Source organism: Cervus canadensis, chromosome 29, assembly GCF_019320065.1.
Source record: "Cervus canadensis isolate Bull #8, Minnesota chromosome 29, ASM1932006v1, whole genome shotgun sequence".
In the NCBI taxonomy this organism is placed as follows: domain Eukaryota; kingdom Metazoa; phylum Chordata; class Mammalia; order Artiodactyla; family Cervidae; genus Cervus; species Cervus canadensis.
This window is the reverse complement of record NC_057414.1, coordinates 3,344,847-3,416,935: the sequence shown is the minus strand read 5'-3', so window position 1 is coordinate 3,416,935 and position 72,089 is coordinate 3,344,847. Positions and strand designations below refer to the sequence as shown.

Sequence of the window (72,089 nt, the reverse complement as noted above, 5' to 3'; positions counted from 1 at the left end):
CTCTCGGGCACAGGTTCAGTAGCTGTGGTACATGAGCTTAGTTGCTCCTGGGCATGTGGGATCTTCCCGTATCGGGGATTGAATCCTTGTCTCCTGCATTGGCAGATGGATTCTTTACCACTTAGCCACCAAGGCAGCCCATGCACTGGTTGTCCTTGTATAAATGACTAAGACCTTTCATGGGACAATTTTTCAGCGCACATCAAAAACCTTAAAATATGTATTCTCTTTGACTAGCACTTCTACCTTTAGGAATTTATTCTTAGGAAATAATTCAGCAGAACTAGCAATGTACCATGATTTATATTACAATCTTAATTATAATAGGAAGAGCAAATATGAAATAATCTAAATCTAAGAGACTGATTGAGTAAATGTTAGGATAGCATACAAGGTAATAATGTAAACTTATAAAACATGGTAAGGAAATATTCTATAATTCATTGACATGAAAAGATCTCTACATCATACTGTCAAATTATAAAAGTTTCCAAACAGCCTATGTCAAATGAGCTCAGGTACACAAATCTGAGAGGCAGTGATATTTAGCGGGCCGAATCCAAGGCCGACCTGCACTCAGAGCTCTGAGCTCTGCCGCTTACTGGCAGCAACAGCTAGGGCACATCATATCACTCACCTAAGCCTTAGTTCCTCATCTGTAAATTCAGGATGGTAACAATATCTGCCCCTTAGGGAGGCTCTGAAAATTAAGAGAACCAACTTAAGCAAAGTTGTCAGTAATGGCAAAGAAAATTGTCTGGAATGATTACTAAATTTTTAATAATGCTTGCTTGCCTTTGGATGATGGGTTTTGGTGTGATTTACAGTGGCTGACTTTATTTTTTGGGCTCCAAAATCACTGCAGATGGTGACTGCAGTCATGAAATTAAAAGATGCTTACTCCTTGGAAGGAAAGTTATGACCAACCTTGACAGCTTATTAAAAAGCAGAGACATTACTTTGCCAACAAAGGTCCGTCTAGTCAAGGCTATGGTTTTTCCAGTGGTCATGTATGGATGTGAGAGTTGGACTATAAAGAAAGCTGAGTGCTGAAGAATTGATGTTTTTGAACTGTGGTGTTGGAGAAGACTGTTGAGAGTCCCTTGGACTGCAAGGAGATCCAACCTGTCCATCCTCAAGGAGATCAGTCCTGGCTGTTCATTGGAAGGATTGATGCTGAAGCTGAAACTCCAATACTTGGGCCACCTGATGCAAAGAGCTGACTCATTGGAAAAGACCCTGATGCTGGGAAAGATTGAAGGCAGGAGGAGAAGGGGATGACAGAGGATGAGATGGTTGGATGGCATCACCGACTCAATGGACATGAGTTTGGGTAAACTCCGGGAGTTGGTGACGGACAGGGAGGCCTGGCATGCTGCGGTTCATAGGGTCGCTAAGAGTCGGACATGACTGAGCAACTGAACTGAACTGAACTGATGCCTTCTTTTATACTTTCCTGTATTTAATTAAAACATATATACATGAACCTATTATATTTTACTCCAAAAAATAAAAAAAAACCACTTTTTTATTAATAAAAAAAGACTAACATATATATATGTTATTTGAAATATTACAGCAAGAATGCATTTACTTATTACTTATGGAACTTTAAAAAAACAAACTGCCAAGATATAGACTAAAATATCACAAGCAATTAATCTCTGGATGATAGGATTCTAGATGACTTATTTCCTTTGGTATAATTTTTCTCTGTTTTCTAAGCTCACCCGGTGCGCAGATAGAACTTGTGTAATAAAAAATACATATAAAGAAAAAATAATGATGTAGATTGTTTATCAGTGTTGAATAGCTTCACAAATGGCTTACTAAGTGAAAAAAACACAAAACAAAATGTAGGGACTTCCCTGGTAGTACAGTGGATAAGAATCCGCCTACCAGTGCAGGTGACAGGGGTTCCATCCCTGGTACGCGAAGATTCCACTTGCCACGGACCATCTAAGCCCGTGCACCACGATTGAGTCCACACTCTAGAGCCTGGGAGCCCGCACTACTGAACCCGTGTGCCCCAGCTACTGAAGCCCTGTGCCCCAGAGAAGCCACTGCAATGAGAGGCCCATGCACTGCAACAAAGAGTGGCCCCCGCTGGCCACAACTAGAGAAAGGCCACGTGCAGCAGCAAAGACCCAAAGCAGCAAGCATCCAAAGCGGACTGGCTACCGATTTACAGTGTTGTGTTAGTTTCAGCCGTTCAGCAAAGTGAGTCAGTTATACAGAAACACGTGTCCACTCTTTTTTAGATACTGTCCCCATACTTGTCATTACAGAGGACAGTGCTTCTCTTTAAGTGGTTGAATTATGGCTAATATTTGTTCTAGATTGTATTTTTTTAATATTCTGCATTAGTCATTTATAAATTCTATAATGAGATAGAAATATTACTAAATAAGAAAAGTCAGAAGCACATAAATGATAGAATAAGAGATCATTTGGATTAGGACCCATAGGTTTTCATGTTAAAATGTCAGATCGTGTGTTAGAATAATAATACAGTTCCTGTAACTGAAACATAAAAGGGAGTAAAAAAGCAAAAGCAAAACTGTTCTCTGAAGGTATGCAGAAACAATAAGGTTAAAGTTGTGACATTCTGATACTCACAGTCTAGGGTAAGTCCAACACCTGTGCAGACAGCCTGCCCTCCCAGAGACTTGCACCTAAATACCACTGTGAACGATTAGTAGCAAAACTACGAATTCTCAACACTGGCATCTGTCTCCCCTAGCTCATTCACGGGTCTCCTTCATTCCTGGAGATTAAATACCTTTCCAGGGTCCTAGACTCATGCCATTGCTTCAGCATTTCCAGCTCCTCACATGTAAATTAGGTGAGGGCCAACTCTGTCCAAGAAGACAGACTTGATTTTAGAGATGGTATATGCCTCACATTTGGCTTTGTATTTCTTCAAATTCCAGGCTTCTGCCGATGAAAATATTCTAGTCCCAGAAGTGAACGCGAGCCCAGGCTGGATCCTGCTGCCACCACGAGGGATGAATTTGCACCAGTGTGCAGCTGGGTATTTTTGTAGTCTCAGCCTTCACTGCTCTCAGAAATAATAGTTCCCCATCTCAGCCTGGGCTTCCCAGGGGGCTCAGTGGAAAAGAATTCACCTGTCCATGCAGGAGACACGGGAGGCTTGGGTTCAATCCTGGGATGGGAAGATCTCCTGGAGGAGGAAATGGTAACCCACTCCAGTATTCTTGTCTGGAAAATTCCTTGGGCAGAGGAACCTGGCGGGCTACAGTCCATAGAATCGCAGAGTCGGACAAGACTGGGAGAGCACACACACATCTCTGCCTACTGATAATCACCCTCTGAAGCTTTGAGCCAAATTCCCTCTCAACAAGAATCCCATCTATGAAATCCTACCTGCGAAATCCTACTCCCCTGTGTGACCACAACCAGATATTAATTACATACAGTTGGGTGGAAGCAGTCTGGCCAGAACCTTGCCTCATTCATGTGCTGCATCATGCATGTGGCTATACACGCATCTCACCAAACACATACACAAAGGACCCTTGGGCCCATTGCCCACTCTTTACGACCAGCTCATGCTGGCCCCAGATCCTATCAGGCCTCTGGCTCAGCAGCTGGGCAGGACAATGTGGACTCCCCCAGGAGTTTTTGCCCTTCTGACTTACAAGCGTCTGGGACCAGACACTCATCACAGGCAAAGAAGAGGTAGCAAGATAAGAACATTACAAGAACTAACCAAAGCTAAGAGTCGCCAGAGACGACCGATGGGGGAAAATATTCTCTCAGCCAACTTTCCTTTACAATGACTTCATTCCTCTGACAGAATCTCCCACAGAATGACTCTTTTCTCTAAAATATCTATTTTGTTCTAGATTGACACCAGTTCCTTTAACTTTGGAACGAAGGATGGAAACCTTGAGCTCCCCCTGGAGGCAGGAGTGTGCTAGTAAGCGTCTCCGTGGACGGGCTCCTGAGCCACTCAACCCGCTTCCTCTTAGCAGCCACCTTGGTTAACATGGTTGCTGACTTCTGCCCGTTTAAAGTCCCCTTCCAGGTGACCTGTCTACAGCCTCCACGACATCTGCCCGGGCCTTCCACCCTCCCTGTATCTCAGCTACTCCAGTCCTTTGCGCAGTTGCACGTCAAATAGCGCACCCTGTTTCCCCGTTCTCTAATGTTTTCGTTGTTGTTCAGTCGCTCAGTCGTGTCCGACTCTTTGCGACCCCATAGACTGCAGCACTCCAGGCTTCCCTGTCCATCACCAACTCCCAGAGCTTGCTCAAACTCATGTCCATCGAGTCGATGATGCCATTCAACCATCTCATCCTGTCTCATCCTCTAATAGAAACACTTTGTTAATTTTATGATTCTACTTGACACCTCCCCAACATTTTCCCTTCCTTTGTATCCTTATTACTCTTCACATTACCTAGAATTGTTTTCCTTACCCTCAGCCCTTATCTCCTTTCTGAAAATCTTTTTCACCTCTTAAAAGCCCAAGTCCCAAGACACGATGCTCACACCGACCTCTGAAATCCTGTACAACCTGTTTACAAAACCCTTGTGTACGCTGTTTTCTATTTTAGTTATCTTTGTATAGCTTATCTTACTGTATCCAACCAAATGCCCAACATGATGACTAGTGTGCAGAAGATGGTCCTTAGATAAATGTTGAATTAGGTTGTTGAAGGATGATTTCAAACATCCCATTTTTTAGAGAACAGAGAATATCACACTTTTAAAAAAGAAACAGGGGAAGAGAGAGAAAGAAGAGAAAAGGGACATGAAGATAAATGTCCTGAGAATCTCACTCTGTTGTAGAAAGAGCGTTGGATTGAAAATCAAGGACATGGGCTCTAATCCGACATGGCTGTTAATGAACTAAATGACCACTGAACTGTCCTCTAAAGAACCAAGGCCGTGGGTTGTATGTACTCTGTAGTTATCACCATGCTGAAACTCACTGACCATCTCCCTATTTAAGCACACTGGTAGCTGACTAAACAAGACACCATTCAAACTAGCCTACAACAGAGCCTAGCAAAACATGTGTGCTAATAAATGGCAGTTGTTCTTTTTTTCCCATACATGATGGGAACATTCTGTAACATTCTCAATTTTAAGAAGGAAAAAGTTTGCCTTTATCCATCGAGGAGGAATGCATACAAAACTATGTGTCTGATGAACTGGTAATAAAGAACAGTACACTTGTTTAATCAAACATATTCCTGAAATATTTGTCTTCCCCTCTGGATATGTACTTTATGGAAGAACTTTCCGTGGCTGGTCTCTCATTAGGCTGAAATTATTTTCTTATCATTTTTTCCTCTAGGTCTTGCCATATGTCCTTGTAGGTAGAAGCTTCCATTGCAGAAAATAAAGGGAAACTGAAAAAGAGCTGTGCCAAAACAAATTCTCAGTCAACTACATCATAGTCTGGGAAGATGTGGAAAATCATTTGACAAGATCCTAAACAGTAAGCAAGAAAAGAGAAAGGTAACACTTGGAAGCCAATAAAACAAAATGGAAAAGAACTTAAGATATGCCAGGAAAATAAACAGATTCTGAGGGATTAAACTAAGTTTCTGGAACCTAGGACAACTGCAGAAATTCAGATTAATACATGTAGTAGCAATACCTTTAGAGAAGATTTTATAAGATGACAAGCTCTATTTATGGGACTTTTAGAGTTCACTAAATGGTTAGTTCTTTTGATTTCTAAAATGCTGAATAAATTACAATATTTTACTATGCTGCTTTCCTGACTTTATTTAAGAGAATTCCAAACTACCCACTGTCCTGCAAATAGGTGATGTTCTTCCGGGTCCTCTGTGCCACTGTGGATGCTGTATCTCCTCCTCCTAGAGTCTTCCTTCCTCCCCCCATCCTTCAAAACCCTTTCAGATCTCTGGGAAGGCCTCCCAGACTCCAGTCAGCAAAGCACGTTGCTCACATTATCGTCCTTCAGTCTTGGCTCAGAGCTCTATTATTTTCACAATCTCTGGGCTCTGGCCGTATGAGAGCAGGTGCACGCAATTGGGATCAGTGTGGAAAGTGACGAGGAAACTGATTAGAATGGCAGTACTCAATTATGAGAAGGTAGACACCTTACTGTATTGAGCATCTAATATATACTCTGATCTCATTTTTTGAAAAAACAAAAAAACTTTATGAAATGTTTTCTCCTGATGCTGCTCTGAGTGTATTCGGAGTGGCTCTTCATAGAAGCCAAATTGTGGGGGGAAATATCTAGAGGAGGAGGGTGCAGAACTAGGAGGGTGGAGATAAAGAATGCTCAGTCTCAGAAGACTTTATAATAAGTAAGGTCTAAGTTTACCCACTCCCACATCTTCACTTAGTAATCCTCCTACAGTTCTTCAGATTTCAGCTTCCTTAGGAAAGCATCTCATGCTGTTTCTAATGAGAACAATCATAGCATCTTGTACCTCTCACAGCATTTACCGTAATTGTAAATCTACCTGTATGTGAGATTCTTTGATGGGTGTCTGAGTCTACCACTAGGTTCATCAGAGGAAGGACTCATCTGATTTTATTCACCATTGTTGCCTAGGCCCTACCCTATCATAGAGCCTGGCACATAATGGGATTTCAACACTTGTAAAGAAAATGACTATTGTTGCACAAAAGGACAGTAGGTTAGTGAAGTGAAAGTTGCTCAGTTGTGTCTGACTTTTTGTGACCCCATGGACTATACAGTCCATGGAATTCTCCAGGCCAGAATACTGGAGTGGGTAGCCTTTCCCTTCTCCAGGGGATCTTCCCAACCCAAGGATCAAACCCCGGTCTCCCTCATTGCAGGAAGATTCTTTACTAGCTAAGCCACAAGGGAAGCCCAAGAATACTGGAGTGGGTAGCCTATCCTTTCTCCAGCAGATCTTCCTGACCCAGGAACCGAACCAGGGTCTCCCATATTGTAGGCAGATTCTTTACCAGCTGAGCCATAAGGGAAACCCAAGAATACTGGAGTGGGTAGCCTTTCCCTTCTCCAGGGGATCTTCCCAACCCAGGGATCAAACCCAGGTCTCCCACATTGCAGGCAGATTCTTTACCATCTGAGCCACCAAAAGGAGGGTAAAGGGCATTGACAGAGATTTAAAAGGGCTGCTTACAGTAACTTAGCATACTGCTCATTATCAATGACAGAATGTTACAGGTATGAGGTCTAGGTGAGAGGGCAGGAGAGGCTTTTTTCCTTTTTGGCCACACTAGGCAACATGTGGGATCTTAAGGTTCCCAACCAGAGGTTGAACCCATGCCCCCTGCAGTGGAAGTATGGAATCTTAACAACTGGACCACCAAGGAAGTCTCAGGAGAGGCTTATTTCTTCTTGACTGTATATATTTTTATGTCTTTTCTAACTCTCTGACACTAACTGGGAGTCAACAGTTTCAACTCTAACACTATCCACTTGGAATTAGCATCAGGTTCCACATGTTAGGGCTTCCCAGGTGGCTCTAGTGAAAAAGAACCCTCCTGCCAATGCAGGAGACATAAGAAGTGTGGGTTTGATCCCTGGGTCGGGAAGATCCCCTGGAGGAGGGCATGACAACCCACTCCAATATTCTTGCTGGAGAATCCTATGGACAGAGGATCTTGGCAGGCAACAGTCCATACGGTCACAAAGAGTCAGTCACGACTGAAGCGACTTAACACACACATCCACAAGTTAAAGGGCTCACTCCCACATGACTGGCCCTGTTTTTAGATGCTGACTGCAAGTCTCCAGTCATTCGTACTACTGACCCATTGGATATAGATCAAGGACCACTGTGACGCCCTCCTTAGGTTGAATACTTTGCTAGAATTGGTCACAGAACTTAGGAAGACACTACTTACATTTACTGGTTATTAAAAGGATATGATGAAGAGCCAGATGAAGAGGTCCAAGGTGCAAGGTCGGGAAGAGTCCCAGTGAAACAGGAGGGAAGGGGGCAGGCACAACCTTTAAAAGGATGACATAGCCATCAGTCAGTTCAGTTCAGCTCAGTCACTCAGTCATGTCCAACTCTCTGTGACCCCATGAATCTCAGCATGCCAGGCCTCCCTGTCCATCACAAACTCCCGGAGTTTACTCAAACTCATGCCCATCGAGTCGGTGATGCCATCCAGTCATTTCATCCTCTGTCATCCCCTTCTCCTCCTGCCTTCAATCTTTCCCAGCATCAGGGTCTTTTCCAATGAGTCAACTCTTCACATGAGGTGGCCAAAGTATTGGAGTTTCAGCTTCAGCATCAGTCCTTCCAGTGAACACCCAGGACTGATCTCCTTTAAGATGGACTGGTTGGACCTCCTTGCAGTCCGAGGGACTCTCAAGAGTCTTCTCCAACACCATAGTTCAAAAGCATCAATTTTTCGGCACTCAGCTTTCCTCACAGTCCAACTCTCACATCCATACATGACCACTGGAAAAACCATAACCTTGACCAGATGGACCTTTGTTGGCAAAGTGATGTCTCTGCTTTTTAATATGCTATCTAGGTTGGTCATAACTTTCCTTCCAAGGAGTAAGCATCTGTTAATTTCATAGCTACAATCACCATCTGCAGTGATTTTGGAGCCCCCCAAAATTAAGTCTGACACTGTTTCCACTGTCTCCCCATCTATTTTCCATGACATAGCCATAGGACATGACAAAAACTGGTTAGAATCAACTAGGTCTGAGAAGGTGGAAGGTTGGACTTCTGGTAGACCTTGAGCCTTATAACACACGCATTGTAATACATTAGCTAAATGACACACCCACAGTGCCAAGACGGTCCTGAGGGCAACCCTACAAAGCCAAGAAGAGGGTGGCAGCTCAATTCCTGGAAATCCCCGCCCCTTCCCCCAAATAGTTGGGATAATCCTCCCACTCATTAGCCTATGAAATTACCCAGACCATAAAAACTAACCACCCCCACATTTCAGCACCTCTCAGCTTCTGAGATGGTCCATATTCAGTCTGTGGGGTGTCTTTCTCTCTAAATAAACCCACTACTTACCTGTCACTTTGTTTCACGGAGTTTTTTCTTCTGGCTGTCCTGGGTCTTCACTGCGGTGTGCAGGCTCCTCTAGTTGAAGCTTAGCTGCCCTGCAGCATATGGGATCTCAATTCCCCAGCCAGGGATCCAACCCACGTCCCCTGCATTGGAAGGCAGATTCTTAACCACTAGACTACCAGGGAAGTCCCTCTCACTGAATTCTTTCAGCAATGAGATATCAAGAACCTGTGCTTCATTAAGTCCTGAGAGCAGGTGTGTGATCTCAATCAAAAGACTGTGGGTTCAAGTCCCCATCCAGATTTTGACTGGGTTCGAGTCCCAGCATGTGGGTTCAAGTCTCAAGTCTGAGTTGCATGGTTTCACCAGGAGCTTCTGTCCTCTGCTACCCTCCCATCACCTTGATGTGCTCAATACCCTAGAAGTTCCATCATTTAGGGGTTTTATGGTGGTTTCATTATGTAGGTATGATGGATTGAATCACTGGCCACTGGTGATTAAATTCTATCTCCAGACCCTTTACCCTTCCAGGAGCTGGAGCTAAAAATTCTATCCTTCCAATCAAGGTTCGGTCTTTCTGGACACCACCCCCATCCTGAAGCTACCGAGAGGCTTGCCAAGAATGGCCTCATTAAAAGACTTTCCTATTACCCTTATCACTCAGGAAATTCCAAGGGTCTTAGGCGCGATGCCAAGAATTGTGGATAAAAAAAAAATCCTTCCATGATATCACAGTGTGGGAATTAATTTAAGGGCATAAATTTAAGGGTATATACAGTGAATAAATAGTTTGTAATTACGATGCCGACAATGGTTTCAAAGTTTCAAAGGTAGTAATAAGCCATTAGGTTACACTTGTGTTTCATTGCAATTTATTTTCCACTAACTTTTTCACTAGGGAAATTAATGACATCACTCATTAATTATAGCACTCCCCTCCCCACTTCATCTAGCCCCAATGCCACCTTACTCTGAGTCATTTATTTGATAATTAAATGTTACACACTCATGAGAATGTGTGGCTGAATTAAACATTCTGGCACTGTGATAGCCTTTCTAGGAATAGAGAGGTGGACGCCTTTTAGTAACCTTGGGCCCCACACAAGAATCATGAGTTTAGACCTAAACTTCCTTTACTTCTTCTATACTCAAATATTTAACATATCAAAAAATACTTTCCAGTATAAACTATAACTAAGCCGATAATTTAAGGGAAAAAAAATCAGACCTTGTCAATCTACACACTGCTGCTCAAAATTGTTACTGACAGGGTAATAGAAAGAAAATCATATACAACATATAGATTAAGGTATTAAGTCATTCATTCTCTCAAGTATCTGTTCAATGCCTTTTACAAGCCTGACACTAGGCATATAGGAGACCTCTAGAATAAAGTGAGAATAAGAGGCCTAGAGGATGTGATGTGAGCTCAGTGTACGACCTGCCCTCAAGAAGCTTCCAATCTTGCTAGAACAAAAGATTATATAACAAAATCTATAATTAAATACTAAGATAAAACAATTGTTCTACAGAAATATGGGGGAAAGGCAACCATATTGGGGAATTAGAAAAGATTTCCCAGCAGGTCAAGGTTTGAAGGATGAGCTAAATAAAAAGGGTAAGGTTAAAAAAAAAAACAAGAACAAAAATGAAAACAAGGCTGCCTTGCCTTTCCTCTCTCGAGGCAAACCAGGAACCTCCTACAATTTTGAAATGTTGATAACTAACTCAACATTTTTAAATGTTATGCAGATCAAACAAACTACTAAGCAGTCTGAATTCCGTTTGCTGCCCACCACTTAATAACCTTCGATCTTTGTGTATTTGGTGTGTTTAATCTTAGCTTCCAATTTTTTACAGAAACTACAAATTATGTTCAGTAAAAACAAATGCAACTAGAATATCAGCAAGTGTTAGAGGGAAGAGACATACAAATAGTATGGAAACAAAAATAGATATGGTAAAAAAAATTGAAAAATGACAAATGTATGTATTTATAGGATAAATTGTTCATCAATAATGACATTTCTGAAGAACAAAGATCTGGTCATTCAATCATGCCTATACTGATGCCATCAGCAATAATGAGCAAAAGGAATGGAAAGTTATTGTTAGGATGAAAGACTTTAACAAGCATGCAACCAGAAAACAGACATTAATGCCAAATGCCTAAATAAAGTTAATTCTGGATAAAGACCAGCATTGCTTTAGGAACTTAAAGACTGAACATAATAAAAATGTTGCTGTGAGAACTTCTGACATAGCCACAGATAATTCCGTAGTTCAACGGCATTCCAGCTCCCAAGTTTCCCACTTGCAGTTGTCATCAGGGAGGTGGATTATTTCTCCTGGCACATGTTCGACATAGTGGAAACTGGTCTATAGGAAAAGATCACTTTATTAGAAGGTAGGAGAAAAAAGCATGTTTGGTTTGTGGGTTTAAAGACTGATTTTTTTTTTAAAGCAAACACTGTAAATATTTAAAAATCCAAATAGTTTAAAAAGATATACAGTAGAAAACAAGTCTTCATCTCACCCTAAACCCCCAGTTTTCCTACCTAGAGGTGACTGCTATTAAGAGTTTCTCATATTTCCTTTCAAATTAATCAGCAATGTGTGTGTGTGCATGTGCTCAATCACTTCAGTTGTGTCCAACTCTTTGCAACACTATGGACTCTAGCCCATCAGGCACCTCTATCTCTGGGATTTTCCTGGCAAGAATGCTGGAGTGGGTTGACATGCCTTCCTCCAGGGGCTCTTCCCCACCCAGGGATTGAATTCACATCTCCTGTGTCTCCTGCATTGCAGGTGGAATCTTTACTGCTGAGCCACTGGGGAAGCCCAATCAGCACATATACATTTATTTCCAAAACTTTTTCCTCAATGTATTTTGGAGATTGTTTTACATTGATTCATATATTGTTGTTGTTTAGTTGCTTAGTCTTGTCTGACTTTTGTGACCCCATAGACTGTAGCCTGCCAGGTTCCTCTGTCGATGGGATTTTGCAGGCAGGAATACTAGAGTGGATTGCCATTTCCTTCTCCAGGGGATCTTCCTGACCCACTGATTGAACCCACATCTCCTGCATTGGCAGGCAGATTCTTTACTGCTGAGCCACCAGGGAATTTATACTGATGACTGCTATTGGTGTGTCACACCCTTATGGCAGAAAGCAAAAAGAAACTAACGAGCCTCTTGACAAAGGTGAAAGAGGAGAGTGAAAAAGCTGGCTTAAAACTCAACATTCAAAAAAGAAAGATGGTGACATCGGTCCCATCACTTCCTGGCAAATACACGGGGAAACAATGGAAACAGTGACAGACTTTATTTCCCTGGGCTCCAAAATCACTGCAGATGGTGCCTCCAGCTGTGAAATTAAAAGACTTGCTCTTTGGAAGAAAAACTATGACAAACCTAAACAGCATATTAAAAACCAGAGACATTACTTTGCCAACAAAAATCTATCTAGTAAAAGCTATGGTTTTTCCAATGGTCATGTATGGATGTGAGAGTTGGACCATAAAGAAAGCTGAGTGCTGAAGAATTGGTGCTTCTGAACTGTGGTATTGGAGAAGACTCTTGAGAGTCCCTTGGACTGCAAGGAGATCCAACCAGTCCATCCTAAAGGAAATCAGTCCTGAATATTCATTGGAAGGACTGATGTTGAAGCTGAAACTCCAAAACTTTGGCCACCTGATGCGAAGAACTGACTCACTGGAAAAGACCCTGATGCTGGGAAAGATTGAAGGTGGGAGGAGAAGGGGACGACAGAGGATGAGATCATTGGATGGCATGACCAACTCAATAGACATGAGTTTGAGTAAACTCTGGGAGTTGGTGATGGACAGGGAGGCCTGGCGTGCTGCGGTTCATGAGATCGCAAAGAGTTGGACACGACTGAGCAACATCAACAAGCAGGGAACACCATAAATTCAAATCAGTTCAGTTCAGTCACCCACCTTCAATCTTTCCCAGCATCAGGGTCTTTTCCAATGAGTCAGTTCTTCACATCAGGTGCCCAAAGTATTGGATTTTCAGCTTAATACCTATCAGTCCCTCCAATGAATATTCAGGATTAATTTCATTTAGGTTGAACTGGTTGGATCTCCTTGCAGTCCACGGGACTCTCAAGAGTCTTCTCCAACACCACAGTTGAAAAGCACCAATTCTTCAGTGCTCAGCTTTCTTTATGGTCCAACTCGCACATCCATACGTGACTAGAGGAAAAATCATAGCTTTGACTAGATGGACCTTTGTTGGCAAAGTAATGTCTCTGCTTTTTAATATGCTGTCTAGGTTGGTCATAGCTTTTCTTCCAAGGAACAAGTGTCTTTTAATTTCATGGCTGCAGTCACCATCTGCAGTGATTTTGGAGCCCAAAAAATCAAAGTCTCTTGCTGTTTCCATTGTTTCCATCTATTTGCCATGAACTGATGAGAGCAGATGCCATGATCTTAGTTTTCTGAATGTTGAGTTTTAAGCCAACTTTTTCACTCTCCTCCTTCACTATCATCAAGAGGTTCTTTAGTTCTTCACTTTCTGCCATGAGGGTGGTGTCATCTGCATATCTGAGGTGACTGATATTTCTCCCAGCAATCTTGATTCGAGCTTGTGCTTTTTCTAGCCCAGCGTTTCTCATGATGTACTCTGCATATAAGTTAAATAAACAGGGTGACAGTATACAGCCTTGATGTACTCCTTTCCCAATTTGGAACCAGTCTGTTGTCCCATGTCCAGTTCTAACTGTTGCTTCTTGACCTGCATACAGATTTCTCAGGAGACAGGTCAGGTGGTCTGGTATTCCCAACTCTTAAAGTATTTTCCAGAGCTTATTGTGACCCACACAGTCAACGGCTTTGGCATAGTCAATAAAGCAGAAGTAGATGTTGCTCTGGAACTCTCTTGCTTTTTCAATGATCCAATGGATATTGGCAATTTGATCTCTGGTTCCTCTGCCTTTTCTAAATCCAGCTGGAACATCTGGAAGTTCACAGTTCACATATTGTTGAAGCCTGGCTTGGAGAATTTTGAGCATTACTTTACTAGCATGTGAGATGAGTGCAGTTGTACAGTAGTTTGAACATTCTTTCTGGAGAAGGAAATGGCAACCCATTCCAGTATTCTTGCCTGGAAAATCCCATGGATGGAGGAGCATGGTAGGCTATGGTTCATGGGGTCGCAATAAATTGGACACAACTGAGCGACTTCACTTTCACTTGAACATTCTTTGCAGTTGCCTTTCTTGGGATTGGAATGAAAACTGTTTCCAGTCCTGTGGCCACTGCTGAGCTTTCCAGATTTGCTGGCATATTGAGTGCAGCACTTTCACAGCATCATCTTTTAGGATTTGAAACAGTTCATCTGGAATTCCATCACTTCCACTAGCTTTGTTCATAGTGATGCTTCCTAAGGCCCACTTGAGTTCACATTGCAGGATGTCTGGCTCTAGGTGAGTGATCACACCATCATGATTATCTGGGTTATGAAGATCTTTTTTGTATAGTTCTTCTGAGTATTCTTGCCACTTCTTCTTAATATCTTCTGATTCTGTTAGGTTCATACCATTTCTGTCCTTTATTGAGCCCACCTTTGCATGAAATGTTCCCTTGGTATCTCTAATTTTCTTGAAGAGATCTCTAGTCTTTCCCATTCTATTGTTTTCCTCTATTTCTTTGCATTGATCGCTGAGGAAGTCTTTCTTATCTCTTCTTGCTATTCTTTGGAACTCTGCATTCAAATGGGTATATCTTTCCTTTTCTCCTTTGCCTTTAGCTTCTCTTCTTTCCTCAGCTATTTGTAAGGCCTCCTCAGACAACCATTTTGCCTTTTTGCCTTTCTTTTTCTTGGGGATGGTCTTGATCACTGCCTCTTGTACAAAGTCACAAACCTCTATCCACAGTTCTTCAGGCACTGTGTCTATCTGATCTAATCCCTTGAATCTATTTGTCAGTTCCACTGTATAATCGTAAGGGATTTCATTTAGGTCATACCTGAATGGTCTAGTGGTTTCCTCTAGACCTAGAGAACTATTAAGGGAGTAAAAGTTACACTACTTTGGGTTGATTGGACACGGATGTGATTGAATGGACAGAATATGAGATGAATACCAGACTTCTGGATTGGCCTGCTCAGTGATTGGTATTAGTCACCAAGGCAAGAAGGAGCAAGTACAAGGAGAAAGAAGTTTGTGAGTTTTGAACATTTGACCTTGACCTTCTAGAGCATGTAGGTGGTTATGTCCAATAAACAGTAGAATATGTAGATCTGAAGCTCAACAGGAGACCCACATACTAATAGCAGTCATCAGTATATATTCCATAGCTGACACTACAAGAATGGACTAGGTCACCTAAGGGTTACACATTCGTTGATGGAGCAAAAGGAAGAGATGATGGAACTTTAAGGAAAGGAGATATGTAAGCGATGGTGGTAGTTTATTCGCTAAGTCGTGTCTGACTCTTTGTGACCCCATGGACGGCATAGCCTGCCAGGCTCCTCTGTCCATGGGATTTCCCAGGGAAGAATACTGGAGTGGGTAGCCCTTGCCTTCTCCAGGGGATCTTTCCAACCCAGGGATGGAACCTGAGTCTTCAGCATTATAAGCAGATTCTTTATTGTCTGAACCACCAGGGAACACCATATTTAAGTGGTAGGTAGAAGAAAAGGAGATAAGAAAAGCAGTTTGAAAAAAAAAAAAAAAGGCCTTTAATGAACATTCAAAAATTCAATAAAATTGACATAACAGAAGATTCAAATATTGGCATAAAAACAGATTCAAATAATTTTATCTTATTTGAAATTCACAACAGCCCCAAGATATAATATTTAAGGAAGATGTTACTATCAGAGTCCCTTTTTTTTATAGGCAACTTAGGCTGATTTAGATGACTAGCCTAAGATTTCACACTCTTTAAATAGTATTGCTGGAACTATAACCCAAGACTTTCCCAGATTCTACAGATCTTCATTCCTCCATGCTGACTTTAATTTGCTTATGATTCATAGCTATACAGACTAGCGAAACCAGAAGTGGGAAAGAGATGAAGCTAGTACAATTGCAACCTCTCCCAATAGCCTATCTTTCCATGCTTTTTATACAGTAGGTAATTAAGGCTCAGAGAAAGTTTTTAAAAAGACTCTGTGGACTAAGGATGCTACCTGCCTTATCAGTAAACAAAGTATGTCACATTGGGACATCACAGTCATTACAGACATTACAGTCTCCTCCCACCCCTACAGTGAGCCCTGAGGGAACTCTGAATAAAAACTGCAAGTACTGGCCCTTAGAAGGTTAAGATGCATATCAAAGCAATGGTTTCTTTTTCTTTTTTCTTTTTTTTTTTTTTAATTTTTTATTAGTTGGAGGCTAATTACTTCACAACATTTCAGTGGGTTTTGTCATACATTGATATGAATCAGCCATAGATTTACACGTATTCCCCATCCTGATCCCCCTCCCACCTCCCTCTCCACCCGATTCCTCTGGGTCTTCCCAGTGCACCAGGCCCGAGCACTTGTCTCATGCATCCCACCTGGGCTGGGGATCTGTTTCACCATAGATAGTATACATGCTGTTCTTTTGAAATATCCCACCCTCACATTCTCCCACAGAGTTCAAAGTCTGTTCTGTATTTCTGTGTCTCTTTTTCTGTTTTGCATATAGGGTTATCGTTACCATCTTTCTAAATTCCATATATATGTGTTAGTATGCTGTAATGTTCTTTATCTTTCTGGCTTACTTCACTCTGTATAAGGGGCTCCAGTTTCATCCATCTCATTAGGACTGGTTCAAATGAATTCTTTTTGACGGCTGAGTAATATTCCATGGTGTATATGTACCACAGCTTCCTTATCCATTCATCTGCTGATGGGCATCTAGGTTGCTTCCATGTCCTGGCTATTATAAACAGTGCTGCGATGAACATTGGGGTGCACGTGTCTCTTTCAGATCTGGTTTCCTCAGTGTGTATGCCCAGAAGTGGGATTGCTGGGTCATATGGCAGTTCTATTTCCAGTTTTTTAAAGAATCTCCACACTGTTCTCCATAGTGGCTGTACTAGTTTGCATTCCCACCAACAGTGTAAGAGGGTTTCCTTTTCTCCACACCCTCTCCAGCATGTATTGCTTGTAGACTTTTGGATAGCAGCCATCCTGACTGGCGTGTAATGGTACCTCTTTGTGGTTTTGATTTGCATTTCTCTAATAATGAGTGATGTTGAGCATCTTTTCATGTGTTTGTTAGCCATCTGTATGTCTTCTTTGGAGAAATGTCTGTTTTCTTTTTTCTTAATATATGTATTTTACTGAAGCATAGTTGACTTACAATGTTCCAGGTACACAGCAAGGTGATTCAGTTATACATATAACACATATATTATTTTTGAGATTATTTTCTATTATAATAAGATATTGACTATAATTTCCTGTCATGTCCAGGGAATTTTTCCCAACCCAGGAATTGAACCCAGGTTTCTCACACTGCAGGTGGATTCTTTACCGTCTGAGCAACTTGAGAAGTCCTATAGTTCCCTGTGCTATACAGTAAACTTTTGTTGCTTGTTGCATATCTATTTTTTTTAATTAAAAATCTAGCATTCTATTCATACTAAGCCAAACGAGTGGAATCAAACAGTTATAAATTTTTTAGTTAGGTAAAACTTCATATGTTTTCTAAAAAATATATATATATATATACATATAAAACATACATTACACACACTATTTTATGTATGTATAAAATAGCTTTTCTATTACACTTAATAAACAATGAGCCCAGACTCTTGCATCTTTCCGTACATAGAAAAATGCTAAATTCATTAACTTGAGATGTCTGGTTTCCTATAAATAACAGTAATCTACCTGGCTTTTGATGCAAAAACTCCTAAACACCTTGGCTCTTCCCTGCCTCTTTGGAGGAATCCCTCAGAGATATCTGAGAAGCTTTCTCCCAGTCTTAAAGTGTTCACAATGCCTGCCAAACAAAACATAATTCCCAACTTTGAGTGTATATTTTTTTAAGTTGACAGCATCTTACCTTAAAACTCTACTTCTTACAAAACCGACCTAAAATCCCAATCCTTTAGCATTCACAAGCAAAAGGGCATTAATGGTTTGCTTAAATGTACTGTGCTGTTCTTAGTCTCTCGGTCATGTCTGACTCTTTGCAACCCCATGGACTGTAGCCCACCAGGCTCCTCTGTCTGTGGGATTCTCCAGGCAAGACTACTGGAGTGGGTTGCCATGCCCTCCTCCAGAGGATCTTTCCCACCCAGTAATGGAACCGAGGTCTCCTGCATTGCAGGCAGATTCTTTACCAGCTGAGTTACCAGGGAAGCCCTTGTATAAAGATACATGTGCTCAGAAGAGAAACTAACTAGCATCTTTTCTATATTATAATCAGTTGAGTGTGAACTCTGGGACTTCTTAAGGCCTTGTTCTATCCCATATGATGTTTTAGATTTCATGCAAATATACTGGTAATGGGGGATACCCTATGTAGTTTTCACTAGCATGACATGAATGAGTGTTAGGGATAAGTAAACCATCTCCTTTTAAAGATATTAACACAGCATCATAATTGTGGGCCTGCAAAGGCTTAGAAATATTTTCACCATAAATCATCCTGTAAGTGAAATCTGTCCCCCAGGATTTGACCTGAAAGAACAGAACTTGGTCATCAGGTTTCAAATATGTGGCAGATCAGATGGCAAGGAGGACAGGGCAGCCATCTTCACTCCTTGGAGCAGGGAGAGCTTACCAGTTAGATGGGGAATTGGCATCAGGTTGGTTCATGGGTTATCAGGGACACTAGCAGAACGGTACACCTCCCCATCGCCCCTTTAATAGGCCATCATGGTGGTTAAAGTTAGAACAACCATTAGCTGGGGCGTGGGGCAAGCCTGCAGGAAGCTCTGCCAGGCGAAGGTCTAAGTGAGGCAGGCACTGGTCGAGCAGGGGATGCATAGAGAGCAAGAGAACAGGCCATCTTGGGTGGCCTGATCCTACAGATGGCATGTGGCAAAACTGGTATGGAAGTTTTGGTATGGAAGTTGAAAAGCTTGGTTGGTTATTTTCTCACTATCGTCACTACGCTTCCTGCTCCCAGTGGAAGGATTCTTACAGTTTTGACAGCACTTTCAGGGTCTGGGCCCTAACACATTACAAATCTTTTAGTCATCAGATGATAACCCATCTCTACTGACAGCTTTTTTGTTTTATTTATGTATTTAACTTTAGCTGCAGCACGCGGGCTCTTCACTGAGTCATGAAGGATCTTTCATTGTGGCATACGGACTCTCCAGTTGTAGAGCACAGGCTTCAGTAGTTGTGGCACTTGGGTTTAGTCGGGTAAGGGGACTTGGGTAATTCCCACGGCATGTGGGATCTTAGTTCCCTGACCAGAGATGGAAACTGTGTCCCTTGCCTCACAAGGCAGATTCTTACCACTGGACCACCAGGGAAGTCCCCTGGGAATGTTAACTGGTACACCTTTTCCAGAATGAAACAGTATCTTGGAATGAATGATTTAGCTTCCTCCTCTTTCCCTCTCCTAAATAAATATTAACTCAGATATAAACAGGTATGTACATAGATATGAAAAGATCAGAAACATTTTAATGAATAACATTTGGGGTGTTGTTAAATAAATTTTGAATATCCTATGCAGCCTGATGTGAAGAGCTGACTCATTGGAAAAGACCCTGATGCTGGGAAAGGCTGAAGGCAGGAGAAGGGGACGACGGAGGATGAGAGGGTAGGATGGCATCACTGACTCAATGGACATGAGTCTGAGTAAACTCCGGGAGTTGGTGATGGACAGGGAAGCCTGGCGTGCTGCAGTTCATGGAGTCGCAAAGTCAGACATGACTGAGCGACTGAACGACTGAACGACAACATGCAACCATGAAACAATGTAATACTATGTGGCCATAAAAACAATGCTTTAGGAAAACAAAGGAAAATATTCTATATGCTGTTGTAAAAACTGCTTACAACCTGTACCATGGTATCAATTATATTTCCCAAATATGTTTGTATATTCATGTTTGTGTGTGCAGAGAGAAACATTAGAAGACTTAGAAGACTCAAATATTAATAGTGACTATCTCTGAGTGGTAAGATTATAAGACAGTTTTTGTTTTTGTAGTTTTCCTTGTGTTTTATAGATTATCCAAAATGTACATGTGTTACTTTCAATATTTGAAACAAATATATTTTAAAAAAGAAGGACCAAACAGCGGTCTAGCTCTTCCGATTTTGTAGCTCGTTTTGACAAAGAAGTTTTACCAAACTCCCCAGGGGCTGGAACGGAAGGCTATTTTAGTGATGCCAACTCTGCCAACTCAAAACATTACTCACAGCACTTGAATCGAGAAGCAAAAAGAGTCACTTGCCAAGCTGTCTGGGGCACAACCCCCAGGAGCTGTGGGGAGCATCCTTCCTACACCATTCTATGTCTTCACTTATTTATTTCTGACTGTGCAGGTCTTTGTTGCTGCAAATGGGCTTCTCATTGCGGGGGCTTCTCTTGTTGCAGACCATGGGCTGTAGGGTGTGCAGGCTTAGTAGTTGTGGCTCATGGGCTTAGCTGCCCAGGGGCATGCGGGATCTTCCCAGGCCAGGGATCAGACTCCTGTCCGCTGCACCGGCAGGTGGATTCTTAACAAGTGGGCCATCAGGGAAGTCCTTCCCTGCATCATCTTTTGTTTGGAGTTTTAAATTATGGTATCCCTGTAATGCAAAACTCCTCGTCATCTCTTCCTGTATACTAGGTGGCCATGTGCAGATAGGATGATTTATGCCCTTCAGTTGTTACCTAAGATTTTCTGAGAGAGGCTGGCAAAATAGGCTGTAATTGGAGACAGGAAATCGTATCAGTCAGGAATTCAGACACTGTAGTCAACGGACTTTAGTTAGGACCCTAACAATAAAATGTACTAATTGTCTCAATTTCCTAATCTATCACATAATAACATTTACCTATAATGTATTATCTACCTAAATAATGTTTCTATGCTGCTTAAAAATAATAATGCATGTTAAGTACTGAAAACAGTGTCTGGCCCATAGTAAATAATCAATCAATACAAGGTGTTGAGCATTAAAATAAACTGTTAGAGGAGAGAACAAGAAGGCAGAGGAGTATGTGGACGTGGAGTACTTCTCTCTCCACAGATACATCAGGAATACACCTTCAGATGCAGAAGTGCATGCAGAACACCAGCTGAGAACGGACAGGAGGACCTGACCAGCAGAAAAGAATATATAGAACATGCAAAACCCGGTAGGATGAAGGAACTAGGAGAAACAGGAGTGTTAGTAGGACTGGACCTGTTCTCGGAGGTGGGGGAACTGAAGCAGGGGTCTGATCCCCACAGCGGGGCAATTATCTGAGTCAGAGGAGAAGCATTCAAGGCTGAGAGTGAAACAGCTGATCTGTGGCAGCCTAAATGGAATCAGAATCAGACAGTCCTTGCTGCAGCCATACACACCCCAGACAGGGATGCAGGTCCCCTGGAAGGTGCAGTGGCTGGGAGCTGGAGTTTAGGGATTGTGGAGCAATCCCACGGTGAGGGCTGCTGGTGACTGCGGAGAGACAGATTGAGGGGATGTGAGGGAGGAGATCATGGTGGGAAATGCCTGGGAGGAAAGCCAGGCAGCCATGGAAGCAAGGCAATACTGCTGAGTCACGTGTAGGGGGTGGAGCCATCACCATAGCCTCTCTCCCCCAACGAGCCAGCTGAACAATAGAGAGGCTGGGCCATCAAAAGCCCGACCCACTGAACTACAGAGCAGCACCCCACCCAGGCTGATCGTGCCTGACGCACCAATCTACAGAGCAGGACCCCAGCCAAGGAGGCCTCTCTATGTGCCTGACACACCCAACAATAGAGAAGGACACCAGGCAAGGGAGCCCTCTAAGTGCCTGAATAGGCAGAGTTACAGAGAAAGATTGGCCAAAGAGGCCTTCTGATCGCCAGCTACAAGAGGCTCGGTAAAAGACTCTGATTTGGCCATGACTCCTGCCGCAGAGGCAGTCCGTGTCCCTGCACACTTGGCACCGCCAGGGTCCTCGCAAGCCAAGCAGCTGCGCGACCTTCACGCTCAACCCTCACTGGGGCAGAGCAGCCGCAGGCAAAAAGTCTTGCGTCTATGCACGCAGGGTAGGTTACTGAAGAAATCAAAAGGGAAATCAAAAAATTTCTAGAAACAAATGACAATGAAAACACAACTCAAAACCTATGGGATACAGCAAAAGTAGTTCTAAGAGAGAAGTGTATAGCAATACAATCCTACCTCAAGAAATAAGAAAAACATAGAATAGACAACCTAATTTTACACCTAAAACAACTGGGGAAAAAAGAACAAGAAAACCCCAAAATTAGTAGAAGAAAAGAAATCATAAAGATCCGAGCAGAAATAAAGGAAAAAGAAATGAAAGAAACAGTTGTAAAGATTAATAAAACTAAAAGCTGTTTCTTTGAGAAGATAAACAAAATTGACAAACATCTAGCCAGATTCATCAAGAAAAAAGGAGAGACTAAATCAACAAAATAAGAAATGAAAAAGGAGAGGTTACAAGAGACCATGCAGAAATACAAAGGATTATAAGAGACTATTATGAATAATTATATGGCAATAAAATGGATAACCTGGAAGAAATGGACAGATTCTTAGACAAGTTTAATCTTCGAAGACTCAACCAGGAAGAAATAGAAATTATGAACAACCCAATTACAAGCACTGAAATTGAAGCTATGATCAAAAATCTCCCCCAAAACAAAAGCCCAGGACCAGATGGCTTCACAGGAGAACTCTATCACACATTTAGAGAATAGCTAATGCCTATCCTTCTAAAACTCTTTCAAAAAATTGCAGAGGAAGGAACAGTTTCAAACTCATTCTACTAGCCCACCCTCACCCTGATACCAAAATCAGACAAAGACAACACAAAAAAAGAAAACTACAGGCCAATATCAGTGATGAACATAGATGCAAAAATTCTCAGCAAACAGAATTCAGCAACACATCAAAAAGCTCATATACCATGGTCAAATTGGGTTTATCCCAAGAATGCAAGGATCTTCAATATATGCAAATCAATTAAAGTGATATGCCATATTAACAAATTGAAAGATAAAAACCACATGATAATCTCAATAGATGCAAGAAAAGCCTTTGACAAAATCCAGCACCCATTTATGATTAAAACTCTTCAAAAAATGGGCATAGAAGGAACCTACCTCAACATAGTAAAGGCCATATATGATAAGCCTATAGCAAACATTATTGTAGATGGTGAAAAACTGAAAGCATTCCCCTGAAGATCAGGAACAAGACAAGGGTGTCCATTTTCACCACTATTATTCAACATAGTTCTGGAAGTCCTAGCTTCACCAATCAGAGAAGAAAAAGAAATAAAAGGAATCCAGATTGGAAAAGAAGAAGTAAAGCTCTCATTGTTTGCAGATGACATGATACTGTACATAGAAAACCCTAAAGATAATATCAGAAAATCACTAGAGCTAATCAGTGAACTTAGCAAAGTTGCAGGATACAAAATCAATACACAGAAATTACTTGCATTTCTATATACTAGCAATGAAAAATCAGAAAGAGAAATTAAGGAATCAATCCCATTCACCATTGCAATAAAAAAAAATTAAATATCTAGGAATAAACTTACCTAAGGAGACAAAAGAACCATACAAAGAAAATTATAAGACGCTGATGAAAGAAATCAAAGATGACATAAACAGACGGAGAGATATTCCATGTTCCTGGGTAGGAAGAATCAATATTGTGGAAATTACTATCCTGCCAAATGCAACCTACAGATTCAATGTGATCCCTGTCAAATTACCAATGGCATTTTTCACAGAGCTAAAACAAAAAATTTCACACTTCATATGGAAACACAAAAGACCCTGAATAGCCAAAGCAGTCTTGAGAAAGAAGAATGGAGTTGGAGGAATCAACCTTCCTGACTTCAGATTATACTGCAAAGCTACAGTCATCAAGACAGTATGGTGCTGGCACAAAAACAGAAATATAAACCAATGGAACAAGATAGAGAGCCCAGAGATAAACCCATGCACTTATGGGCACCTTATTTTTGACAAAGGCGTCAAGAATATACAATGGGGCAAAGACAGCCTCTTCAATAAATGGTGCTGGGAAAACTGGACAGCTACATGTAAAAGAATAAAATTAGAACACTTCCTAACACCATACACAAAGATAAACTCAAAGAGGGTTAAAGACCTAAATGTAAGACCAGAAACTATAAAACTCTTAGAGGAAAACATAGGCAGAACACATGCTTCGACATAAATCAAATCAAGATCCTCTATGACCCACCTCCTAGAGTAATGGAAACAAAAACAAAAGTAAACAAGTGGGAACTGATTAAACTTAAAAGCTTTTGCACAGCAAAGGAAACTGTAAGCAAGGTGACAGGACACCTCTCAGAATGGGAGAAAATAACAGCAAATGAAACAACTGACAAACGATTAATTTCCAAAATATAGAAGCAGCTCATACAACTCAATGCCAGAAAAACAAACAACCTGATCAAAAGGTGGGGAAAAGACCTAAACAGACATTTCTTCAAAGAAGACATACATATGGCTAACAAACACATGAAGAGATGCTCAACATCGCTCATTATTAGAGAAATGCAAATTAAAACCAGAATGAGATATCACCTCACACCAGTCAAAATGACCATCATCAAAAAGTCTACAAACAATAAATTCTGGAGAGGGTGTGGAGAAAAGGGAACACTCTTGCACTGTTGGTGGGAATGTAAATTGTTACTGCCAGTATGGAAGACAGTATGGAGGTTCCTTATAAAACTAGGAATAAAACCACCATATGACCCAGCAATCCCACTCCTAGGCATACACCCAGAGGAAACCAAAATTGAAAAAGATATAGGTATCCCATTGTTAATTGCAGCACTATTTACAATAGCTAGAACATGAAAGCAACCTAGATGTCCATCGACAGATGAATGGATATAGAAGTTGTGGTACATATACACAATGGAATATTACTCAGCCATAAAAAGGAATGTATTTGAGTAAGTTCTAATGAGGTGGATGAACCTAGACCCTATTATACCGACTGAAGTGAGTCAGAAAGACAAAGATAAATATTATATTCTAATGAACATATACCGGAATCTAGAAAAATGGTACTGAAGAATTTTTTTTACAGGGCAGCAATGGAGAAACAGATACAGAGAATTGACATGGGGAGAGCGGAGGAGAGGGTGAGATACATGGAGAGAGTAACATAGAAACCTACATCACCATATGTAAAATAGAGAGCCAATGGGAATGTGCTGTGTGGCTCAGGAAACTCAGACAGGGGCTCTGTGTCATCACAGAGGGGTGGGGTGCGGAGGGAGATGGGAGGGAGGTTCAGAAGGGAGGCGATATATGTATACCTGTGGCTGATTCATGTTAAGCTTTGAAAGAAAACAAAATTCTGTAAAGCAATTATCCTTCAATAAAAAATATATTAAAAAGAAAAAAATAAACTGTTAGATGCTTAGACTCTGAAAAAAAATACAAGGTGTTATATTACTATGATAAATGCAATGAAGAGATAAATTTAATTATCACAGGAGACCTAGAAAAGGCATAATCACTCCTGGTTGATAAAATAACAAAAGGTTTCCTAGAAAGAGAAAATTTAGATATTCTAAGATGAAGGGTAAAGTCAGTTCAAGTGATGGCAATGTAAGAGCACAGAGATGAAGAAGCTACAGAACATAAATGTTGAACAGTTTTCCTGCTGTATCACACACATGAAGAAGCCTTTAGGAAACAAGAATGCCAGGTAAAGAAGTTTAGTCTTAGCTTTATGGGTAGTAAAGATGCTTCATCTATTTGTCATACTTTTCATCCTCAAATAACTTTTGTAAAATTACACAGAAATTTGGACTTCCTTGGTGGTCTAGTGACCAAGACTCCATGCTCCTGATGCAGGGGGCCCAGGTTCGATCCCTGGTCAGGGAACTAGATCCCACAGGCTGCAGCTAAAGTTTCCTCATATAACAATTAAAATACCCAGCTAAGTCAAAAAAATAAGTAAATAAACATTTTTTAAAAATAGACAGAAATCTCTTTTTGCAATTCACCTGAGCATGTGTGAAAGTTCCCCCTCATGATCCTATACATTTTCTAGTTAAAAGTTTCTAGTTAAAAGTTCAAGTTTTAGTCACTGGTAAGCCAAAGAACCTCCTGGGGGTTCAATGCAGGAGACAGGGTGCTCAGGGATGATGCACTGGGATGACCCAGAGGGATGGGATGGGGAGGGAGGTGGGAGGGGCGTTCAGGATGAGGAACACATGTACAGCCGTGGCTGATTCATGTCAATGTATGGCAAAAACCACCACAGTATTGTAAAGTAATTCAGTTCAGTTCAGTCGCTCAGTCGTGTCCGACTCTTTGCGACCCCATGAATCGCAGCACGCCAGGCCTCCCTGTCCATCACCAATTCCCGGAGGTTACCCAAACCCATGTCCATCGAGTCGGTGATGCCATCCAGCCATCTAATCCTCTGTCGTCCCCTTCTCCTCCTGCCCCCAATCGTTCCCAGCATTATAGTCTTTTCCAGTGAGTCAACTCTTCGCATGAGGTGGCCAAAGTATTGGAGTTTCAGCTTCAGCATCAGTCCTTCCAATGAACACCCAGAACTGATCTCCTTTAGGATGGACTGGTTGGATCTCCTTGCAGTCCAAGGGGCTCTCAAGAGTCTTTTCCAACACCACAGTTCAAAAGCATCATTTCTTCGGTGCTCAGCTTTCTCCACCATCCAACTCTCACATCCATACATGACCACTGGAAAAACCATAGCCTTGACTAGATAGACCTTTGTTGGCAAAGTAATGTCTCTGCTTTTTATTTATTTATTTATTTTTTTATGTCTCTGCTTTTTTATATGCTGTCCAGGTTGGTCATAACTTTCCTTCCAAGGAGTAAGTGTCTTTTAATGTCATGGCAGCAATCACCATCTGCAGTGATTTTGGAGCCCAAAAAAATAAAGTCTGACACTGTTTCCACTGTTTTCCCATCTATTTCCCATGAAGTGATGGGACCAGATGCCATGATCTTAGTTTTCTAAATGTTGAGCTTTAAGCCAACTTTTTCACTCTCCTCCTTCACTTTCATCAAGAGGCTTTTTAGTTCCTCTTCACTTTCTGCCATAAGGGTGGTGTCGTCTGCATATCTGAGATTATTGATATTTCTCCCGACAATCTTGATTCCAGCTTGTGCTTCTTCCAGCCCAGCATTTCTCATGATGTACTCTGCATATAAGTTAAATAAGCAGGGTAACAGTATACAGCCTTGACATACTCCTTTTCCTATTTGGAAGCAGTCTGTTCCATGCCCAGTTCTAACTGTTGCTTCCTGATCTGCATACAGGTTTCTCAAAAGGCAGGTCAGGTGGTCTGGTATTCCCATCTCTTTAAGAATTTTCCACAGTTTATTGTGATGTAAAGTAATTAGCCTCCAATTAAAATAAATAAATTAATTTAAATTTTTTTTAAAAGAAAAAAAATAAAGACCACAGACCAAGCATTAAAAAAACAAAACAAACAAAAAAACAAAGAATCTCCTGGCTAAGTGGTCTCTTGGGACAGGGGAATAAACTAGAGGTGGCAGAGTAAGGAAAGCCTGATCCTTTCAAGTCATGGCTTCAGAAACACTTTAAGTTATCAAGGGCTATGAAAAGAAGTAAGGTTATGCTTGTCCTGTTAAATAGGATCATCTCTGGGATAAACACTTAAATGACATAAAAAATATATGCAGAAAAAGAACAGAAGTTCACGACAGATAATACTTGATTTCAAGATTCACTATAAAGCTAGAGTAATTCATTATTGTTGAAAGGATAAGCATGCAGATGAATGAAATAGAAGAGAAAACCCAGAACTAGAGCTACACATTGGCAATCAGTTGGTTTTTTGACAGTGGTGCCAAGTTATCAATGGGGAAAGGAAAGTCTTTACAACAAATGGTGTTGGAACCACTGGATATATACATGGGGAAAAAAATTAAACCTCAGTCTTTATCTTACATCATACATGAAGATTAACTCAAGATTAACTCATATATATATCTAAATATAAAAGCTAAAGCTATGAAACTCTAGAATAAAACATAAAAGAAAATTTTGTGACCTTGGAATGGGATTTCTCAGAGAACAGAAAAAAAAGAAGAAATTATTTAAAAACTGATCATTTGAACTTAATCAAAATTCAGAACTTTTTACTACTTAAGAGATATCATTAAGCAAGTGAAAACACAGTTATGGACTAGAAAAAAACTGTTCATAGTTCTGTATATAATAGACAAAGGATTTGTAAATAGGACATATAAAGAACTATAATTGAGTAAGACAAAGGCAAACAATTTTTAAAAATGGACTGAAGACATGGACAGACCCCTCACCAAAGAAGATAATTGGATAGAACAATGTGTTCAATATCAGAAAAATGCTCATAAAAACCATAGTAAGACACCACTACCCACCCACCAAAATGGCTAAAATTAAAAAGAGTGACAATAGCAAGTGGTGGGAAGAGCACTTGCAGAGCAAATGGAACTCTCATGTATTTGCTGCTGCTAATAAAAATATGGTACAACCACCTGGAAAATGATTTGATATCTTCTTATACTGACCATCATACACTTGCCATATAATCAAGAATTCTACTCCTAGGCATTCACCCAAGGAAAATTTAAACATACGTCTACCCAAAAACTTATCTATGAATATTTATAGAAGCCTTATTCATAATAGCCTCAAACTATAAAAAACTCAATTATCTATCAACAGGTAAATGGGTAAACAAATTATTACGTGTCCATACAATGAAATGCATACTCGGCAGTAAAAAGAAACAAACTATATATGCATGCAATGACAGAATGAATCTCAAGAAGTTATGCATGCATAAAAGAGCACATACTGTGGGATCAAATTTATATAAAATTCTAGCAAATGCAAACTAGTCTACCGCAACAGAAAACAAATCAGTGGCTGTATGGGATGGAGGTAGAGGATAAAAATGACTACCAAGGGATGCTAGGGAAGGTTCTGGGATGATGGAAAATTCTGTATCTCAGTGGCAGCTGTTACACTGGTTTCAAAACTCATTGAGCTGCATATTCTAAAGGAATGCAGTTTATTATATATAAATTATACCTCAATAAAGAATGAGAGATACTAGGCATGCCAGGTGCAATGTTAGGGCCTTGTGGAACACACAGAAGAGGAGACTTTACAGCTCCCCAGACTTCAGAGTAGAACATGAAATGTGCATAGTGTTCAGCAAAGATAGAAGTCTTTTCCTTTGCCATCTTCCCTGAATTACCCGCCCAACAAATATTTTTTTAAAGTCAAATTGCATGCCAGGCATTGGGCTCAAAGTTAAAGGTTTACAAAGGCAGGTAAACAACCTTTATGAGGTCCCTGAACTCCCAGAGCCTCCAGTTTTGGGTTGGGAGTGGGGAGACAGCAATGCCTACTACAATCTGGAATAATGATTTCTGTCAGGGGAAGGGGGGCATATAGGATGTCAGTGACTTGCATTTGTTTGGTTAGTGATGAGTGATGACTTCCTGGAGCAAGTAACATCTAAACTCATATTGAAAGAGTGAACTGTAGTTAATCAAAACAGTGCTAGCTGTCACCCCAAAAATGCTCCCTTTCAGCATCAACAGTGACATCACATACACTTGTGTATATATTTTGGGTTAATGCTTCCCCAACTAAACAGTTTTTCAAAAAGGCTTTTAAAATTGGGAGTAATTTATACATGCTTTTAGTTTAATACCAAAAATGTACATGTGTGTTAACCAAAATCCTAATACTTTCATGACTAAAGTCCTAACCCGACTTTGCACAATATAGCTTGTTATACTGTTAAATATTGTAAGTAAGTGTTAGTCGCTCAGTCCTGCCCGACTCTTTGCAACCCTGCAGCCCACCAGGCTCCTCTGTCCATGAGATTTTCCAGGCCAGGCAAGGATATTGGAGTGGGTTGCCATTTCCTTCTCCGGGGGATCTTCCCAACCCAGGGATCGAACCCGGATCTCTTGCACTGCAGGCAGATTCTTTACTGACTGAGCTACAAGGGAAGCCCAATACATTATGTTATACATTATAGCTTGTTATAGCTACACATATATATGCATGATTGATTCACAGTGTTTCAGGTGTACAGTCAAGTGATTCAGTTATATGTACACATATATGGAGATATATACCTATTCTTTTTTTCTTGGCCACACCACATGTCATGTCGGATTCTTAGTTCCCTGACCAGGGATTGAACCTGTCCCCCTGTATTGGAAGTGCAGAATCTTAACAAACTGGACTGCCAAGGAAGTCTCTCAAATACATACATACACATATGTATATTCAATTCAGTTCAGTTCAGTCGCTCAGTCGTGTCTGACTCTTTGCAACCCCATGGACTGCAGCATGCCAGGCCTCCCTGTCCGTCACCAACTCCTGGAGTTTACTCAAACTCATGTCTATTGAGTCAGTGATGCCTTCCAACCATTTCATCCTCTGTCGTCCCCTTCTCCTCCTGCCTTCAATCTTTCCCAGCGTCAGGGTCTTTTCAAATGAGTCAGCTCTTTGCATCAGGTGGCCAAAGTATTGGAGTTTCTGTTTTAACATCAGTTCTACCAACGAACACCCAGGACTGATGTCCTTTAGGATGGACTGGTTGGATCTCCTTGCAGTCCAAGGGACTCTCAAGAGTCTACTACAACACCACAGTTCAAAAGCATCAATTCTTCGGTGCTCAGCTTTCTTCACAGTCCAACTGTCACATCCATACACGACCACTGGAAAAACCAAGCCTTGACTAGATAGACCTTTGTTGGCAAAGTAACGTCTCTGCTTTTTAATATGATGTCTAGGTTGGTCATAACTTTCCTTCCAAGGAGTAAGCGTCTTTTAATTTCATGGCTGCAGTTACCATCTGCAGTGATTTTGAAGCCCCCAAAAATAAAGTCTGCCCTGTTTCCACTGTTCCCCATCCATTGGCCATGAAGTGATGGGACCGGATGCCATGATCTTAGTATTCTGAATGTTAAGTTTTAAGCCAACTTTTTCACTCTCCTCTTTCACGTTCATCCAAGAGGCTCTTTAGTTCTTCACTTTCTGCCATAAGGGTGGCGCCATCTGCATATCTGAGGTTATTGACATTTCTCCCAGCAATCTTGATTCCAGCTTGTGCTTCATCCAGCCTGGCATTTTGCATGATGTACTCTGCATAGAAGTTATATAAGCAGGGTGACAATACTTGACATACTCCTTCCCAGTACTGTTGGTACCAGTCTGTTGTTCCACGTCCAGTTCTAACTGTTGCTTCTTGACCTGCAGATTTCTCAGGAGGCAGGTCAGGTGGTCTGGTATTCCCATCTCTTGAAGAATTTTCCAGAGTTTGTTGTGATCCACACAATCAAAGGCTTTGGTGTAGTCAATAAAGCAAAAGTAGATGTTTTTCTGGAACTCTCTTGCTTTTTTGATGATCCAGCAAATGTTGGCAATTTGATTTCTGGTCCCTCTGCCTTTTCTAAAACCAGCTTGAACATCTGGAAGTTCATGGTTCACATACTGTTGAAGCCTGGCTTGGAGAATTTTGAGCATTACTTTGCTAGCATGTGAGATGAGTGCAATTGTGCGGTAGTTTGAACATTCTTTGGCATTGCCTTTTTCTGGGATTATAACTATCAGAAGATAGTAATAATCAAAATATATTTTCTTCCTTCTTGCTGTTGTTTAGTCGCTAAGTCATGTCCTTCTTTTTGGCAGCCTACCAAGCTCCTCTGTCCATGGGATTTTCCAGCAAGAATACTGGAGTGGGTTGCCATTTCCTTCTCCAGGGAGACTTCCTGATCCAGGGGTCAAACCTGCATCTCTTGCATCTCCTGTGTGGGCAGATGGGTTCTTCACTGCTGCACCACTAATGAAGCCCAATTTCGTCCTACCTTTTTTAAAACTTTTATTTTAGAAGGGGGATATTGTGGATAAAATCTCATTATTCCTAAAATCAAGGCTAGTGATTTTAAAGCCCAAGAAAGCTCTTCTTCCAAAAAAACAAAATATATTTATCATTCAACAACTTTTCATGCAGTAACAAATGTTTCAGTCTCTGCTACACAGATTGTCTCATTTAATGCTCACACAAAACTCTTTTGACAGCATAAAACATTAGAATTAACTCTATTTTTTTTTAGCTAACTCTTCCCTTAGCTAAAGGACACATTATTGTCGTTTCCACTGGCCCTTGAAGACCATATTTAGATTTGGGGAGAAGTAAAATCACACGTCTCTCTGCTCAACACTTGAAGTTAAAAATTCCACATGCTTCTCCTCCTGTTTTTTCTTATCTTGTTTAGAGATACCACCACCCAGGAATTCAGGCAGACTGTTAACCTGAGTCACTCTATGCCCCTCTCTTCATCCCGCACATTCCATGAATTACCGAGTCCAGTTGATTATGTCTCTTAAATGCCTTTGGAAACAACTCTTCAGTTTGGCACTGTCTGACTTCAGGTCTGCAGCGTTGCAGTGGCCGTGGAGTTCATCTCCCTGCCTCCAGTCTTGCCCATTGACTTCTGCCAAAGGGAAAACTCTTCTTTGACCACCCATTACTTATAGACTAATGGCAGAAGGCTTTTCATAATCTGGCCCCTTACCAACTAACAAGACACCCATATAAATGATATGCCCAAGTTATGCTGTAAAATATACCTCTCCAGTGACAGAAACAAAAATGTCTACTCTTTAGGGCACTGTCTTCTTGTTATCAAGGAAACCAGAAAGCTGAACTAACGATCATAAGGTAGTATTTGGTAGGCAAAGTCACTGCATAATCACGACAGGGATTTTATTCAGGCTATCACTGATCCCAATAAACTTTCCTTTATTCACAATGGAGTGTGCTTTTCCTGTGATTGGAATACAGTTCTGCATCCACTGAGGTGTCTTTGCCTCTCAGACTCTGTTAGAAAAGACTGATAAAGATGTATTTTCCAAAATAATTGCCACCTCTTTATGAAGACTTCTCATATGTCCACTCAATTAATATTATACATCCCCCTACCCATCCTATTCTAGTTCTGTATTCAGTGTTGGGAATTTCTAGTATAGGACTCATTCATATTTTTATCACTATAAAAATTCATGAAGGTTTTTTTCTTCTAGAAAGCTGAAAGTGTTAGTGATAAAAAGGACTAGCACATGGGTCAGCCAGATGTGGGTTTGAATTCTGATTCTCCCACTCGCTTTTTGAGTGGCCTTTCTCTAGGACCTTAACCTCTCCAGCTACTCTTCCCTCATGCATAAAAGGCAGACAATATGGTACTGGTTTCACAAGAGTTATTGACAGAATTAAAGGGCAAGCTGCGTGGAAAACATTTTCCACAGTACTGGATGCACTCAATAAAGAAAACACTCAGTAAAGTCAATCTAAGTGATCCTCTTTTTATTCAGCATGGCGGTGAGGAACCCTGTGTGTAGGAAGGGAACGATTAAACAGTCTTGCTTTTATCCTTAGTGGTTTATCGACTTTGGAAAGCAAGAGCACTTTCTCTTTTAAAATATTTTGTCCATTATTGAGTGAAGAGACTTTCTCAGACAGCCAGAAATATGCATTTGGTTTACCTCTGTCTTCTTACCAGACTGTCAGTTACTAGAGGAGAAGCATAATATTTTAGTTAATTTTGAATCCCCAGGACCTAGAAAGTGCCTGGCACATAGCAGGGACTTAAAAATATGTTTACTGAGTGAATAGCTAAATTTCTAAGAACTGTTCATATGACATTTCTGAATTTATCATCTAGACCAGTGATTCTCAAAGTGTGGTTCTTAAATCAGCAGCTTAGGCATATCCTTCAGTTTACTAGAAATGTACACGAAAGGGCCCTTTCCCAACATAGTGCATCAGATGTTCCGGGGTGGCGTCTGTTAAACTGATTTAACAAGCTATTCAGCTGACTTGACGGCCTCTTATAGTTTGGGAACCACTGATTCAGATAACTGGGCTTCCCTGGTGGCTCAGTAGTAAAGAATCCACCTGCCAATGCAGGAGATGTGGGTCTGATCCCTGGGTCAGGTAGATCCTCTGAAGAAGGAAATGGCAACCCACTCCAGTATTCTTGCCTGGAGAATCCCACAGACAGAGGAACCTGGAAGGCCATGGGGTCACAAGGAATCGGACATGACTTAGCAACTAAACAACAATGACGATCCAGGTAATTAACACCATTTATAAATCTCAAAAGCATTATGCCGAGCAAAAGAAGTCAGAGACAGGACTTCGCTAGTGGTCCAGTGGTTAAGACTCCACATGCCAGTGCAGGGGACAAGGGTTCAATCCCTGGTCCAGGAAGATTCCACAGTCTCAGAGCAACTAAGCCTGTGTGCCACAACTACCAGGTCTGTGTGCTCTAGAGTCCAGGAGCCGCGACTCCTGAAGCCCTTGTGCCCTAGAGCCCATGCTCTGCAACAAGAGAAGCCACTGCGGTGAGCAGTCCATACACTGTAACTAGAGAGTAGCCCCCACTCCTGCAACTAGAGAAAAGTCTGCACAGCAACAAAGACCCGGTACAGTCAAATATAAATAAATAAACAAAATAAAAAGCAGTCAGAGACAAAAGAATTTTTCCTTTTACATGAAGTTCTAGAATAGGCAAAACCAATATAAGGCTCACAAATCCATAATAGTGTTTTCCCTGGAGGGTGGGGTGGGGGTTTGAACAGAAAGAGGCAGGAGGAAAGCAGACTGCATGGGTATATGCTTATGTTAAAACTCATCAAGCTGTGTGCTGAAGATCTGTGAATTTTGCTGCATTTAAATGCAATACCAACAAAAAATTAAGATGAAATAAATTAATGCCCTTTGAATTCTTTCTGTATGAGTCTTATCAGCAGGAGATCTATTTTTACATTGTAGTCTTAAGATGGTCTACAAGGTCCCACAGGATCTGACCCGCTCCCTACTTTCTCTAACCTTATCTGTCTCCACTCCTCCTGTTACTTTCTGTCCTTCTCCAGCAGTGATCTTCCAGTTTCCCGATGGTATACATTACTCTCCTGCCCCAAGGCCTTTGCACATGTTGTTACTCCTTCCTGGAATGTTGCTTGGTCTTTCTTATCACCTGGTTAACTCCCATTCTCCTTCAGTTCTCATTCCCTGTTTTGCAGGGAAACCTTACCAAATCCTACTTAATTGTGTGTCCATGGAACCTTCTGGAGGGCTGCTGTGTACACTTGTGCAGGTTATTCATGTAAAGAACTGTTCCCAGCTGAGGTAATGGTGGCTGAAATCTACTTTAGTCCACTTACAATGCCTTGCACAAAGATCAAGGCTGTGTCACCTGGCCGAAGGGCTGCCTTTTTCTAATTCATCAGAGGCACAGTCTGCTTGTCAAGCTGGGTTGTTTCTGCCTATGGAAGTGCCTCTTAAAAAATAGCACAAAGACATTATAGAGACTAACAGCAGTCCAGGTTTTGTACTTTCTCTTCATAGTACTTCACAGTTGTAGTTTTACCTTTCTCTGAGTGAATATTTGGTTAATGTTTATTTCCCCCACTACACAGTAAGCTCTATGACATTAGGACACTGTCTAGTTTTATTTATTATCGAGTATTTCCAGCACCTAGAACAGGGCCTGGCACACAGTGGTGGTGGTATAGTCGTTAAGTCGTGTCCGACTCTTGTGACCACATGGACTGTAGCCTGCCAGGCTCCTCTGTCCATGGGATTCTCCAGGCAAGCATACTAGAGTGGGTTGCCATTTCCTTCGCCAGGGGATCTTCCCGACCCAGGAATCGAACCCAGGTCTCCTGCACTGCAGGCAGATTCTTTACGAACTGAGCTATAAGGGAGCACTCAGCAAATATTTCTGAAATGCATGAGACATTTTTCATTGTTGGAAGACTAGGTAGATCCTCTTATTTTCCCTTTTTCCCTCCCCAACTCTCCCCTACAGTTACCACACTGCTTTGCACATAAATGACATTCAGTAAATTCCTCCTGATTGACTTTAAAATGTTCAAAGAAGCCATATGATGTTTTTTTCCTAGAAAAGTGGATCTGCAAGCATCTGATTACACACTGCCTGAGCGATGATGAACAGCTGCTATTTATGAAGCAAAAGAGACAAAAAATGTTGAATGAATGAGAAATAGACTCCAATTGAAATGGTAAGGATTTAATTTAGCTTTTGAAATTCATTTCCTGATATGAAGCTTACAAAATACTAAAAGGCAACAAAAAAGGAGGCTATGAAAAAATTTCATTCTTTATAAACAATCTTTGAATGTTTTCCAAAATAGATCAAGTACTTATTTGAAGGTTAACGGGTATTTCTGACCTGAGTTCTCAACAGTCTGATATGAGACAGATTTCTTTTTTTTAAATAAGGTTTTTCATAGGGGATAATTTTACAGAAAAGTTGTAAAGTTTTTCTCATTAACATCTTACATTACCACGGTACACTTTCCAAAATTAAGAAATTGGAACACATAATTATTAACAAAACTTCAAACTTCATTTGAATTTCCTGTTTCTCCAGTTACCTCCTCTTTCTGACCCAAGTGAGACAGCCTTCTCACATTCTTCAGTGGTGTGTAAAAGAATGTGTGTTCTAGATATCAAGCTCTCTAAGTAGAAATACACATATCTAGAGTTGCCTGGGGTCCTTCATCTTGAGGCAGAAGTACTTTCCAATCAACCAAACTTGATTAGGATCTGTAGCTCTATCATTTGGAAGAGGCGTGTGCTTATGGGCAACTTGTTTAATTACACTGAACTATTCTTTCCATGGGGTTTCCCTGGTGGTTCAGAGGGAAAGAATCTGTCTGCAATTTAGGAGACCCGGGTTTGATCCCTAGGTTGGGAAGATCCCCTGGAGAAGGGAATGGCTACCCACTCCATTATTCTTGCCTGGAGAATTTCATGGACAGAGTAACCTGGCGAGCTACAGTCCATGGGCTTGCAAAGAATCAGACATGAATGAGCAATTCACGAGCATGTGTGTGCTCTACACATCTGTCTTGTTTTTGGCCACCGCACGGCTTCCTGGATCTTTGTTCCCAGACCAGGGACTGAATCCAGGGCCCTCAGCAGGTTGGAGTCCTAACCACCGGATCACCAGGGAATTACCTCCACATTTGTAAAATGTAGGTAGTAAGACCTCTCCAACTGTGATGGTTTCTGAAATCTTTCCCAGTAAGAGAATTCAGTATTGAAAAACTTGATTTTAATAGGTAATTAGCCTTTTGCATTTATTAAACTAATATCAGAAGAATAGCACTCTAAATAGCATACCTGTGATATTCTATATGTTGAATTAGAAGAGGGTTCAGAGGAGCCTGACTAAAGACTCTTTAATTAAACATTAATCAGGCTCCTCTGAGCCCTATCCTCAACTAGACCTTATCCTAGGACTTTCCTAACTCAGTTTTCGCAAGAATTCTGCTAAGTTGGTTTAGAAAGAATTATCCAGGTTTGATATCTGATAACCCTGGTGAGCTGGATTAGGAAGAATCCCCCTATTCTTGATGTCTCCTTTAGCAAATCTCCATCCACCAACTTCTCTGTAGGGGAGGAAAGACTTTCCCTCTAACCTTTTAGGTTTGATAGTTATGCCTAAGAAACTATAAGCAAGCAAGTTACCAAAATAAAAGGTATATAAATTTATTATTTTTTAATAACACATGCACAGGGGCATCATGGGGGAAAAATTGAGTATCTAAAAAAGCAGTCATCTTTGAGAGCTTATAACAATCTTAGTAGGGGAAAGGGGAAGGGAGGTGTATGCTACTTGGGCAAGAGTAATGTTTTAGAAAGATGAATGGGCTCAGAATAGAGGGGAGGTAATGATAGTGTGTTGCAAAATTTCTCTGGGTGTGGTGTTGAGTCCTGACTTCTAGTCTCTTCTTTGGTGACTACAGTCAATCTTCCCTGATTGCTGAAATTCCTAGGGAGGGAATTTATGACAGTTCAGTTCCTTTTGGAGGACTGTCTTTAGGCAGACAAGTGGAGCTTGGAGAAGTCTGTTTTTCAAAGTGTCTTCACCTCACAATTATTACTTCTCTGGTGGTCCAGTGGCTAAGACTCCAAGCCCCAGTGCCGGGGCCTGGGGTTCAATCCCTGTTTGGAGAATTAGATACCATATGCCCCAACTAGTTCACAGGCACCACAAAGACTGAAGGTCCTGCATGTCAAGACCAAGATTCAGCGCAGCCAAATAAATATATATTTATATATAAATGTTAAAAAATATACCAAAGCAACATATTGCAAGTGACATGTCTAACTCCTTCACCCCCTACTCTTCTCCTTGGTTATAAATCCCCACCTACCCTTGCTGTATTCAGAGTTGAGCCCTCTCTCTCTCCTACTTTGACAGTCTTGACATTTATCATGATAGTACTGAATAAAGTTCCTGTTTTAACAAGCGTCAGAATAATTTTTTAACATTAGCGACAATGACTATTAACTAATGTCTATTTATTAACTCTGATTCATTGGACAAACCTTTAAAAATATCCCTCCAAGTTTTAACGAAACTCTTTAAAAATATTTTTGTTTTGTTATGGCTATCATGAATGCTGAAAGACATTTTCCTTCCATATGTGTCCTTTATCCAAATGAAAGGGACAGAGTAAAGGGACAAAGTAGGTGATTAAATAGCTAATCCCGCTAGGGGATTGTAAGTAGGAAAAAATACGGGAGACCCCATAAATTAATGATTACTCAGGAAAGCACATTTACTTAACCACAAAACCAAGCAGGCTTGCTTAGCAACAAAACCATGCACTAGAAGCACAATGCATGACTCAAAACAATAAAACAATGGTGGCGTGAGGCCGAAATCCTGCCCAGTGAGCTCAATAGGTTAATGATCCTTAGGACATATTCTGCACACATAAAAAACAACAACTCTGGACCTAGCTTGACCATGTAAGGACAAGAAAACCTCCCTGTCCTACCTGGAGGAGGAACTGATGGAAGCATGAGGTCTACTCAAGAAAGACAAAGAAGGTCTTTTCCTCCTCCCCTCTCTTCCTCTGACTATAAAAATGTAACCCACTAAGTAAGTACTCAGGGCACAGCACCCCCTCGCCCACCTGCTTGTAAACATCACAAGCGTCCTATTCTAACAAATCATTTATTCATCACTTTGCCTCTCACTAAATTCTTCCTGTGCTGAGACATAAAGGACTGTGGTACTGAGCTCTTTGGAGCCCCCTGAAACGACACCATTGAGTTTCACAGTCGTTCAGCACTTTTTAAATTTTATGAGTAGAAGTTGATTCCCACTTCCCAGCTCCCACTGATCCCAGATACAAAGAGCAATTTGGATTGGAATTGCTTTAGTTGATTACCCTTTTATTTGTAGGACTATATTTCACAAACATCCTTCTCAACAGATAAACGGGGTATGTTTGTCTCTGCCCATGAACATGTCAAACAAGGCACATCTTATTTCTCAGTGGGGACTCCATACTTACTAGTCTCATCTCTCTCTCACCAACTGCTTAGTAGTGCCTGGCACATTAGCAGTTCAACAAGTAAGTGCAAGTACTATACTAAATCCAAACTTTTTCAGCTTCCTTAATTTTTCTTGAATCTTCATTACAAAAATATCTAAATTTTGCCCTGCCTCTGCCTTCCCTTTCTAATTCTCAAGAATTCTCTCCTTGTCTCCAAAAGAAGTGACTTGCAATCTGCAGTATGTTAAGGCATCATGCAGAAGAAGTTCAAGGACACTAGAATTTTATGGATAGGGCATTCTTCTACTGTTTATCTCACAGGTGATGTAATGAGATCTAGAACACACAAAAAAGTAGATACTATCCAGTAGTGCTCAAGAAATGTTAGGTCCCTTCTTTTATCGTCATTTCTACAGATGAGGACAATATGGCCAGAAATGTAAGCAGTCACAGCTAAGTTCCCAAAGAGGCAGATAAGAGGGAGCTGACTTTCGTTTCTTACACGAGGCTCACCAATGCACTTGGCACCTGTCAAGAGCCCAGACATAACACAAACATTTTTGTAAAACATCACAGTTTTTGTTGACTTCTCCAATAATTTGTCAAAATCATGCCCAAAAAATAATTGTCCGTCATTTAAGTCTCTCAGTCTCATACATACTTGGAGGTGAACATTGCTTTTCAGGCCTTGGCATTGTTCAGGGCCGTTAACATTCTTTAAGAACTAAAGGAAGCACTTTGGAATGTAATTCAAAGGAGCCTAGAATTATAATTTTAGGGTATTCCTACTTAAGCCCTATCCAATATTGGCACTAACTGGACGAGGATAATCATTCCTTGCGATCAATATTCACCAGAATAAGTATTCATCAAGAAATCAGGACGCACTCAGGGGACGACGATTGGGTGGTGCCTTGAGACCCATCCTTGGCCACGGACACCCGGTGGAAGACTACCTGGTTGGAAAACAAGATTTCCAAGAGGAGGGGCTTGGAGGAGGCGGGCCCGGACAACCAAGCGCGAGCACACGCCCCGGCGCATGCGCACCTGTTAGCGGGCACCTTCCATTCGCCTGGCAGGGGAGGCAGGCGCGAGGCTCTCTACAGTTTTTGAATTTCTGTTCTCAACCGCAAGTGAGGTGGTGACCAGTTCCGCGCATAACGTGACAGCGTTACTCCTCGAGTTCAAGATGACGAACACTCGGCACAGACGCACGAACCGTGAGGCGACTTCTCGTCTGGTCCCCCCCGTCCCCCGGGACCCGAGTCGGCCCGTCCATTCCACAGACTTTCGAGTCCTCGCAGCGGGGTCGGGGGATCGAAGGATTGGGCCAATTGCGGCTGAATCGTCTCTGGAAGGAGGAAGGGGGTGAGGGGGTACCCCTTCTTCAGAGTTCCGCCTCTCCTTTTACAGGGCGGTCGCGGGGAAGGGGGACGTTGGAAACAACTGCCCTCGGAAGCCGACGGATCCCACACCCGCTCCGTGCAAACTGCCGGGAGGGCGGCGGGAAGAGGGCAAGACGGGAGCGGGGACAGGGAAGGACCCGGGAAGCCGCGCGGGAGGGCGCGCGCGCGCGCGCCCCTTTTTCAGCAGTGTGGCGGGGTCGCACGCACGCCCGCCTCGGCGGCTGGGCGCGGTTTGCGACAGTGGGGGGAGCGGCGGCGGTGGCGGCGGCGGCAGCTTTGCGGCAAGCTCTGGCCGGGCTTGCTTGACGGCGGTGTGGCGGAGGCCCCGCCCCCGGCGGCAGGAACCTGGAGGGAGGCGGAGGAATATGTCCGAGAGGGAAGTGTCGACAGTGCCGGCGGGAACAGACATGCCTGCGGCCAAGAAGCAGAAGCTGAGCAGCGACGAGAATAGCAACCCGGACCTCTCTGGAGACGAGAATGTGAGCGCAGCCCCCCGGGGCAGTCCGGACGGGACTTGGCCGTCAAAGTTTTCAATTCTTTTTAAACTGGGGGCGCGGGGGCGGGCGGGCGGCTGTGGTAAGGTGGGGTGGGGGGAGGGAGAGGTGTCACCGCTCTGCTGAGGAAAACGCGGGCGTGGAGGAGAAAATCGAACTCGTCTCTGAGGGGATTTTTTTGAGCTGGGGCGCCGAGAGCGAAAGGAAACTTCGCGAAGGAGAGTGTGGTTGGGGCCAGAGCTTGGTGGCGGAGGGTCGGAGGGGGTCTGCCCTGAGACCGTTTTGTGTGGAGGAGGAGAGTTTGGGCCTTGAGGGGGAAAGTGCGGATCTGAGATTCCAGTAGTTTAAAAGACAAGTTAGAGGTGTTTTTGTTTTTTTTTTTTTTCCCCTAAGACAGTTGGAAGGAGGGGCCAGCGTGTGTTACGGACTTTTAAAAAAAGGGATTTAGGGACCGTGTCCTCCTTAGACCCTTCCTGGCTGTCCAGGATGGGAAGAGTAGATCTCCGACGTCAGGGATTTCGGTGACTCTCTTAAAGGGGCTTTTGTGTTTGCTCCTGTCTCATCTGTGGAGAAGGGGTGCGCCTGACAGTCGGCCTCACTTCTGGAGAAGGAGAGCTGCGAGAGTCGTCTCCAGAGTCGGAGGGGGAGCGACTCTTGAGGAAGGAATGAGAAGGGACAGTTAGTCTTCCGTCGGTTTTCACTGGGATAACGGGGACAACCTGGAAGACACTAGGCAACGGTGGTAAAGGTAGATGGCTTTAGGTGTAGGCTCGTGGTCTCGCATGTGTAAAGGCGCTCTGGAATCAGTTTTTTTTTTTTTTTTAAACTTTTTTTAAATAGTCATAACCCTAGTCCGTCCCAACAGTTGACCCCACTGTGTTTATGTGAGACGCCAGTGATAACCGAATTGACCTTAATTTTCCGTTTCATGTTTTAAGTTTATATCCAATAAGTTCAGGAAAAAATGTCTCGACGGTTCATTCGGAGATGATACTCTAAAATGTGAACCTTCCGAGGGAATGTGTTCTGAAGTATTATAGAAGGGTGGTGTAAGTTCTTTTTCTCAGTTTGCCTAGTTTTAAGAATAAATGGTATATATTACACACCGACTGAAGCACATGTATGGCATGGTATCAAGACCAAAATTTTCACTGAACAGATGGGAAAGAATTTTTTGCAGATAGAGGAAAGGTATTTGGGGGGTTGTCAGTTTGTGGGATTTGGACTTGAATAATCTGAAAGGCTTAATAGGTGTTGATTGTTACTTTAAATCTTTTTATTTTCCTGTTTGTGCTTTCCAGTCTTATTATATATTAGGATCTAACACTTTCGACCCTCTTCACTTCAGCTGTTGGAATCTATTTCCACCTTCTCTTAAAATTTCTCTTGGCAGATTAGATTAGTGACTAGGAGCACAACCTGGATCCAGGTGTTAGATTAAAATTCGCCACTCTACTGCTTTACCGGTTGCTTGATCTAGGTACTTTATCTAGTTTCCTTGGATTTTTATCTTAAAAATGGGGATAATAACGGTATTTACCTCATGGGATGTTTGTGAGGATTAAATGAGATAATGTAGGTAAAGTGCTGAACCAAATGCCCCGTTCATAATACCATGCAAGTGTTATTTAATTATTACTCCTTATTTTGTTATCACATTATCTAGGCTTGTGTTTCTGGTCCTTCCAGATATTTATCAGGCAGAAATGTAATGAAGATGTCAATACCCAATTTAGACTGAGGAAAATTTCAGGGAACTAAATAAATTGAAAGGTTATTTTGTTTTTACAGACCCTTAAGAGGAATGTATTCTTTGATGCATATTGAAACTATTCAGAGCTACATGGTTGGACTAAGCCTTTGTTTTGGTTCCTTCCTTTAGATGGCGACTTTTAACCTTTTCTCTGCCTTGGACACTTTAATGAATCCTGTGAAACTTCAGAGTAATATATTCAAATGTATAAAATACAATATATAAGATTACAAACAAAATCAATGATAAAATTATAAGAAAGTTATAAAATTGTTTTAAAACAAATTTCAGGTTTGTTTTAATAAAGTACTTCTTTATTACATTAAGTAACTAGACCTCACAATGACTGATAGTACTGATGGGTATAGACAGCTTTTGAGATCTGCAACAACTATAATGGAATATAAAAATTCTTGATTTCCTTTGCTGAGAAGGTTACAGCTACACTAACATTAGTACGTATACTGCCTGTATTATAATAGAAGGAAGTAATAGATTTTAGTTAAAAATGTGAAAACTAAGATGCAATCTTAAATTTATTTATGAATTTATTCAACTGCGTAAGTTCACAGGCCCTCTGAATTCCATCCAGGGACCCATATCTAGGACATAGGTTAAGAGAAGCAGTAAAGGAAGGGAGTAGAGAACTCTGTATAAAAATGAATTCAGAAAAAGCTAATAAGGGCAGTGGTTTAACTTTTGAGGGAGCCAAATAATGACAGGAAGGCCAAAGGCAAGTGGAGGAAAGAATGTGGTATTTGTAAATTGGAGTTACGGTAATCTCAGCAGTTGATATTGTTAAAGTGAATCAAAGAACTGATAGGACGTTAAACTTTTTAAAATTTAGATATAATTGACTAATAACATTATGTTATTAGTTTTAGGTGCACAACATAATGATTCAGTATTTGCATTGCGGAATGATCAGCACAGTAAGTGTAGTTAATATCTGACCTATTTTAAGTTCATTGTGTATGTATCTGCCATTTTATTAACTTTTTCATATAAGTGCAGCATAATTGGCCTCTGAAAGAATACTGATTGTTGCCTGGTAGTAAAATCAGAAGGCTGAATCTGAAGACTTGACTTTTGCTTAAGGAACCTGTGGCAAGATCAAGGGACAAATTACTATCCCTGTTTCCTTGTTGAGCAAATGAAGGTGGTAGTGCCATGTCTGTTACACAGTACCATTCTATACTTTGAGGAGGAGGTGTCAAGGTGGAAATCAGCTTGTGCACATACAAGATGCTCAGGCAAGGTTTGAATTTACAAATAAAATGAAAGCACTGTGAGTGTATTGCATTTCCATTTGATTCTATCTTATTTGCCTATTTGAGGAGATGGGTAAATTAAATGGATAAAAGGTGTGTGTGTAAATTAAATGGTTAAAAGGTGTGTGTGTGTGTGTATGTGTGTGTGTAATGTGCCCCAGTTATTTACTATGTTTTTTTGATTAGCAGTTGAATTTTTAGCCAGGGTGGAAAGAAGCTGGTGAATAAATGTCTAACCATTGTATTGTTTCATTTCTCAAGTGTTAAAAGATAATTTTCAGAAACATTTTATTTTACTCATGTAAGGGAACTGGTGAAGTTTAAGTCACACAGTACAAACTATACAGATGAAAGGAATGTAGAGATGAAATGGCAAATGGAGACAAAAACTTTTCTTCAGAATGAAAGGGAAGACATTTTGAACCTCTGCCTTTGGCTGTCCACAGTGTAAGAGATGTAAGATTGTTCAAAGGCAGTGAAGCAGACTAGAATCTGATAACATGGAAGAATAGTGTGTGGTAGACATGAAGTTTTCCAAGTGAAACACAAAATTGTTTTCTACACTAGATTTTAACTATGTAAATTCAACTGAAAGGAAGAAATGAAGATTTAAAACCAGTGATTTCAACCTAGGAACTGAACTCAATAAATATAGTTTTGTATTTTATGTATCTAAAAGCTGATTGTGTTTACATTAAGTTACAGTCTAGATATTGAGCACTACCGTGTGCCATCTATCCACTCCATTCCCTTTTTCCCGTTATAGTCTTAGAATAATTTGTGTACTTTTTGAAAGCATTTCATTTTGGTATGAACCATTTGAAGTTTTGGAAGCCACCCCTAAGAACTACCATATAATACCTTACAGGTTTTAAGCAAATTAATGTGAATTTTTAATATACTTTTTTATATTCTAGTGAATTTTTAACATTCTGTAATATCGTAAAACTAACTTTAGGAAGCAATAATTTAAAAATAGCCCCTAGGGTGATGGTTTCTAGTCTGTGTTCTCATAGATGTTAGTGGCACTCCATGAAAAAAGCTTCCTCTGGAATGAATTTAGTAGCTACTGCCCTAAGGTGATACAGGTTTAAATAAATCTCTTTATTCCAAAGAACACTTTGGAATGTGTAATTGGAAGAAGTAGTGAAATCCTCTTCGGAGAGTAGAGGACCATTCATATATCTTGTGGACAGGAGACAGGATATAAATTAGGTGAATTTTAAAGGTTTCTAGTCACTTCTACATTTGGGAAGATTTTACTTTATAGTGAGCTTCTGGAACTCTGAATCATGAGTATTTTAGAGCCATGAGTCAGATTTCACTGGTAAATAGCACATAATATGTAGAACCTAAAAAATTTCTAAATGGTTTAAGTGTTATAAATAAGCAGAGTTTGAATGAAAATCAGGATTTTCATCTAAAATAGGAAGTACTAACACACTGGCCTCAAACAGCCACCCCTTGCCATACTCCAAACTGAGCAGTAAGCAGTCTATGAGGACATGTAGGTCAGTCAGATTGAGGAGTCAAATCTGGTTTTCAAATCCAGAAGCTCTGGTTTTCAATCCCAGCAACCAACCAGCAAGACACCACCTAGGCTGTCTAAGCAACATTTTCTTATCTAACAGTACCTTGTATGAAGAGCAGTAAAGATGAAATGAGGCAGTATAGTGTCATGGCTGGCACAAACCAGTGCCTTGTTATTTAAAGGCAGTATTATTACCATTAGCATCATCAGGATTCGTTTTTTGTTTACATTTTTGCTGAAATAGCAAACATCCACAAATCCTAATGCATTTGCGGGAATACATTTTTTTCATTTCTTGCAGGATTTCTTAATTACTTCTTTTAGGCTGGTCAGCAGCTTTCCAGTTTGAAGTCATTTCTTTTTTTTTTTTTTGAAGTCTTTTCTTAAGTACAGTATTGCTGTTTCATATAGTTTTTTCTGATTTGCTGCTTATAGGATGATGCTGTCAGTATAGAAAGCGGTACCAACACAGAACGCCCTGATACACCTACAAATACGCCAAACGCACCTGGAAGGAAGAGTTGGGGAAAGGGAAAATGGAAATCAAAGAAATGCAAATATTCTTTCAAATGTGTAAATAGTCTCAAGGTATGTGGAGAAAGACACGAACTGTGGGCTGAATGCAGGGTTCCAGAATTGCAGGGTTCTCAATGGTAAACATTTTATGCTCAAGGTTCTCTGTCAAGTTAAAAATATTTTAAAATTATAATAATTGGAAGGCTTTGTTGTAGGGCAGACCACATAATTATAATCCGTTCCACATTTGTTTAGCTTTTTTTGTTTGTTTTAAATGGGTAGTACCTAGTATTAGTATTGCATCTGTTTTTTCTTTATTATTTTTATTGATTTCCAGAAATGTTACTCTTCATATATTGGTAAAACTTAAAAGCGTAAGCCATTTTCTGGTACCTGTTACTGAAAAGAACTGAATGTGACTTATTAACTTTGAGTTAACATAAACTGAAACAGATGTCTTACTTTGTTCAGTCTTTAAAAATTTAACTCTTATTTGTAATTGTTTTCAAGAAAAAAGGTATAAATGAAAATTTGTTTTGCATAGTTAATATTTGGGAGAAATAATAGGTTGGAGTTATTTAGATTACTGTCTTTCTCAATAGTCTTTATTTTTTAAAAATGTTTACTGACATTTATTTTAAGTGTCTTATATATTCATTCATTTCCTGTTTTTTTAATTTGGGGATGTTTTTCCTATACTGAGCAAAAATATACATTATAGTGTCTTGTGCATATGTTAGATTCTTTTAAAATATCTAAATATCCTTTAAAGTCTTTGAAAAGCATAAGAAGCTATGGCCGTATGGAAATTATTTTCCTATTTAGGAAGCAAAATTCATTGCTCTGTGTGTCAAATTATACTCTTAAAAGGAGAGAAATTAATCTCAGTGTTTTTGTGTGTGTGTTTTTCTTCTAAAGCAAAGTGTCTCTTTGTAGTTTCATGTTAATATTTAGGTATATTAACTTATTTTTACGTAGTATATTTGGAAAGTGGTTTGAACTGCATTATTTTGATTAAATATTTCCAAAGCTTAAAACTGTGGCTTTTTAAAGGATAAGAAATGAATGTTGTCAGACTTTAAAGTGCCTTAAAGTGAATATGAAAGTTACTGTTAAATATCAGGAAATTGCCAGTAAAATCCTAAGGCTGAGAAATAACTTTATGAGCAGAACTGAATACTTTTAGCAGAGGGAACTCTGCTCCGTACTCTGTGGTGACCTAGATGGCAAAAGAGTTTGAAAAAGAATGGGGGTGTGTGTGTGTGGCTGAGTCTCTTTGGTGTGCACCTGAAACTAGCACACCCTTGTTAGTCAGTCCTGTTCCAGTTAAAAACCAAGAAACTGCCTCCTTACAACCTCCTGATAACTGGAGGTACAGCCCGCTGCCTCCCTGGCCCCACTTTCAAGTGTTCTTGTTCGTTGTAAAACTTCTTAGGTGGTTTTTCTTTTAGGATCCAAATTCAAAGTAATTTAAAATTGTTTCTGTAGAACTAATGGAAAGCAGTGATTTGAATGGAGTCAATTTTCTTCACTTCACAAGGGAAGAATTCAACCAGAAAACGTTTAATGAGTACTGGAGAAACTGTATTAACTCAGTTTATTTGTTATTTCAGAAAAATAAATTGTGTCCTAAGAGATTAAATGCATTTGTCACAATTATCCATTATATTTTGATTAAAAAGCATGGCATTTGGGTTTAAGAAGATAGAGAGCATCTATTATTTTCATTGATGTATACTTGTTACCTAACCTCTAAGCCTTTAATTGTTACGTAGTATCATCATGTACCAGTATTTTAAAATGTGAAAACTGGACTAACGTATCTTTTAAGTGTCAGAAGTCAGTTTATGTATGATACATAAAATTGCAGCTTGCATTTTGGGGAAGGGAAGGTTTTTAATGGTAATGATCAGTTTACTGCCTTTTTTGTTTTTTAAATATATTGATTTTTCTTATTTCTTGGTTATTTTATAGGAAGATCATAATCAACCATTGTTTGGAGTTCAGTTTAACTGGCACAGTAAAGAAGGAGATCCGTTAGTGTTTGCAACTGTAGGAAGCAACAGAGTGAGTGTTAAGGGGCTGTTTGGCGTTTGGCTTATCAGTCTCTGGTATTAATGTAACACTGAAGTGCAATGATTTTGAAGTAAACTTTGTATAGCCGATTTGACACTATCATTCCTTTATGTAAAAATGAAACATTCTAGAAATAGTCAAAAATTAATATTCATGACTGAAAATATATCTTTTTTCATATATACTCACAAAATTGTTCATGAAACAAGTCTCTATTTATACTTTGTCTTCATAAATATTGTTCTAAGTGGTTGAAAAAATTGACTTTTCTTTTTCCAAGTGACTGTAATAGTTGTTTGTCAACTTGGAGTAACAAGTCTGTGATTTCTTAAAAATAATAAATGTAATTAGTTGCTCTCTATAAATGCAAAGCATAAATCCAATGGATTTGTATAATAGTTACTGAAAATATTTTAATTATACACAGTAAACATTTGTTTTGAATTATTTTTATTTAAGGAAGCCAGAGTATCATGAACTGAGAGAATGCATGGAAAAAACCATAGTGGACATGTTTTCATGTAAACTGTTATTAACTTTAGTTGAATCTGGGGCTGAAAAGGTGGATCGCAAAGACTTTATTTCCATTCACTTCTAATTTGAATGGGAAAAAGGAAGATTCCTGGTGCCTACTGGGGAGTCTCAGGAGTCTGTTAAATTAAAATCATTTAAGAAAAGTTGTCCTCCTAATAATAAGTCTTTTATTAACTCACATTCTGGTTGTTCATTAATAATGTACTAGGAGTTATGAGGAATAATGGAGAAACAGATTGGTGTATTTGGAAAAAGAAAGATGGGGGAAATTGACTAACTGGTATGGGTTGACAGTAAAGTCACTTTCTTTACCTTTAGCCCAAAAAGGGAAGGGAAGGAAGTGAATCTGGGAGCTATTCTGTAACTTCTTATTTTAATTGAGTGAAATTAAATCTTATGTTTCTTTAGTAATTGTGCTAAGCTTGTTAGAGAAATAAGAGACCATGATTTTGAATGCACTGTTTCCTGTATTTATGTTTTTAATGTTAGTATTCTGTTTTCAATCAAAACCAACCTGGGAGTTGTCAGCTGAGTATTTTCCAGATGTCAGCATATTTCCATACTTTTTTCTTTTTTTTTTTTTTTAATTTTCTGAAAGTTTGAAAATCTTACAAACATACATGCATCTATTCTGGGCTAAATCCTTCCTGTTTTCTGAAAAGTAAAATGTGGCTTTAAATAATTTCCTGGAAGTCTTCAAAGAAGTTTTTATATATATATATAATTTTATTATTTGGCTCTGCTGGGTGTTTGTTGCTGTCTGGGCTTTTCTCTAGTTACAGCGAGCATAGTTGAGGTGCACAGGCTTCTCCCTGAGGTGGCTTCTCTTGTTTCGGAGCAGAGGCTGGAACGTTGTGGCTTTGGTAGCTGTGGCACGAGGGCTCAGCGTTGCGACATCTGGGCCGTAGAGCACAGGCTCAGTAGTTGTGGCGCACAGGCTTAGTTAGTTGCCCCGCATTCAGAGAAGATGCTTTTATTGGTTGTTAAAGTTCTGAAAATTTGAAACTCACTACTTAAGTTGATAACCTGGATAACAGCTTTTTTTTTTATGTTTAGCCAAATGTATGTGGTGATACGTAGCTCAAAAACAATGATTCAGAGGGAACCTGATGCAGTTCAAAGAAAAAATTAAGGTTATTTTTTTCCAAAAATTGGGAATATAATCCATTAATTGATTTGAGTTCACTTTTAAGACATCACTATAAGCGTACTTCACTAACTTCACCATCATTATTATTAATTGTCATGTTGGTATAATTAGAATTAGTATAACTTGTGCTTCAGAATGCCTACTGTAATGTTCCAGGCTTTCTACAAAAAGAATCCCTAGTCTCACTTAAAATGACATTGAATTATAGGTTATTGAATTATAAGAAAGTCTGCTATTTGTACCTCTTTTTTTTAAATAAAGCAAATATTAATGTAGAGATTATCTTATTAATTGGTGACTTAAAGGATTTTTATAGAGTTCTTATAGACATTAAAATTAGTAACAGTATTGCTAACATGACTAAACTGTAAGAAAAATTGAAAGAAATGTTTAAAAATGTAGTATTACAGGGACTTCCCTAGTGGTTAAGTGGTTAAGACTTTGCCTTCCAATGCAGAGGGTGCAAGTTCTATCCCTGGTTGGGGAGCTAAGATTCCACATTGTTTGGGGCCAAAAATCCAAAACATAAAACAAGCAATATTGTAAAGAATTCAATGAAGACTTTGACAATGGTCCACATCAAAAAGTGTTTAAAAAAAATTTTAGTATTACAGAGTAAGCCCTCTGTATCCTCGGGGTTCCACATCCACAGATTCAGCCAACTATGGATTGAGAATATTCAGAAAAGAAAATTCCAAAAAAGCAAAACTTGAATTTGCTTTGTGCCGGCACCTTTATTTGCATAGCATTTACGCTGTATTAGTGGTCTAAAGATCAAGTATACTGGAGGCTATGTGAGGTTATATGCAAATACTGTGCCATTTTATACAAGGAACTTGAGCATTCTCAGATTTTGGTATCTGTGGGCATCCTAGAACCTGTCCCCTTGCAGATACTGAGGGACCACTGTACATAATTGAGTAAAAATATGTTATTAATTTTAGAAAATGACAAATGGCCACTGTACAACAGGAAATTAATATATAACGAACAATGTCCATGAGGCAAATATTAGATTTTCTTTTATATAATGAAAAATGCTCTAAAACTACCCAAAGACTTTAAAGAGGATAAGCCACAGGAATCCCTGGAGATCCAGTGGTTGGAACTCTGCACTTTCACTGCCATGGGCCTAAGTTCCCTGTCAGGGAACTGGGATCTTACAAGCCATATGGCACAACCGAAAAAAAACAAAAAAGAGGATAAACCACAGTTTTAGGAAGTAGTTATACTTTACTGTGAGGTACTCAACTGTATTTACTTGGCAGAATTGGTCCAATTATATGAATAAGTTGAAAACATTGGAAATAGAAACCATAAATTATTACCACAGTGTTTAATATACTCTGAAAATTATGTAATGCATTAGGGTTTATAATGATTTCCTTAAATTTAAAGTTCTCCTTTTTTAATAGTTTTCTGTATTGTTTAAGTTATTTTTAAAAAGTTCTTTTTTTTTTTACTGCATTGCACAGTAAAATAAAGTATGTTCAAAGCTGGAGCATGTGTTTCTGTGTTTGAGATGAACCCTGTGGTGTTGCTTTCACTAGGTCACCTTATATGAGTGTCACTCACAAGGAGAGATCCGGCTGCTGCAGTCTTACGTGGACGCTGATGTATCCTTTCCTGGGTTTTCGGTACCATTGGCCAAAGAAATTGACTTTGAATAAGTACCCCAAACTTCTGTACCTTACTTTCTTAGCTTTATCCAATGCTGTTCCTTCACTGTTACCCAAGAGATTCTTGGTATCTAGTTTTCCTGATCCCGGGAAGCCACTGTCAGGGTGGGCATGAGGCAGGACAGTACAGGTGGCTAGAGATGAGCGCGGGAAAGCCAGTAATAGAAAATGATAGCGGAAAGTAGTCCTGTTTCTTTGACCTTGCTTATATTTTTATCATTTCAGGGCAGGGATATTGGTGAGTTTGGGTTTATCAGAAGCTGTGCCTGACAGTCATATCAAGTATTTGGTCAGCAGAGCCTACAGGGAAAAAAATAAGCATGTTTGTTTAGGAAGTGAAATATCGTAAAACATGGGTTTATAAAGAAAAAGAAAGCTTTAAGAATAAGAAAGCCAAAGGATATAGCAGTCAAAGCTTGTTGTTAAGATTTCTTCCAGATCCATTTGAAAAACCTAGCAAGTAAGAAAAAGAACATTTTAGTTTTCCCTTAGGTGATAAGGAAGGAGGTGACCTTTGGCAGTATTGGGGAAGTCTCACACAGGAAAAGTGGAAAACTGAGTAGTTAACTGATTTTTATCTAGAGGCACATAGAGTTATTGAGATAGAGCCAGGGTCTGCAAATTACAGCCTGTGGAACTAGACACCTGGTTTTGGTTTTGTTTTTGTTGTTTTAATTTTATTTACTTATTCTTCATACCAAAGACATTTTGTATTGGGGAATAGCCAGTTAACAATGTTGGGATAGTTTCAGGTGAACAGTGAAGGGACTCAGCCATGCACATCCATGTATCCCTTCTCCTCCAAACCTCACTCTCATCCAGGCTGGCACATAATGTTGAGCAGAGTTCCGTGTGCTATATAAGGGTTTTTGTTGGTTATGCATTTTAAATACAGCAGTGTGTACATAATCTTCCCAAAGTCCTTGACTATCCCTTCCCCTGGACAGCTGTTTTTATAAATTTTGGGGAGGATACAACCTATGCTTATTCATTTACATATTGGCTGTGGCTGCTTTCAAAAGACAGGTAAATAGTTGTACAAACAGCAAAATAGTAATCAAAATTGAGTGGAAGGATTGGTTTGTTTGATCACTTGGTATAGATTTTAGACCTAAAATCTTCATTGTTTCAACCCTGATGGTATAAAGAAAAACGGGAACTTCTTTGTCGAGAGCTTCAACAATTCTTTGGACATTATTGTGATCATTGATGTGTTTCCTTTAAAAAACAAATTATATTTCTTAACTGGAATTTCTTAGGCTGATGAAAACTTTTACACTTGTGCGTGGACATATGATAGCAATACAAGCCATCCTTTGCTGGCCGTCGCTGGATCTAGAGGCATAATTAGGATAATTAATCCCATAACAATGCAGTGCATAAAGGTGGGTTTTCTTGTTAAATTGTAGATCTGCTTTTTTGGAATGCACATCTGTGAAAACTTGCCATGTTGAGTTTAAAACAGAGTCAATTTCTGTGCAGTTTATAATTTGGTTTGTACTTTGCCTGCTGCTTCCTTTAGACAAGTCTTTTGAGACCTTTGTCACATTTGGGTAATGCAAATTAAAGAATAAATGAGAAAATTTTATCTTTTGCCCTGTTTTCTGTTTAAATCATTTCTGTTCTTTTGCTTTATCCTGAGAAGCTCTAAATAAACAATAACTAAAAAGAGTGAACTCATTTTTCAAGAACCCCTAAATAGGGGTATGGAATCAAGGGTACTTTGTAAAGAATTGAAAAGTGAAACCTTGGAAGTTGATACTAAAAGAAATTTTACAAATCACTTTAACCTTGGGGGCACATTAGAATCACCTGAGAATCTTTTAAATCCTTGCTGTGGCTCAGAATATCTGCAAATGGGACTTGAAAATCTTATTTTCCCTTCAAGCTGGGTGATTTTAATATGCTGCCAAGGTTGAGAACCACTACTACAAGTGAAATTATTTTTCCATTCTCCTAAGATTAATGAAAATGAATTTATTGATTTTTATATGAAAGTTGAAATGTCTTAAATTTATTATAGCACTATGTTGGCCATGGAAATGCTATCAATGAGCTGAAATTCCACCCAAGAGATCCAAATCTTCTCCTGTCAGTAAGTAAAGGTAAGAGAAACAAACATTTCCTTAAGTTGTATTTATTTGGGAGTGAGTTGGGTTTTGTTTGTTTGTTTTGTTTGACTTCAGGACAAACTAATCTAAGGGAAAATTCCAAATTTAAAAAGAAGTAAGTTTTAGAAAAATCTTGGGCTACATTAGCATCCCCAAACCAGGAACTGGAGAAGGAGACAATGAAATACACTGTTCATGTAAGATGTAGATAAAATAATTGACACTGAGAATTAGGTGTGTGTTACCCTTATTTTCCATATTGCCTTATGATAGTTCTACAACTTTATTCTCAATTGAATTATCATGCTAAACTGTATTAATTTTAATGGCAGGTCACCAAAGTTGCAGCATTTTTAATAGTTTGAAGGTAGTCTAGCAAATCATCTGATGCTTTCCAATCATGTAACAAGAAATAGTGTATCTGAAAATCCATAATTCTTTTTTGCCTCTCTATATAAAGCTTCTATTTTATAAAAGATTCCCTATAGGATTCCTTAAAATGCTAAGTTATCTAGCATAAACTCTTCTAAATGTTTTCCTTCCTTACAAAGAGAAAGCATTGTCTTGCTCTGTATGCCTGTGTTGGCATTGTAAGTTTATTTTGGGTTCAGACAGGCCTCTGAATCATTCTTAATCACTTCTGAGCTCTCTAAAGTGATTTAAGTTGTTCTTATTTCTACTTTTCTGTTTTTTATTGCCCTTTCTCTTTTCATTTCTACATTATTCTAGTCAAATGTATTCTTAACAGCTATCCCACCTATAACCTAACCCCTACAATCTCCCCATATTAAAAGATAATCCTCAAATTAAAACTCTTACATGAAAAATATCTCAGTGTGATTTTTCAACTATCAAGGCTTGTTTGGAAATAGACACCTAAGAAGAGAGCTCATAACTTTTTCTCTTCTGTTACAGTAACTGGGCTCAGATATTCTTTTACAAGTAACATAGACCATAATGGCTTACTTGCTTTTAATATCACAGTTTCTTAACCTTGCTCTTCCCCCATTGTGTTAGAGCATTTTTCAAACAGCTTTTCAAAATGAACAGGAATTTTTCTGCAAGTAAAACTCTCAAGAAAGGAAAAGACAATTTATAGGGGAAAAAAAATATGCAAGTTGTGTATCTAATAAGGGACTTAAATCAAGAGATCATACAGTTCAGTAATAAAAAGACAACCAAATTAAAAGCAAAGGCTTTAAGTAGACATCTTTCCAAAGAATAGGCAAGAATGTCTAATAATACATGGAAAAGCACTCACTGTTAATCATTAAGGGATGCAGCTCAGACGTACAGTGAGGTACCACTTCACACCCACTAGGATGACTGCAGTCAGAGAGACAGTAAGATATGGAGCCCCTTCACCCATTGCTGGTGGGAGTGTAAAATGTGTGAGCACATTGAAGAACAACCTGGCAGTTCCTTAAAAAGCTAAACATAGAATTACACTCCTAGGTACATGTATCTTAAAGAGAAATGTAAATGTCTGCACAAAAACTTGGATGCAGATTGAAATCATGGCTACAGAAAGAAATCATTTTTGTAGCAATGTTTATTTCCACTACTAACAATATATTGTATAATATGTTAATATTACACAGTATAGACATAGTTATATTTCAAACTCTGCTTGGTATTATATTTATGAATATTGCTTTCTATTTATTTTGTTGCTGATGTTTAGTGGAAAATGAGATTGCTCAGATTACAGTTACAGAATTGTTGAAAAGTCCATAATACTCTAAATAATGTCCCAATGTGTGTATGTTTCAGTCCTATTTTTAGATTTACTATAGAGATCTTATAAATCTACTTTGTCCTCTTCAATTTGTAAATGTGGGTATAGTGGAGGGAAAAACTAGTACCCTTGAAAGTTTGAACTCATACCTAGTTAAATCTACAGGTAATATAAATATTTTAAGTTCCTATATGATATGGATTCCTTCTTAGTCATTACTGTGAATGAGTTAAGTCCAAACTTTGGTAGTTTTTTCTTTAAAGAGATATTAAAAGTCCACAGTAAATGAATGATAAAAGTTTATGTTAATTTTTTTATGTCTGTACTAGATCATGCTTTACGATTATGGAATATCCAAACGGACACTCTGGTGGCAATATTTGGAGGTGTAGAAGGGCACAGAGATGAAGTTCTAAGTGCTGTAAGTTGAAAGCTACAGGGCAGTGACCTTCAGGTTACAAAGCTGTGAACAATCCCTATAAGAAAGCATGTGGTTTGTTTCATGTAGCATGACAGGCAGTTACTTCATTTACTGTGACAGACAAGGTTTTAACTTAAAAATGAAGAAATAAAGCAAGTAGGCGCTTTGTGTTTTATCTGTACTCTTGTACATGTTTTACCAGCGCCTGGATTCTCATGAAAGAATTCTATGTTCTTTTGCTTTTTTAATCTAAAATCACCAAGTTACCTTTTGTTGTTTCTCAATTATTAAAGGAAAAGGTTAACCTACTTGGCAATTAAGAAATTTTTTCATCTTTTATTTGAAGTTGAAATATAAGTTACTCATTTCTAGGAAGTATTGTTCACACTGACTTTTAGATAACTTCCCTTTGATGGCATGGTGTTGTCTCTATGCTTTGTATTATAATCTGTTGATCGGTTGTAGTGATATTAAGTGTTTTTAGTTAAGTTTCAGATGTGTTGTTTAGGTTTACTTATATTCTGTGTGTAGCTTACTTATTTAGTAGTCTCACAGCTCTTCCATTTTTTGTTTTTTTTAACTATTTTAAAAGGGCATTATATTTTGAAGCATGTGGTATTTAAATTGGAGGTACTAAATAATCCTGTATGCTTTTGTGAGAATCATACCTACCTTAAAGGATTTTCTAGAACTTGCAGAATTCCATCTGGCTTTATGTGTGAAAAAACAAAGACTACTGTCCTTCCTTAAAAACTCAATGAGAGCTCCTGGCTCTAGAGGTGTCTTGTTGCTATTGACAGTGAGGTAGTTGGGAAAAGTAGCAGCTGCCAGACTTCTGAATTCAATAAACACCAAATCTGAAGCTCTCAGGCTTTTGTAAAACTGTGTTCATGATTGATTCAAAGATTGGATTAACATAGAATATCTAGATTAGTGAGGAAAGTACTCTCCTTAAATAGAACTCTCTACTGTTGCTTCTTAAAATGAAAGCAGGGGATAGTTTGTATCTCTTCTGTACCAGTAGTAGCTCACTGCTAGAAGGATTGATGTGTGAGATTTTCATTGACACATGTACCATGTGCTAAAGTAAATATCTCTGAGCCTAAGTGTCTGATCTGTGAGATAAGGTGGAATAAGGTTGTTACAATAGGTGATCTGTTAGGAGCTCATTAAAAATTACTAAACAGCAAATGAGGAAATGTTGCTTCCTTTTTTAAGACATGTTTTTCTTTATTCATTTAAAAAGTGAACTCCAAAACCAAGGTACCCGACTTATCTAAGTGTTTTGACTTAGATATACAAGTAAATTTCAGTTGTTTAAAGGACTCCTAATTTCACATGCAGATACCAGTTTCATTGCTTCGTCTGGGTTGGACAAAGAAAAATAAAAACCATTCAGGTTTTCATGTCATAAAATAATTGTTTTACCTCAGCATTAGATTCACCTTCAAAATCAAGCAAAGGAAATATTTGTCTAAAGATAATTGAATAGATAAAACTAAATTCAAAGATTTTACTTCTTAACCTGCCATATTGCATAGGCTCATATATTGTGGTGATAACAAGTCAGTTAAAACTAAATCTTGAAAGTGGTAAACACTTTGTGACTTATGGCCTACATACATGAAACCCAAAATGTTAGTGTTGTGGTTTGATATACAATTTCCACAATACTAGACATGAGATGAAAATCAGCATAATTTGGGGAAATAATTTACATATTTCATTTTAAGCTTTTCTGTTTTATATACAGGATTATGATCTTTTGGGTGAAAAAATAATGTCTTGTGGTATGGATCACTCTCTTAAACTTTGGAGGATCAATTCAAAGAGAATGATGAATGCGATTAAGGAATCTTATGATTATAACCCAAATAAAACTAACAGGTAACAGTCGTAGTATTTAAAACAATTTGCTATCTCATGCCTTTGAATAATGTTTTACTTTTTCAAAAATTGTTATATTAGTCTCCAGTATTGAGTTGGGAACCCTCTCTTTTAATAACTTTAAGGTATAATTTATATGCCATAAAACTCAATGAATTTAAATGGAAGCCTTTATTTTTATCTAATTATGTTTGTGGCTCATTTTTCAAAATCCCTTTCAGGTTGTGTTTTTATCTTAATTTAGTAGCCAATTACACGTATTTTATTTAGGTATGCATGTGCTAATATTATTAACACCGCTTGTCAACACTGTAAATCCTAATTAAAGACAGTAAGTCATAATTTTTTCAGTGGGGTTCTTAGCTTTAACTCATGATAAATGCTTTCCTTTAAATGATACTCACTTCACTAAACACAAAATTCAAAAGCAGGAGATTTGTTCTAAGGGACTACATGTGGGAACTTCTCAGTTTTCTTAATTTATTTTTGCAAAACCTCAGTTCTTAATTAATTTACTGTCTTTTTCAGAATCTTATCAAGCTGTTAACTCTTTCACTATGACTATCCTATGTTTGTAAATGTTAACTTTGTTTGCTCTTTTCATTTTAGCCGTTAATTCCCTGATTATCGACCCACATTATGAGTAGATTGTTAGTTGAATTTTTAACCATAAGTAAATATTTTAATACAGTGACATTCATCACATCTCATACCTCTTAAGAATTAGCACAGCTTTCAAATTCTGTTTTAAAACACCAGGAGTTAGTACAATATTAAATTTGTCTTTTTGTATTTTCTAGAGCTCTGGAATAAATAGAAGTTGTATTTTACAGCTTACAGAAAGTAGCTGAATTATGCTGGTCTTCTTGAAAGAGGTTTAACCATAGATTATAATACATAACTTGGCTAAAAAGCAATTAATAAAGCTATAGCAGTTAAGAATTTATATCAAGTCATTAATAACATTTTAATGTTTTAATAAAGAAAAGATCTGGGAGTTTCCTGGTAGCCGAGGGGTTAGGAATCCAGGCTTTTACTGCTGTGGCCCTATTTCAGTCCCTGGCTGGGGAACTGAGATCCTGTGAGCCACAAAAAAAAGGTTAAAAAAAAACAAACCCCACAGTGTGAATTGAAAAACGTATTTGAAATGATTGAGCCCAACATCCTTTTTATGTTTGAGGGAAAAGCCAAAGAGAAGACTTATGAGTTGCCCAGGATACAACTAATTGATGGCATAGGATGCTGCTTCAGTTACTTCACTTTAAACACTGAATCACTTACTAGATTAGAAACGTTAGGTATACATTTAATTAACTGAAGAATTGGTAGCAACTTCTCTAGCTTATGGTCTTGTCACAAACATCTTTAAGGAAAAATGGTGCCATATTTTACTTTTCTAAATACAGGAAAAGTTCTAACTAACAAATGTCAAATTCCTGTCAGATATCATCTTCAAAAATTGTTGTTCTAGGTAGGATTCTCACCTAACTTTAGCTTTACCAGACTTTGAAATGTGTCATTGTTTCTGAAAGATGACTATCTTTTGAAATAAGGTAGGTGTGTTAACTTTCATAGACCATTGTTAACTTGAAAGGATTGAGTTCTAGCTTAGCATTTTCTATGAGAAATTTTCAGCTCTAAGCAGATGTCTTTGGTTATTGGTTAGGATAGCCAGAATTGAAGTAATTGATTTTGGTCTATATATAGTAAGGCAGGAAGTTGCAGTTTTTATAAATGAAATTTCATAGGATGAACACAAAATTGAGTTGTGAGCTAATAATGGAGTAAAATGTGGAAACAAAAACAGAATGAAATTTTAGTTCCCAATAAACAGATCAGAAGATAATTTAGTTTTATAGGAACACAGACAAACTAATACTCATCTGTTTTTCTTTTCAGAGTTTTATAAATCCTAAAAAGGAAAATTAGTGAGCTTCTGCTACACATTTTTCTCTTAACTTTTGATATTTCCATTTCAGGCCATTTATTTCTCAGAAAATTCATTTTCCTGACTTTTCTACCAGAGACATACATAGAAATTATGTCGATTGTGTGCGATGGTTAGGTGATTTGATACTTTCCAAGGTATGGTAACTGCTGTTAAGCTATATTTCCATTGTTTGTGTGAGTTGGAACTCTGCAGGGAGCACAGTTTTTTATGCAGTTGGTAAATGGTGTAACAGACGGGAAATTGCTTTTTTTTTTTTTTTTTTAAATCTCATGATACTTTGAAAATTCAGAAACTTATTTTAGGCATAAAACATCCTGATGAACTATAATTTGTGCTCCAGTAAGATAAAAATGTTAACTTGCAAGATGATATTCTTTGATATCCAGTGTTATTGTAAAATTACCAATATCTAAAGCCAGTAGTAGGGTTTTTTTGGGTTTTGTTTTTGATGTTTGTGTTCATTTTAGTAAACTTACATGTATAAAAACAGACAGATGGAGTTGGCTCATGGGCTCTAGTTTGCCAGCCCCTGCTCTAGTATGTTGATATATATTTTTTCTACTGATAATTTAGAGAAGTTGGTGGTGATGTCATCTGAACATTTAGGATTGTCAGATTTGGACAAATTGCTATCCAGTTTCTATTTGGTAGAGGTTTCAGGGCATTTCACTTTTTCTTGGGTAGAGCCTGATTATTTATTTTTTCCTTACCAAGGAGGGTAGAGTTTTACTTTTTTATCTTTTAACCTTTGATTTTGAAATTAAATTCACAGGAAGTTTCAAAGACAGTTTAGAGAGGTTTCACATTGCCCCTCACCCAGTTTCTCCCATTGGTTACACCTTATATATATACAATATCAAATTCAGGAAACTGACATTGTAAGTGTATGTGTATGTGTAGTTGTATGTTATTTTATCAAATGTGATTTTGTCATTTCAAGAATGTTTCTGTATGGGACCTTTTAAGATTATTTTTCCCTCAGTATAATGCCATCCAAGTTGTGTATATCAGTAGGTCTCCCTTTTAGTTGCTAAATAGTACCCCATGGTGTGGATGTACCACAGTTTATTTAACCTTATTCATCTATTGTAGGACATTTTGGTCCTTTCCAGTTTTTGGCCTGTTACAAATAAAGCTGCTATTGAACAGTCGTGTGTAGGTTTTTGTGTGGACTTAACGTAAGTTTTCACTTCTCTGGGATAAATGCCTAGAAGGGCAATTGCTGGGTCATGGTTACATTTGTTTAGTTTTTTAAGAACCTGCCAAACTATTTTCCAGAGTGGCCGTGCCATTTTACATTCCCACCAGCAATGTATGAAAGATGCAGTGTCTTCGAATCTTCGCCAGCATTTGGTATTGTCACTATTTTTTATTCTAGCTGTTCTGATAGGTGTGTAGTGATACATCATCATGGTCTTAATTTACATTTCCCTGATGGTTAGTGGTGTTGAACATCTTTTTTATGTGCTTATTTACCATCCATATAGCCTTTCAATGATGTCTCTTTGTATCTTCTGCTCATTTTCTAATTGGATTTGTTTTGTTTTTTTACTGTTGAGTTTTGAAAGTTCTTCATATATTCTAAATCCTATGTCAGATAAGTAGCTTGCAAATTTTCTCTTCCAGTCTGTAGCTTGTCTTTTCATTCTCTTAACAGGGTCTTTTGCAGAGCAAATATTTTCAATTTTGATAAAGTTTAATTTATTGATTTTTTAAAAAAATCATTTTTTTATGGATAATGCTTTTGCTGTTATTTTGAAAAACTCTTCACTAAGCCCTGGATCCTAAAGATTTTCCCCCGTGTTTCCTTCAAGAGTTTTTATAATGTTTTATATTAAATTTATGGTCCATTTTAAGTTAGTTTTTGTATGACATTTAGGTAGAAAGTTCATTTTTTGCCTATAGTTTATCCAGTTGTTCCAGTGCCGTTTGTTGAAAGCCTATCTTTCCTCCTTTGAATTGCTTTTGCACTTTTTTCAAAATTGTTTGGCTGTGCTTGTATGAGGCTGTTTCTGGTTATTTGAGGCTGTTTCTGGTTATTCTATTCTGTTCCCTCTACCAGCACTACATACACAGGCTTGATTACTCTAGCTCTATAAGAAGTCTTGGAATCGGTAGAGTAATTTCTTCCACTTTATTCTTTTTCAAAATTATTTGCATCTAGTTCCTTTGCCTTTCTATATAAGGTCTAGAATTATCTTGTCTACATTTACTGAAAATCTTGCTGGGATTTCTTTGGGGGTAGGGAACATTTTAATTGGAATTGTGTTAAACCTGTGTATCAGTTTGGTTGAGAATTAATATCTACTCTGCTTAGTTTTCTTGTCCTTGACTGGTATGTCTGTTCATTTGTTTAGACCTTTGATTTTTTATTATCAGCATTTTGTGGGTTTTTAAAAATATAATTTTATTTATTTTATTTTTTGGCTGTGGTGGGTTTTTTTGCTGCATAGGCTTTTCTCTAGTTGTGGCGAGTGTGGGCTACTCTAGTTGTGGTGTGTGGGCTTCTCATTGCAGTGGCTTCTCTTGTTGCAGAGGACAGGCTCAATAATTGTGGGGCATGGGCTAAGTTGCTCTGTGGCATGTGGGATCTTCCTCGATCAGGGATCAAACCCATGTCTCCTGCACTGGCAGATGGATTCTTCAGCACTGAGCCACCAGGGAATCCCCCAGCATTTTATAGTTTTGAGCATGCAAGTCCTGTATCTACTTTGTTAAATGTATACCTTAAGCATTTCTCTTTTTTGAGTGACTATAATAAATGGTATTTCTGATTTCCATCTCTTTGTGTTCATTGCTAATATATAGAAATAAATTTACTTTTGTGTATTAATCTTGAATCCTATCTATTTTAACTACTTATAGTTCAAGAAGGGTGGTTTGTTGGGGGGTGGCTAAAGGTTGGCTAATTACTTGGGATTTTCTACATAAATCATTCATCTTTAAATAAGGACTGTTTTTATATCTTCCTTTCTGAACTGAATTTTTAAAGAATTTTCCATTTCTTGTCTCATTTCACTGACAAGCTTTTGGCGCTACATTGAATAGCAGTCTTAACTCATTAATGACTGGGGGATTTTTGCAGAAACTAACTCCTGTGGCCGGTGATATTTATTTTGACCGGTCAAAAATTAGTTCTCTTATTTGACTAACAGTGTACAGTTACCTGTAGTCAGTTACACCTGACGTACCTGTAATTCCTCTAATTTTTGTGAAATGTTGTCTTCAATCCACTCTTCTGTAGAAGTATAGGAGCAGTCTCCAGCACTGTTGCATTTTCACTTTGTATCAGAATCAATCAATAAGATTTTTTGTTGGTCTGATATTCACATCATCTGAATTAGAACTATATTCTGAAGAACTATCATCTTCTGAGACACTAGTATATATGTCACTTAGACATAGAACGTATCTGCATAAAATTCACTGGAAAATTCTTCCTCAAAATTTCGTGACATGTCATTTCTGAAATTTTATGTTTATAATATACACAGAATTGGAACAAAAACCTGATGGAGCAAAATGTAATTGATGATGATAGTCATAGGTTGTATGATGAACCCTTGGTGCAGTTTAAGCTCTAACAACTTCACATGGTGATATTGATTGTATCACTCTAAAAACATATTGATACATCTCCAGTCAATAGCATTCAGGCAACAAAAGATATATTAATATGTCTCTGGTCAGTAATGTGTTAAACAGAGCAGACTTCCTAGACTTGTTTCTGATGTTAAAGGGGGAAAGCATTCAGTCTTGGGCAATTATACAGATCAGCTGTGTGATTCTTTTGTAGCAGTTATTTTTGGGCTCTCAGGTCTTGGTAGCGGCACTCGGGACCTTCGTTGCCTCATTCAGGATCTTTCCTTGTGGCACATGGGCTCTCTGGTTGTGGTGCGCGGGCATAGTTGCCCTGTAGCATGTGGGATTTTAGTTCCCCTGCCAGGGATCGAACCAATGTCCCCTGTATTGCCAGACACGCTAGACCACCATGGAAGTCCTAGCTGTATGATTTTTGTAGATGTTCTATATCCAGTTGAGAGTTGTTCTTTTTCCTAATTTTTTCGGAGTTTTATCATGAATAAGTGTTGAAGTTTGTCAAATGCTTTTTTCAGCATCAATTGATATGATCGTTGTTTTTACTATTTTAGCTTGTTAATGCAATGGACTGCACTGATTATTTTTGAATATTGAATCACTGGAATACGTTTACTTGGTCATGCTGTATAATTAATTCTTTTTTATGTTGCTGAATTCTGTTTGCTAATTTTTGTTAAGAATTTTATGTGTATTATTGGTCTGAAGTTTTGTTACTTGTATTATTGTCTTTGTCTGGTTTTGATATCAACAATACTGGCATTTGGGCCTAAAAATTTTTGAGGAGGAATTTTAAAATTAAAAACTTGATTTCCTTAAAAGTGAAAAGGTTATTCGAATTAAGTTTAATATTGGGTGAGTTGTGGTAGTTTGTGCTATTTCAGGAATTGATCCATCCCATCTAATATAAAATTTATGTGTGGAGAGCTGTTTGAGTATTCCCTTATTATCCTTTTGATATCTGCATGGTCTTTAGTGATAGCCCGTTTCATTCCTGAAATCAGTAATTTATGTCTTCTCTCTTGTCAGTCTTTTTAGGAGTTTGTCGGAATTATTTTGTCACCTCCTGTCTCCCTGTTTTTAGTTTCTTATGAGTGTATTTTGTTTTTCTATTTGCTAGTTTTGCGAGCTTAGATTATTTAGTCAAGACTTTTCTAATGTAAGCTTTTGGTGCTATAAATTTCCCAGTCAGCACTGCTTTAGTTGCTTCTCACAAAAATTTTGATATGCAATGTGCTATTTAGTTTTTGATAGTGGTTTAGTCACTAGGTCATGTCCGACTCTTTGCAACCCCATGGACTGTAGCCTGCCAGGGTCCTCTGTCCATAGGGTTTTCCAGGCAAGAGTACTGGAGTGGCTTGCCATTCTCTTCTTCAGGGGATCTTCCCAACCCAGGGATCGAACCCGGGTCTCCTGCACTGCAGGCGGATTCTTTACTGACTCAGCTACTTGGGAAGCCTGTTTAGTTTTTAGGTGTTGGAAAATTTTCACTATCTTTCTCTTACTGATTCTAGTTTGGTTTCATTTTGGTCAGTCAGTATATATTCTTTATGATTTTGATTCTTTAAAATTTTTCAGATTTGTTTTATTACCCTGTTTTGGGTATATTCCATGGGAGCTTGAAAAGAATGTGTCCTATTGTTGGGTGGAGTGTTCTGTAAATATCAGCTAGATCCTGTTGGTTGAGTGTGGTTGAATTCTTCTGTGTCTTTGTTGATGTCTGTCTGCTCTAAGTGCTGAAGTCTTCAACTATAATCATGAATTTTTCCCTTTCTTCTTCAGTTCTGTGACATATTGCAGCTCTGTTGATTAGCATATACACATTTAGTATTGCTTTTTCTTGGTAGCTTGACCCTTTTATCATTGTGGAAGGTCCATCTCTTATCTCTGGTAGATTTTTTTGCTTTGATGTCTCCTTTTATTTTATAGTACAGCCGTTCTTTCTTTAATTAATGCTTACATGGTATATCTATTTCAAACCCTTTACCTTTAATCTATGTGTATTCTTATATTTGAAGTGAGTTTCTTACAGACAACATACAGTTGGGTCATACTGTTTTTTAATTCACTTTGAGGAACTGTCTTTTAGCTTGTAAATTTAGACTGTTTGAGACTTGACTTACCAATTGTTACATTGTCTGGCATTTAATTTTTTTTTTTCATTTCTCTGGGTTTTCTCCCCTAAATTCCTATAGATTATGTGCACATGTTTTAGAATTTCAATTTGATTTATCTGTACTACCTCTGAGTGTATTTCTTTGTGTAGTTTGTTTTGTTTTTATATTTGCTCTGGGAATTGCTATATATGTATGTGATCATCAGTATATCAGCATTTTACCACTTCAAATGCAGTATAGGAAGCTTATCTCCCACTTTGTCCTCCACTTATAATTGTTTTAAATATTTCCTTACAATTGAGAACTTCATTAAATAATATTACAATTTTTGCTTGAACCATCAAGCAGAATTTAAAAACTTGAAGGAAAGGAGAATTTTGTGTTTACTCATTTTGCTTTTTCTGTTGTTCATTCCTCCTTTCTAATATTCCAAGATTCCTACTTTTATCATTTCCTTTCTGTTGATAGAACATTCTGTAGCTGTTGTTTTAGAATGGTGACAGATTCTTTTAGTTTTTCTTAGTTTAGGGATGTCCTCATTTCCTGTTTATTCCTGAAGTGTATATTCACTGAATAGAGGATTTTGTGTTCACAGTTCTTTCTTTAAACGTTTGAACAGTGTTGTTCCCCGTCTTTCTGGTTGCTGTCATTTTTAATGAGACGTCTGCCACTGTTGGGATTGGTTTTTCCTTATAGCTAAGGTATTCTTCTGACCTAACTGCTTTGGGGATTTTTTTTTTCCTTTATCTTTAGTTTTCAGAAGTTTGTGCTGTGCTTGATATTGATGTCTTTGAGGGATTCATTTACTGTCTTGAATCTGTAGGTCTGTCTTTAGGGGACATAATTTGTCCCAAATAAGGGTTTTTTTCAGCCATTACTCAAATTCTTCTTTATGCCCTTTTTATCCCCGCTCTCCTCTAATGATACTTTAGATTTTTTTGTTTGGTCCCTGAGACTCTGTCATTTTAATAAGTCTGTTTTTCTTTGTTCACTTGGTAACTTCTTAGTTCAGTTCAGCTCAGTCACTCAGTCATGTCCGACTCTTTGCGACCCCATGAACTGCAGCATGGCAGGCCTCCCTGTCCATCACCAACTCCCGGAGTCCACCCAAACCCATGTTGATCAAGTCAGTGATGCCATCCAACCATCTCACCCTCTGTTGTCCCCTTCTCCTGCCCTCAATCTTTCCCAGCATCAGGGTCTTTTCATCTTGTTCAGATTGGGTAATTTCTATGTTCTAACTTTAAATTTACTGACTCTGATCTCTCTTCTGCTGGTGAGCCCTTCAGTTGTTCTTTTATTTTGGTTATAGTATTTTTAGTTCTGAAATTTCCACATGGTTCTTATCTTTTCTTTGCTGAGACTGTATTTTAAGTGTGTTTGTAATTTCTCATTGAAGCATTTTTTTTTTCAAATTTTGTACTTTTAATTTTGTATTAGGGTGAAACATTTTTATGATCAATTCACTTCAGTTGCTCAGTCGTGTCCGACTCTTTGCTTTAAAATCCTTGTCAGATAGTTCTAACATCTGTGTCATCTCATTGTTTGGGTCTCTTGTTATCATTTCTCATTAAAGTTGAGATTTTAACATTTCTTGGTATGACAAGTGAATTTTGATGGAGATATGGATATTTTGGGTACTGTTAGGACACTCGGGCTCTTATTTAGCTCTCTTACAGCAGGCTTCCTTTGATAAATTTTCAGCTGTAAAGTGAATGCTGCTTCATGATTGGCAGGTAGCAAAGTTACGTTAAGGTTCCCCACTTGGTTGACTTGGTGATGTTGTCTCTTTTCTGTGGGGCAGGAGTTCAGGCTTTTCACGGGGACTCAGCTGATACCACCCTAGCAGGGAGGGGTTTGGAGCCCGCATTACTGCTCCCTGGGTGGTCTTCCTGACACTGTGGTAGGTGGTTGTGAACATCCTGGCTGTCTGCTCAGTTCAGTCAGTTAGTTCAGTCGCTCAGTCGCATCCGACTCTTTGCAGCCACATGGACTGCAGCACTCTGGGCCTCCTTGTCCATCACCAATTCTTGGAGCTCGCTCAGACTCGTGTCCATTGAGTCAGTGATGCCATCCAACCATCTCATCCTCTGTCCACTCTTTGCTACGCTGCCTCTAATACAGCCCCAGCCAGAGAGGAGGAGGAGTCCCCTCATTACTGTGAGGGGTAGGAAGGAGTCAGCAGGGTATTATGTACTTGAAGTGTTTAGTTACCACCTGTGAGAAGGGATCCCCACTGTGACTTTGCTGGTTCATGTATGGGCGGGTCCACAGTTTTTTCTGTGGTATTGTTTACCTGAAAATTTTCCCATGCTGGGTTGCCACTTTCCTGGTCCTTTGGAGAGAGGAGGCTTTGGGGGGCTTTGTTTTGTCTTTAGCTTTGTTGAGTCACTACCTTCTCTAGCATGCAGTCTGGGATACAGAAAGGAGGCAAAAGAAAACCAAGGAGCTCAGTGTCCCTCGTGTCCCAGGATCCTGAACCTGTCTGCCTCCTCCCTACCCTTCAGACTTTTAAGTTGTATTTAGTGAGATGAATAGGGAAAAGTACCTCTACTTCGTTGACTGCTGGAAGATGATGTAAAAAGGCAGTAGCTCTAAAATTTCTGCTCTTAGAACTTAATCAGATGATAGGAAAAGATTTCTGCATTTTAGGTAAGAGGCTGAACTGAGTATTGGTGGTCTCAAATCTGGCTCCACATCAGAACTACTGGGAGGACATTGTAAAAACAGATTCCTAAGCTTCGTCCCCAGGTATTCTACATCTGGCACAAGGACCTGAGGATTTGTAACTGTTAGAAACTCTCTGGATGACTTTCAAGTACAGCCATCCATCAGTGTGGGTAGACTCTTTATACCCCGCTATGCTTCAGCTCGCTGTGAGGGGACTCTGCTAAGAGCCCTTTACCAGTACAGTCAGTAAGGGCACTTGAAGAGCTATGTTACAGTTCTGCCGCTTTGGCCTCCTCTCTCAGAAATTGAGATTCAGTGGGGTTGGGGCCAAAATGTGTTTTTAAAGAAGGCTCTACAGGCTGTCAGTCCAACTGTGCACTTGAACGAGTCAGCAGACTAGGTGCTCGCTAAGGTACTTTACAATGAAGAACTTGTATAATGGATCTGTAGCCCTGGGGTTTTATATAATCTAAAAACGGCAGAGAAGAAAGCAACATGTTCTTCACTCCCTAATCTCCCTATGACCCCGCTGTTGACATGCCAGTGAACCCCACAGGGCTACCACATGTGGTTGTGTAGAATGTGTCCTGTAAAATTCCAGTAAGCACCCTTCATCTCCACCAGGATTTCTCAGTCCTGGGTCTGAGATAATGAGGTCAGACAGTTCTTTTTTGTGGGAGGAGCCATTCTTTACATTGCCGTTTTCAGCATTCTCTGGCCTCTCTTAACTGGAAGCCAGAGACATTGCCAAAGATCCCTCAGTGGCAAACCACTAGCCTACACAGTAATAGAAACAGTGCCCTCTGCGTTGCATCTGCTTCTCCCATTGTGTTCTTCACCACTTGCTACTAAAGTAGAGTGCATGTAAAGATTTCACTGTTGCAGGCAGAGAAGGTGTAACTCAGCCTATTTCACTCCCGTTCCCTTACCAATGTCGGGATATTGAATCACAGCTTTTATTGCCTTCTGTATAATCCGATCTGTAAGGCCCCTTGTATGAATTCATTAGCTTTCCTAAAACATCTATTGAGTACCTACCGTGTAGTACAGATACTGCGGACGAAGGATTAATAGTTAACTGTATAAAGGGAACCACAGGAGATTAGAAGTGAAATAGGGAAAGATGGAATGAGCAGGGGCCATATTGAAGAACTGTGTATTCTAATATATTTTTAATTTTATCTTTGCTATAAAATACTTAAGTCTCTGTATGCTGAAGTATCTAAGGCTGAAACTTGGTTTGCAAGAGATGTTGTGACTTCAAAAATGAATATTCTAGTTAGTGTAATGCTTTTGTATTGTTAAAATCTGTTGATAATCAGACATCTGTAAGTGTGGATACTGATTCTGTAAATACAAATGAATATGTTTATCATTGGATTCAGTTGATGGATAACCAGGTTTAAAGAGCTGTGAATTCTGAAATGATAGTTGAGAAAAAGCTTTGTTTGTAATGTTTAAAATTCAGTTCTACAATTAACATTTCTTTTTTATCTCGTGTCTTTTTTTTTTAAGTCTTGTGAAAATGCCATTGTATGCTGGAAACCTGGCAAAATGGAAGATGATATAGATAAAATTAAACCCAGTGAGTCTAATGTGACTATTCTTGGGCGATTTGATTACAGCCAGTGTGACATTTGGTACATGAGGTTTTCTATGGATTTCTGGCAAAAGGTAGCAACATATTTTACATTTTGAAATTATTTGACTTAAAACCATGCAATTTTAGTTTTCTCTGAGTGTATCTGTGTTCTCTTTCCTCTTAAGTGTAATCTACCTTGATTTTTTTGTATTACTTGCTTTGGCTTTTGATGTTATTTATTCTACCCTTGTGACTCTGCACACCATCTGCAGTGCTTATTATAGATGAAATTGACAGGTGTCAATGGTGGCAGTTAGGCGTTTACTTTCCATAACATCTGTTACTAAGATTTAATGTTTTGGTGATTAGAATGTTCATCTTCTTATATAGAAAACCAACATGGAAGATAGAGACAAAATATTAGTTATCTAAAGTTTTACAGAAGTTTGGTATTAGCATTTTATGGTAACAAATTACTTGGTTATTTCTTTCTATATGAAAGCTTTGGAAATTTTCTGTGGCTTTTATTACAGTTCTTTAAGGCAGAATGAAGAATACATGCTAATTGTGTACATTGTATAGTTCTTCAAAAATTTGCAAAATGGCTTAATTTATTCAGGACACCTTTGTGAAGCATTAGTTGCTCTTATCGTCATTTACAAATCAGAAATATAAGATGCAAAGAAATAACCAAGAGCATTGCCATAGGGTGGAGCTGAGGTTTTTTTGCCATAAGAAAGATATCTTAGGATTGCTTGAAGTCTTTATAGCTTATATTAGTAATTTGATGGGTTTTTGTTTTGTTTTTGATGGGTTTTTAAAATATATTTATACAGATGCTTGCATTGGGCAATCAGGTTGGCAAACTTTATGTTTGGGATTTAGAAGTAGAAGATCCTCATAAAGCCAAGTAAGTATTTAGAAATTCCTCTTCATAATTTCTGACTTTTCCTCCAGAGTGTTGTCACTATAGAGTAAGTAATTGATACTTACAATGCCATCCTTAACATCATTTGTAACATTTACATTCTCAGCATATTGTAAAGTATTTCTTTTTTATTCTAATAATAATTGTTTTTCCTGAGTACTTTGGTAGTAAGTTATTTCTCTTTTTTTTGTATAAGGTATATGGTGCCTCTTTGATTTAAAATACACCCAAAATTTATGAAATTTGAGATTAGGCTCTTAGTGAAGTATATTCTGATTTCAAGTGCTTTCTGTATGTATGACTTATAACATCTATTCATTTTCTAATTCAGTGTTTTTAAGTTTGATACTGACAGCATTATATGTGTGTGGTGTTTAACCTGTTGTCATGTTTTCTCCGTAGATGCACAACGCTGACTCATCACAAATGCGGGGCTGCTATTCGACAAACCAGTTTCAGCAGGGACAGCAGCATTCTTATAGCTGTTTGTGATGATGCCAGCATTTGGCGCTGGGACCGACTGCGATAAAGTACTTTTCCCAATCAAAAGTAGCGTGTGTTTTCTGTGTACCGTAGAACAAATGTATCCTACTATAAGGGCACATAGCGCATTTAGAGTTGTCTTTCAGCATTCATCAGGCTGAGCTGAATGTAGTGATGTTTACATTGTTCACACACTTTGTACTGTCTCCTGCCCAGACTCTACTGCTTCTAATAAAAATTTATTTTTGTAAAGCTGTGTGTTACTTTAGTTTGTTTTGTTCATTGTGATGCAATGTTGAAAGTAATAAAATTACACCTTATCTTTTTTCAGTGATGATTATTGTTTTATTTGCCTAATGGAAAAAGCTATAAAACAGTGATTAAGTTTATAAGCTCTGGAACTAAACTGAATTTTAATCTTGGCTCTGCCATTAACTGACCTTGGATAATTAAAAAGGATCACTCGATTTAATACATGTGAAACAATTTGAACAGAATTTGACTCACCAAACCCTTACCTTTATTGGAAATTGTATTTCCTATTGTTATATATTTCTTAATGATTTCTTCTATACTAACTGTAATAAGCAAAGTCTATAAGAGTTATATAATGTTTTATCTTTGCAGTTAGAAAACATTGCCATATGATTTACA

At 38.9% G+C, this 72,089-nt stretch overlaps 1 protein-coding gene and 1 long non-coding RNA gene across 4 annotated transcripts in view; one reads left to right on the top strand and one right to left on the bottom strand.

Annotated features, from left to right (window-relative positions):
- Window positions 1-9,108, bottom strand: part of LOC122430824 — a 9,168-nt gene extending 60 nt beyond the window's left edge. Inside the window, exons 1-4 of the long non-coding RNA XR_006266384.1 lie at window positions 9,000-9,108; window positions 7,855-7,960; window positions 638-700; window positions 1-93 (exon numbers count right to left, since the gene is read on the bottom strand). The exon at window positions 1-93 is cut by the window's left edge and continues 60 nt beyond it. This is a non-coding gene — a long non-coding RNA (uncharacterized LOC122430824). The remainder of the gene's footprint in view (window positions 94-637; window positions 701-7,854; window positions 7,961-8,999) is intronic.
- Window positions 9,109-40,692: 31,584 nt separating this feature from the next.
- EED (embryonic ectoderm development) lies at window positions 40,693-71,687 on the top strand. Of its 3 annotated transcripts, XM_043451699.1 has the most exons (14): window positions 41,287-41,425; window positions 44,072-44,125; window positions 46,431-46,583; window positions 48,486-48,578; window positions 51,822-51,887; window positions 53,210-53,335; window positions 53,974-54,055; window positions 56,129-56,220; window positions 57,974-58,107; window positions 60,087-60,192; window positions 61,337-61,411; window positions 69,958-70,116; window positions 70,861-70,934; window positions 71,355-71,687. In XM_043451699.1, the coding sequence occupies exons 2-14, from the start codon at window positions 44,090-44,092 to the stop codon at window positions 71,479-71,481; spliced, it is 1,323 nt and encodes a 440-aa protein (XP_043307634.1). In that variant the 5' UTR covers window positions 41,287-41,425; window positions 44,072-44,089; the 3' UTR covers window positions 71,482-71,687. The 3 variants fall into 3 exon arrangements, with proteins under 3 accessions (XP_043307632.1, XP_043307633.1, XP_043307634.1); XM_043451697.1 differs by lacking the exon at window positions 44,072-44,125 and having other exon boundaries at window positions 40,693-41,425; XM_043451698.1 differs by lacking the exons at window positions 44,072-44,125; window positions 61,337-61,411 and having other exon boundaries at window positions 40,693-41,425.
- Window positions 71,688-72,089: the final 402 nt, after the last annotated feature.

Coding starts and splice junctions, on each gene's coding strand:
- EED (XM_043451697.1), top strand. CDS start 41,312: ATGTCCGAGAGGGAAGTGTCGACAGTGCCGGCGGGAACAGACATGCCT. Junction 41,426..46,430: donor ACCTCTCTGGAGACGAGAAT/GTGAGCGCAGCC, acceptor TGCTGCTTATAG/GATGATGCTGTCAGTATAGA. Junction 51,888..53,209: donor AGTCTTACGTGGACGCTGAT/GTATCCTTTCCT, acceptor GGAATTTCTTAG/GCTGATGAAAACTTTTACAC.